The sequence below is a fragment of the Marmota flaviventris genome, chromosome 2, assembly GCF_047511675.1.
Source record: "Marmota flaviventris isolate mMarFla1 chromosome 2, mMarFla1.hap1, whole genome shotgun sequence".
Lineage (NCBI taxonomy): Eukaryota > Metazoa > Chordata > Mammalia > Rodentia > Sciuridae > Marmota > Marmota flaviventris.
The window spans coordinates 200,011,999-200,078,204 of NC_092499.1; the positions used below are offsets into that span (position 1 = coordinate 200,011,999).

General features: G+C 53.9%; 2 protein-coding genes across 4 annotated transcripts in view; one reads left to right on the plus strand and one right to left on the minus strand.

The window, feature by feature from the left end:
* Window positions 1–9,744: 9,744 nt before the first annotated feature.
* On the plus strand, window positions 9,745–60,216 carry Rims4 (regulating synaptic membrane exocytosis 4). 3 transcript variants are annotated; one of them, XM_027954366.2, is made up of 7 exons: window positions 9,745–9,841; window positions 11,042–11,044; window positions 45,260–45,398; window positions 57,526–57,638; window positions 57,919–58,020; window positions 58,565–58,704; window positions 59,998–60,216. In XM_027954366.2, exons 1-7 carry the CDS (start codon window positions 9,745–9,747, stop codon window positions 60,214–60,216), a joined length of 813 nt encoding a protein of 270 aa, XP_027810167.1. The 3 variants fall into 3 exon arrangements, with proteins under 3 accessions (XP_027810167.1, XP_027810168.1, XP_034492900.1); XM_027954367.2 differs by lacking the exon at window positions 11,042–11,044; XM_034637009.2 differs by lacking the exon at window positions 11,042–11,044 and having other exon boundaries at window positions 45,263–45,398.
* A 3,657-nt stretch (window positions 60,217–63,873) lies between these two features.
* The window catches only part of Kcnk15 (potassium two pore domain channel subfamily K member 15), a 6,372-nt gene continuing 4,039 nt past the window's right edge, over window positions 63,874–66,206 (minus strand). The window contains exon 2 of the mRNA XM_027954174.3: window positions 63,874–66,000. Coding sequence (XP_027809975.2) covers window positions 65,300–66,000 — 701 coding nt within the window. The 3' untranslated portion in view covers window positions 63,874–65,299. The remainder of the gene's footprint in view (window positions 66,001–66,206) is intronic.

Sequence of the window (66,206 nt, forward strand, 5' to 3'; positions counted from 1 at the left end):
CGAACCTGCTTGAACATTTCCAGGATATGAGGCAGCAAAGTGGGTTCCTGTCCTGAGGGTGCTCCAAAGGAGTGGTGTCTACTGCATCGGTCTGTCACCAACTCCTATGACTCTGAACTTAATCCATGCTGCTGAAGTCACAGGTCACAAGAACTTAGTGTGTACCCTGGTCCAAGCAATGCATCACATGGATGCCTTAGTTGTTTTTTTTTTTTTAGTTTTATTTTTTAGTTTTGGGTGAAAACAATATCTTTATTTTACTTTTATGTGGTGTTGAGGATCGAACCCAGTGCCCCGCGCATGCCAGGCGAGTGCGCCACCACTTGAGCCACATCCCCAGCTTGATGCCTTAGTTTTGATCACCAAACATTGATTCTGACCCCTTTTTAGGTAAAGAATTTACTTAAGATTATTTAATTCAAAACAGCACATGCTCATGATTAAAATTTAAAAAATCCTAGAGAAGGGCATGAAGCCAAAGATAGACTCCCACCCAAAAATTTTCAGTCTTATTTTCCTGAGAAAATCACCATTAATAGCTTGCTATGTGTCACTTCTGAAATTTGTGTGCCTATTCAAAGATACTTACTTAAATACATATATATCTTTTGGGGACACAGATGGGATCATACTATACATGCTGCTCAACCTTGCTTTTTATTTAGTCATATATATAGGACATCAACATATCTGGATCTACTTTTAATCTCTTTAATGACTACAGAATTCTCCAGCATGAATACATCATGGTTTATCTGATGGACATTTAGCTTGTTTACAATCTCTTTCTATTACAATTTTATTAAAAAAAAAATCCTTGTATATACTATCTTTGTGCATGTGCAAATATATCTTAGAATGTAGAATAAATTCCTGGAAGTGGAATTGTGTTAACTGGTGAGTTGCTGAGCTAAATGGTTTGTGGGTTTGAATATTTTGAAAGATACTAACAAATTAATCTCCAAAGTTTCCATCAATCAGTCCATATCCCCACCAGCACTGTGTGACTCTATGCCCCACTCCCTTCTCCCTTACAGTTGGCTTTTAAGCAGTTTCTTCTTAGTTAGGCTGACAGGTTGAAAATAATCCTCACTTTTGTTTTAACTGACATTCCATTGTGAGAAGTGCTGCGTGACTTTTTACTACTTACAAGTCACTTGTATGTCTTTTTCCTATGAATTGCCTATTAATGTCTTCTATTTTCTATAGTAGTTGGGCCTTTTTTTTTAATAATTCAAATAGTTTAATAGTGAACTCCATGAGACCACCTACATTCTTTACTCCAGTGGAATTGTGCGATATTAGCTTATATTTACAATAAGTCAACCAATTTTAGAAAGCATTTCCAACGATGGTGTTTGTCATAATGGCATTGTATCTGGAGCCATGTCTGGTTCTTGGTCAAATCATGAACTTGGTAAAGTTTGAATCTCTTTTCTTCATTTTCTTTCTTCTTTAAGTTTTCTCTACTGCTCCAAAGCTCTTGCCATCATTTTAATAAATTCCCAGTGTTGGACAAACTCCCTCTTTAACAATGTAAAAAAAAAAAAAAAACCAACCAACCAAACAAACAAAACCCCCTGATCTTCAAAAAGATTCTAAAAGGACGCATTTTGGTCTAATTAATCAATAACTAATAAGAAGCAGTCATAGGAACCTCTAACTTTGTTCCTGGACTGATTTCATCTGACAAGAGGAAGTTTTCCTAGTTTCGGCAGGACTTGGAGCCCCGTGATCTGGGTCTCGGTTCTGGCTCAGTTACATTCCCAGCATTCCATCTTTTTATTTTTTTTATTAGTTGTTCAAAACATTACAAAGCTCTTGACATATCATATTTCATACATTTGATTCAAGTGAATTATGAACTCAGTTGGGCCTTTCTACATTGTTTTATAAGAGCTTTTTAAATTTTTTTTTTTTTAGATATCAATGGATTTTACTTTATTCGTTTATTTAAACGCAATGCTGAGAATCGAACCCAGGGCCTCACACATGCTAGGCAAGTGCTCTACCACTGAGCCACAACCACAGCCCCAAGAGTTTTTTATATATTAAGTAATTTATCTATTCTAACCTTTGAAGAACCTTCCTGTGGTTTTAGAATGTTTTACTATCTGATGGGGTCATTAATCTGTTCTTCTCTACCTTCCCCAGCCCTGCATTTTCCTCACCATTTTTACATGCTTATTTTTTTCCTTATGAATTATAAAGTCATCTTGTCTAGTACCCAAGGTTCTTTTCCAAAATTTCCCATTATTCTTACAATTCTTTTGTACCCATTATCCCATTTAACCTTGAAACCATTGAACGAGGTCTAGGGGCTTATCCTCCAAAGGAGGAAACTGGTCCAAAGGTAATGTGGTTTAAGCATTGCCTAAGGTCAGGCAGGAGGGTCCCGGGCCTTTTTCTCCTGTCCATGAGGGTGTGTGCGCGTGTGAGTGTGTATCAGCGTATGAGTGTGTGTGTTTGTGGAGGACGACCTGAGAAGAGTAACAATCCTTGCCCCAAGGCTGCTGCAGGTGGAGTCTTGCTTCTGGGCAGACAAAGCCCGGCCTGAGGGAAGCTTGCCTTCATTCCTGGGCCTTCCCACCTCCGGCCATCTCTCTCCTCCTCCCGTCTCAGCCTCTGCCTCTTTGGGTGTCTGTTAGGGGGTCCCAGGTCTCTCTTCTAATCTGTCTCTACTCATTGTCTCCTCCTTTCTCTGTTCTGTTTCTTTCTCTTTTTAGATTAACCATAAACCCCTTCACCAGATAGTGAGATACCCCTGGAGGAGAAGTAAGTGAGGAGGGTGTGTCCCCACCCTGGGCTTCCCAGTGGGTGCTCTCCAGGGAGAAGAGAGCCTGGAAATGGCGGGGAGGGGGCAGCAGAGGCAGTGGACTGAGTCCTGCAGCGCTAACGGGTCTGCTTTTGTCCTGCTCTGCCTGACCCTCTAAATGAGCCAGCTTGGTCCTTGCCATTCTGAGGGTTTGGAGTGTCCCCTGGCCCACTGCGTAACTGTGTAGAACTGTGCCGTCTTTGAAGCTCAGGTGCATCTAGACTCTCCATAAGGAGGTAGGGAAAGGGTGGGTTGCCCATATGATGTGTCCAGAGAGGGCACAGTTATCCAAGGTCATATAAAAGGTGGTGGCAGAGGCACTTACTGGCCTCACCAGCTTCTAGCTCAGGGGTGGACTTCAGAGAATTGCTGAGAATTTGCTGAACTAGACTGACCACAATGATGTGATAATAATGGTTAGGACAGTGAGTTCTTACTGTGTGCTATGCAACCTGTTAAATAACATTTGCATTCTGTCACTTACATCCCTACCCCATGCCCCCTGCCGTATCACGTGGCTACCTTTAATATCCCTATTTTGTAGATGAGAAAACTGAGACACTGAGAAATTTAATAATTTGCCAAAGAGAGAATACTATATTGCAACTAAATGTCAGTGTGACTGAGATGAATGGTTGGATGGACGAAAGAATAAATTAATGATTAGGCAAATGGTTAGGGGACGTTACTTATTTTTCCTAGATCTGGGGATTGCACTTGGGCGATTCTCTACCATGGAGCTACACCCCCATCCCTGCTTCTTTTTTGAGACAGGGTCTCATGTGCCCAGGCTGGCCTTGAACTTGTGGTCCTCCTGCCTCAGCCTCCTGAGTTGCTGAGATTACAGGACAGGTCTGTGTCATGGCCCCTGGGACTTTTTAGTTTATAAAAGATGTTAGTATTTCTATTCTCCTTACCTCTGAGTTATGCATTAGCCATTTGAAAGCAGAAATTAATGTAAGAAAATGCAAGAGTTCCTCTTTGGCTACCAGTCTGCACAGACAAGGTCACACGCAGCAGCATTCATACACAACCAAAGACTCACCCACCTCAACCAGAATGATAAGAAAAGTAGACACACAGAAGAGGACAAGATCAGAAATCTTACACTTTACACAAACACAGTCCACACAATCCAGTTGCACCCACATGGACACTGATACACTTGGAGACAAGGCAGATGTAGAGAAGGACGTGCCATCAGTAGAAGACACAAGCACGTCCAGGCTCATGCAGATGCAGGACCATACGAAGACCAGGACACGTGGGCCAGGCACAGGCACTCTTCTATCTCTTCTGCCTGCCTGTCTCTCTCCCACACACCTGCACACTCAAATACCAGGACGCATGTTGCATTTAAATCCAGCCGGGACAGCTTAACACAAGGACACACACCTTGCAAGGACACTTTCAGAGACAAGGTCATTGCTGCGCAGGCAAGGACAAAGATAAGTGGCAAGTGTTATAAGACATGCATTTAAAACCTACACAAACACACACACACACACACACACACTCACACACACGCCACTCACTGCGGCTTGCTAATTATGCAAAGGCTAAGGGCCACTTCCCTGAGGGTGCCCGCTGTGAGGAGAGGTGCCTGAGGAGGAAGGGTCCATCCACTTGTGCTGCTTTCTCTGGATGCTCAGAAACCCAGCCATGTTTTGTCCCTCATCTTGTCTGGCTGTCACCTGTTCCTGCTCCAGGGATCTCTGCAACTTTCTCAGCTGAGCCCTCCCCTTAGCCCTGGCCTCCGTCTCCTCCCACCCAGGTCTTGACCATAGGCTTCCGTGTGGCCTTAGATCCTCAGTCTCCCACCTCCTCACGTCCCCTTTTCTTCAGGACATTCTTTTCTCGCCATCTTTCTCTGCTGGGGAAGCAGAACAACCATCAGTGGTTTTTTTGCTTTGTTTTGTTTTGTTTTTTGGTTCAAATCAGAACTTACTGAAGAGAAGCAGGGGACAGTCACCTTCTGCATTCACTTAACCCCTCCCCCCTCCCCCCAGAGCATCCCCAGGATAATTTCAAACTGCAAATGTGAGGGCGGGGACTTTACTTTCTTTTCTGATAAATCCTCAGGGCCAAGAACAGTACCAGGCTCAAAGCAGGCAACATTTCCAGCCTAAACATCACCTGCCCAGGGAGCCCTCCTCCGTCAGGAGGCTGGGTGAAAGTCCCCGCCCACTCGCAGGTACACACTCACTATAAAGAACATAAGGTACTCTGTATATCTTTTGTGGCATTTATCACAATTGTAATTAAAATCATTATAATGAAAGTATTAGATAATGTCATTAAATAATTATTGGCATAATTATTTGTCTAATGTTGCCAAACTTTAAACTGTGAAGGCAGAGGCCAGGTTTGTGTGATCATCCCTGCATTCTGAGGGTTGAGTACAGACTGCTCACAGTGGGCACTTGGAAATTTTACTCAATGAATGTACCCAGTAAGTATCTATTAGATGCCAGCACTCTCCATACATTTAGTCTTCACCATGACTTTGCAAAGCTCGTGTTCATTATTCTTATTTTTTGACGGGAACCCTGAAGGGACATACCTAAGGTCACATAAGCCAAAATAAGAATGTGCACGTAAGTTCATCAGGCAATACTTCTTCAGCTCCGATGGACCTGTCTGACCTTTGCCATCTCCATCTCAAACTGGCAGTTTGTCTTTGATTTCCCATCTCTTCCTTCTCCTGGATCTATATTGGCCTTTTCCCCATCCACAATCTCAAGCAGCCCCTACTGTCTGGCTTGTTCTGAGAATGGATGATCCTCAGCAGGTGCAAGTGCTGGCCACTTAAACTTCCCATGGGAAACTGCATATTTAAAAGGCATCAAAGCCTTAACGCTTCCAGGCCTGAACTCCTGGTGGAATTTTAGACCTGTGCTAACCAAGAGAGAAGGAGTCACCCCAGGCAGTCCACCAAAGGCTCGCTTAGCTTTCTCAGGCTGCTTTTCCTCTTCCGCACAACTAACCTCACACAGTCATTCTTGCCAGGTGAGGAGGTGACCTGGAGCACAGTAGGAAGAGCAAGGCCCAGGTCAGGAGACCTGTGTTCTGCCAACAGCTCTCTCCCTATGTACTACATGGCTTGAGGCAGTCCCTTGTGCTTGGGGCCCCAGTTTCCCTCTCTCCCAGACGAGATGGATGATATTTCTATTCCTTCTAGCTTTGTGCACACAGCTCTGGCAGGGGAGCTATGCGGTTCTCTCGTAGTAATGGTTCCCACTTGCAGAGAACTTACTGTGTTGGGTGTTGTTCTAAGAGCTCCACGTTTATGGACTCACTTGATGGTGACGCCCACACTGTAAGACTTTATCCCTGTTTTACAATTGAAGGAACCAAGGCCCGGAGAGATTAATTCACCCACTCAAATTCATTATTCCATTGTATCGTAAAATATGATCCCCAAACTTAGCGGTGTTACCTGACAGCTGTTTATTCTGTGGTCAGTGGTGTGGGGAGGGCTCTGCTGAGCAGCTCCGACTCTGTGTCTCTCATGTTTGCCAGCAGATGTCAGCAGGGGCTACACTGAGGTTTGCTAGGCTGGGCACCCAGATGGATCGCTCCCTTGGAGTCTCACTGACAGTCCTCTTGGTTTGCTCCTCAGAGTCCTCCCTTGCCTGCTCCTTGGAGTCTCTTGGACAGTCCTCTTGGGCTCCTGAGATTCCATGGCTCCTTCCCTGGCCTCCCTATTGCCCTTACGTCTCCTCCCACATGCTGCTCCTCTGCCCTGGTCTTAGGAGGCCAAGCAGAACTGTGGGAAGGACAAACTTTTGAATTAGGCTCCAATCTCCTGCCCTTCCCTCTGTGGCCTTGAGTAAGCCAGTCTCCCTCTGTGAGCCTCAGCTCTTCATCTGTAGAGTATGGGAGAGGGATGCTAAGGTTACCTCCTTCAAAGCTGGGGTGGTTTTCTTCATCCAATCCACAGCTAGTTATTGAGCACCACCTTTTAACCAGGCTCTCTCCCTAGGCTCCAGGGAGAGGAAGGGAAAGACAGATAATAACAAACAAGAAAAATGCTCATACACACACACACACACACACACAAAGGTGTATGTGGGCATGTGTGCACATATATTACCCCTCCCCCCACATATGGGATGTGTCAGACAGGGAGAGAGTGCAGCAAGGTACGGAGGATTTGGCATTTCAGGGAGGGGATTCTGCTACTTTACAAAGGATGACATTTGAACATAAGAGTGAGCCCTGTGGCTCTCTGCAAGGGAGAGTGTTTGAGGCAGAGGGAACAGGAAGTCTAGTGGGTCTGGAGCCCAGTGAGCCACGGATGTGTTGGAGATGAGAATGGAGAGGTGGCAGAGGCAATGAAGTTAGGACTGGGTAGAAAGTAGCATTTGGACTTTGACCCTGAAGGAGAGGGAAGCCATGGGAGGTGTTGGGTAGAGAAGTGGTCAGTTTCTGGATATACTGTGGGTGTAGAATCAACAGGAACTATTGAAGGATTGAATGTGCTGTATAAGAGAGAAGTCGAGGATATGTAGTCTGAATAACTAGGAAAATGGAGCTACGCAGATGAGGATGGCATGTGGGAAGCACTCTTAACCAATGCACCCTGCTGCTTGCTCTCAAGGCCTAAGTCGGGTTCTTGGAAAGAGCTCAAGAGCACCCCTGGTGCCAAGTACTGAGCTAGGTGCTTTACATAGTGTGTGGCAGAATGACCCGGTGATCCCTGCCCTTGATAATCCCCTCATGTGAGTGTGGGTAGAAACTGTGACCAGGATAAGATATCATCACCATGATTATGTTTCATGATACATCCAAGGTGATTATCCAGACAGACCTAATCTAACCACACAGCCCTCTATGAACAAGCATGTTGTCGGGCTAGAGAACAGATGGAAGCCAGGGAGATTCAAAGGATGAGAAGAGTTTGATATGTATGGTGGCCTTGAAGATGGATGGGACCATGTACAAGAGCCAGCGAACCACTTCCAGGAGCTGAGATTGACTCCTGGCCAACAACCCACAAGGGAACAGGGACCTCAGTCTTACAACCACAAGGAACCAAATCCTGCCACAACCTGAATGCTCTTGGAAGCAGATTCTTCTCCAGAGCCTGCAGATAGGAGTCAGGCCTGGCCAAATTTGTGTGAGAACCTAAGCGGAAAATGCAGCTGAAGCTGCCCAGGTTTCTAGAGACCCACAGAACTGTGAGCAAATAAATGGCTGTTGTTTTAAAGCCATTTAGTTGGTTGTGCAGCAACTAATGTCCATGCTGTCTTACACAATCCTCACAACTATCCAAAATGGGGGGTGCCCATTGTGCAGATGAGGAAATAGAGCCATGAAATAGAGGGTTTCACTCTGCACCACCTAGAAGGATGGCGTCACCCTTGAGATGGAAATGCTGGGCTCGTTCTTTCCCAGGGCATCTCAGCAGGCTGCTTCATCAAGATGGGTGGGGACTGCTGGGCAGGTGAGCCTAGGGGCCTGGCTGAGTGGGTGGGGAGCCTCAGGTCCTAGGTCAGGCCAGGGAGCATAGTGTGGTGTTCCCACTGTGCTTTTCTCTGTCCTGGGGCCCTGAGTGTCTGAGCTTGTGGGTGTGGGTGTGAGAACTATACTCACTGGGGGTGCATATGTGGGAGAGTGTGCGAGTGTGAGCCTGCTGCAGTGTGTCTCAGAGTCCTATGAGTCTGAGGGTGTCTGAACATCAGAATGTATCTGTCATGGAGTGACTGAGTCTGTGTGGTTGTCTCCATGTGTATGCACATGCCCACTGATGGGTGTCTGTCCAAACGTTTGGCAATGATGAGGTGGTCAAAGCAGGGGGGGGGCAATGAGTGTGCACATGTGAGTCTGGAGCTGTGTGTCCATCCAAGTGTATATGTCTGTGTGCTAGAATTCTCTGTCTGTGAGGCAGCGTGGGCGCATGGGATGTGTGTGCTTGGCCGACCTTCCACAGTTTTTGTGGGAACTGAGGATCTCCCTTGGGTGGGATGCCGGTTGCCAAGGGCGTCCTGCCTGTGGCTCCAAGTGTGTCTGCAGGTTCCCATGTACCTAACTGAGGGTGTCCTTTGCTGTATCTGCCCATGTGGTCCTCATGTGCCAGTCTGAGGGTGTCCTTTGCTGTATCTGTGTGAGTCTTGTGTATGTCCATGGATTTGTCTGTCTAGACGTCTATGAATGAGTCTGGGTGTGTCTGTCCAGCCGTCTGCCTCTGCGTCTCATGGCATCTGTGCTGCCTTCTTGCAGAGTGAATGTCATTGTGAGTGTGCTAGTGATTCGAGGGTCTCTGGGCGAAAGCACGAGTGACAGGGGTCTGCGCTGGTCTCCGAGAGTGGCCCTTTCCAGGGAGTGTCTGTCCCTGGCTGAGGCCTGTCGGGGTCGGTGAGTGTAAGCCTGCACCTGGGCGGCTCTGAGGACTGAGAGTGGGGGTTGGGCGGGCGGGGGGTTCGCCGTAGGACCCGGCGCAGCCAGTCTTACCGCGCGCCTGGCTCCCGGCGCGCACACCTGCGCGGACTGTGGCGGCGAGAGCGGGGCGCAGCCCGCACCCTCCGGCTCCCACGCCCCGCAGGCAGCGCCCCCTCCCCCGGGCGGCGCCGATTGGCTGCGGCGCGCCGCTCGGAGCCCGCCCCGCGCGGCCGGCGGGGGGCGCCGCGGGCCAGAGCGCGCTGCGCCGCCACCACCGCCGCCGCCGCCACCGCTGCCACCGCTGCTGCCAGGAGCACAGCGCGCCTCCGGCTCCGTGCGCCGCCAGCGCCCGGCCCTCCTGTCGCCCGCCCGCCCGCCAGCCCCGCCGCGCCCGCCAGCCCCGCCGCGGAGCCCCGGGCCGGCCCCGGGCCGCCGCCACCACGCCGCGCGCCGTACTCCGCGTCAAGAATGGGGCGGCCAAGCTGCCCAAGCCGCCCGCCGCCGCCGCCGCCGGCGCGGCCGAGGCGCCCGGCGCCGGCGCGGGCATGGAGCGCTCGCAGAGCCGCCTCAGCCTGTCCGCCTCCTTCGAGGCGCTCGCCATCTACTTCCCGTGCATGAACTCCTTCGACGACGAAGACGCGGGTAAGCGCGCGGCCCGCCCCCGACCCCGGAGGTGTCCCGGGATCCAGATCCGGAGGCCCCCTCCTGGATCCGGTGCACCCTCAGAGGTGGCCTGTGTCTTCTCTCCACCCCAGCCCCTCTCGGGAAGCTTCCCCAGGGTCTCCTTCCCATTCCACGGGACCGCAGGGGCTCTAGGATGGGCCGTGTTCTAGACTTCCCCCCAGGGACCTCTAGATCGTTTGCACCCTTTTCTCGCAGGTGGGCCCTTGGGCCGCCTGGACCCAACTCTCCCTACTCACCTGCGCCTTCCGGATGCCCCCTGTCTTGTTCTTAGATCTGACCTATCACCGTCCCTGAGTCTCTAGAATGTGCCCACTCTTCAGACCCCTTGAGGCTCCGACGCGCCCCCCGCCATTGGAGGTGGCGCACAGACCTTGCCTCTCCATCTTTGTCTTGGCTGCACCCAAAGGCTCCCAGCCCAAGACCCCGGCCTGGCGCCCAAGGCCTAGAGCGCCCCCATTTGACTCTCCTCCCCTTCCCCCACAGTCTGGGGCTCTGGACTCTAGGTTCTTATCTGACTGGGGCAGTCACCGGGAACCTGCCAGGTGATGCCCTTTCCTCCTTTTTCTTCCGCGTCTTCCAGGAGGAGGTGTAAGGCGGCGCCAACTCTACACTTGCGCGCGCGCTAGTGTGTGCCCCTGACCTCGCGTGCTCTTGTCCCTGGAGTGGCCCTTTGGGGTGGGCTGAACCAGGCCACCATCCTGCGGCCCGGAACCTGCTGCTCCTAGGCCTGCGTGCAACCTTAGCCAGAGCCCCAGGGGCCGGAGGCTCCCGCCGGAAACAGCTTTTTGGGGCCCTGAAACCAGGCAGAGGGAACCTGAGAGCTCCAGATTTGGTTTTGGGGTGAGGAAGTGAATCCAACAACAGGTGGGGTAACTAGAGGGCTTGGGCGAGAGTTCTCCAAGGAGTGCCAGCTTGAGAGTCAGAATCAGGTTTCCGTCTTCATTCTTATGAGCCGTGACCTTGGGTAAGACATGACCCCCCCCCCCCTCCAGCTTCTGTTTTGCTCATCTGTGAAAATGAGGATGGCAATGCCTCCACACAAGGCTTTGTATGGTGTAGGGTGGAGTTAAAAGTATTTTGTGAGCTGAAAATCTGAGAGTATTTGAATTCAGTGAGGGGACAAAAAGGAGAGGAGAGTATGTGTTGGGGAGGAGCAAGAAGGTTTCATCTACACTTTTGAGACTCTGATGAAAATATGGATTCTCTCTCCCCAAAATACGTAAGTGCTTAATCTACAGAATTTAGCCTACAGTTCTGGGGAGTTCAAGGGCCCAGGATTCCACTCTCTGCCTGCTGGGACCCTTATCTGGTCAACCCTTCTCTCTAGGTTCTGCCAAGGAATGGAGTGATGGGTGATGGGTACTCACCTGTAGGAGGCAGGTGGGGAAAAGGAGAGGTCTTCAGAATCTGTGGTCTGGTGATGAATGGGGCAGACCCCTTACAGACCTTCTTGTTGTTGACCTGAAGGTGGGAGTGGGGGTAAGATGGTTACTACAGAGCCATTTTATGGGATTGCCATTTTACAGAGCAAATAATTGAGGCCCAGAGGCTTCAATCTCCCCCTTGAAATAGCTGAGGGAGCCTCCCTAATGCAGTGTTCTCCACTAGAGCAAAATTGAAGGGAGGAAATCAGGCTACCTTGGGGGTCTGGAGGAGGTGACAATTGCAGAGAAAAAGGTAGGGCAGGAAGCCTCTAGGCCAGGTAAGCTGGCTCCCAACTCTTGCCAGGTGGCCTGGCACTTCTAAAGTTCAGCAGGCCACTTAGGTCTCAGGAGCCTGTCTGGGCAGGAGCATGGTTTTGCAGGAGGACTGGAGGCAGCACAGTTTGTTTTTTCTCCAGAGTCATGCTCCATGTCATGGGTCAGACACCTTGGCTGCAGGTGGCTTGCTCTAGGTTTCACTTAAGTCAACAGAAAACTGCATGTAATATCAGTGATATTTTTAAAGATTCACCTTATATTGTTTTCAAGAAGATTTAAGTTCTTAAGTGTTGCACTTGGAAGAGATTTAGAAATCATCCTATGCAGTCCCTTCTAGACTCTCAGTGGGTCGGTGTGGGTGTGTATTTGTATACATGTGAGTGTGTATGTGTATGCATGCGTGTGTGTGTGTGTGTTTGTGTGACTGAAGCCCTGGTATGTGGTATGTGTATGCTTCTGTGTGTTTATAACCCAAGGTCAACCAATGTAGCAGGTACAAATCTGAGACTAAAACCAGGTTCTCAGTTCTCAGAACACCAGCAATCCTCTTTTTGAAAGAGAATGGTTTTAAAAAGCTAGATCTCACTGTGTAGAAAATGGTGCCCAGGTGAGGAGGCCTCAGGGAGTGCTGGTGGCTGAGAGTTCAGTGTGGGCATTTTGAGCTCACTGTCTGCTCATCTCTAGGGCTGCCAGGAGTTTGGGAGGGGGAGGGAGAAAGTCAACTTTCATTTCCGGAAGAATAATGAGTGTCTGGTGAAAGTCGGAAGTGGGGAATGTTGTCTTGGTGCTTAATTTTTCTTGCTCTTCCCAGTCATTAATTTCCTTCTAAAAGAAGCCTTTTGGATGCATCCTTCAGAAAGCACTTGGCTGAACTAATTTCTAAACGCAGTTGGAAGAGTCTCTGGGCTCCTGGACAGAGCTGGCTTGGGCAGGAGGCTGTCGGGTGCAGGCTTGGCTCCACCTGTCTCTCCCCGCTCCTGTGGCCCTCTTACTGCCTGGTCTGTCCCCTGTCCCTGATGGCTCTCTCGGAAGTGTGTGTGTCTGACAGGCCTCTGGCTCATCTGGGAGGCTCCCCTTTGTTGCTGCTCCCAGCTCCCGTGGAAGGCCGCCTTCCCATCCACAGCCATCCTCAGGCTCATCTGCCCTCTTCCACTGGTTTCCTGGGGAATGGGCTAAGGAGGGAACTGTTCCCCCTCTGCTTTCCATTAGCCTTAAATGGGCAGAGCGCATTCCTGCTTTGGACTTGGGGGCTTTGGACACTGGGGTGGGCCAAAGAACCTACCTTCCTCTTTCCACACCTTTCTAGCCACCATCTGGCCCAGGAGGCTGGTCACTGCAGGTTCCTAGATTCCTGTTGAGGGGCATCTTCTGTGTGCCTGCTTTTCTTAGAATGTTGTTTTTGCCCTTTTCCAGAGGATGCAGGGGCTTTAGGGAGGCAGGCTCCAGGGCATTTGTGCCTGGGTTTATTGCTCAGCCTTGCCAACACTGAGTTTGTGATTGGGGAGGTTTGGGATGGGGAGGAGTTAGACATGAGACCCCGTTTTTCTCAACTGTATGAGGAAGTAAATAACAGCAGGAACCCTCACAGGGTCAGTGTTTCTCATAGCACCCCCGTAAAATTTAATATCCTATTAACACCCCCATTTTCAGATGAGAAAGCTGAGGCACAGACTTAGTAATTTGTTCAAGGTCACTCAGCCAGGAAGTGAGGGAGTTGCGATTTGAACTTGGGCACTCTGACTCAAGCATCTATGCTTTTAATTAACATACTGCTTGCTGTTCGAAGACTCAGGACAGAACCTGGCATGAGGTAGATCGCAATGCATGTTCACTTTGATCTGTCTTAATACCAGGTGAGAGTTGTTTCTGAGCATGACTGTAAAGAAGAATTTGTGGGTTTGGGCAGGTAAAAGACTGATTCTCAAAATGTTATTATTAATAATCTTACTAGGCAATTTTTTTTTTTGCCTTATGATTACTATTATGGTAAAGCTGGACCCTCCTTTGAAGCGGTTCTTAAGATGGAGACTTGGGGGACTTGTATGCCAAACAAGAGGGTAGGAAGCATTCTGGCTGCCCATTTCCGTGACCACTCGTTTGGACCACATCCACAGGTCTGCCCTTGACGCTGTGTCCTGGGGCATAGCTGGGAGCAGGGGTGGATCTCCTTTCTAGTGGATGCACTGGGAGTTATTGCACTGGGGTCTGAAATTGGCAATGGGGTTCCTGAGCCTGACCAAGTGGTTTCAGCGTCCAGTTCTCCCCCGCCCGCTCAGGAGAAGGGCGGAGAAGTTGGAGCAGCCAGCTCTGATTTGCCCAGAGGATGGATGCTTCGATCCGGTGCAGGGAGGAAGTTGCCATGGCAACACCAGCCGGCTACCAGTCCCTCTGCTAACGGTTTGGGCCACATCTCTGGGCTGGAAGCCCTTCATGGCACCGCCCTCTTCCGTTCAGACCAAATCTGATGCAGTGGTGGTGGGGGCATGGTGGGTGGGGCCCACAAACTAGTACCACAGCCTCCCTCCCCCCTCATATTTGGACAGAGGAGAAATGGAGGTGGTTGTCGAGTTACTTCTGGGATGTGGAGGTGCTCATATCCTGCCAGCCAGATCCTGGCAGGGGGAGTCAGAATTTGATTGTCCCTGTCCCCACTCCCAGGCACCCGGAGTAAACATTCTGGACCGACCCCCCCACCCCTATTCACACGGTTTGGTAGAGTTTTCTTTCCCAGACCAAGTGCTAACTTTTGTCCTTGAAATTTGACCTGAGCTTTTTCTGGGAAACAAAATGTCCTGCTGTCCCTCCCTTTCCTCTGGAGGTGGTGGAACAGAGGGAGCCCTTCAGCTCTAGAAGGGGGCTGGGCTGGGTGGGGAGGGTGGCTTTTGTGAAGGCATGACTTTGAGGCTTTAAAGCCTCCACTTCTACTCTTACCCTTGGGGCAGGCCACTTCTGTCCCCCACCCCTGTCCTCTTTCCCCACCCCCCTCCCATTTATCACCTGGTCTGTAATCGCCTCGACGTTCTGGGAGCTGGGCAGAACTCTTCTGGGTTTGGATAACTGAAGCTTGGTAGAGAGTTGAGCCGATTATTTCCCTAGTTCAGGCTGAAGGGTGGGCTGACAGTGCGGACCGGACCCAAACCAATTCATTTTAATCAAATTTTCCTGAAATAAGGATCTTGGGAAAATTAGGGGCATGAGGCTTCAGCCCTCCGTGTGGCCCTGATCCTTGGCCTGCAGTTTGCTCTGAGCCTTTGGGGCTCCTTCCTCAAGTCCCCCCCTTGGGCTCTTCCCCTTCCCTGTCCTCCAGACTCCTGGCTCCAGCTCCCTTGGTCTGCCGTTGCCAGGGGCCACCTGCCTGGGTTTGGTGGGAAGGGGAAGGAAGGCCCCTCCTCCTCGGCTCCCTCTGGGGATGAGGCTCTGCCTCCTTCTCCACCCACCCCCAGGCCCAGAGGCAGAGCCAGTTCCAACTGCAGGCTGAGTGGGGGGCGGCCAAGTGCGGAGGAGAGCCGGCATGGAAGGAAGCTGCCCTGAGCTGCCCTTCTCTCCCGTCTTGGGGCCTCTCTGCCACCCTAACAACCTTACTTCCGGTGTCTTTTAGAAACTGTTGGAAAGGTGCTGCTTCTAGAGAGGGTGCTGAGAATAGCGCACCATCTGCCCGCGTAACCCTGCCCCCACCGGGCCCAGGTCACCCTGTCTTTCTGGAGTGGAAGGAGAACCTGGCTTGGGTTATCAACTTGCCCTGTGACCTCAAGCAATTCTCTTAACCTTCATGAGCCTCATCTGGAAAAAGGGTTAATGCCCTTGGTCTGAGCATCTCAGGATGATAGAAATAGAATAACTGAGGGCCTCTCAGCCATGCTCGGTGTTTTGCATGATCTCAGCGAATCTTGTAGCGACCCAGAGGGTAGCTGCTGCTGCAGATGTGCCCATTCTGCAGATGAGCAAAGTCAGGCAGCTGGAGCAGTGTGCACGGTGATGACTCCAGCCCAGCCGCATTGGCTGGCAGCCACCTTCTGCCTGTGGCATGAAATGAGTTCCCAGGTGGGAAACGGCTGTGCAGTCTTCAGGGACTCTACTTGGGCTGTCACAATAACAAGTGACAAAGGCTAGGGTGCAGGGGCCTGTTCAGGTTCACGCGTGCCCTCCGGGGTCCACTGCCCAACTGCAGCTCTTTCGTGGCCATCAATTCCTGGATGATCCCATCACAGTCGGCCAGCAGCTGCTGCGCCTGCCTGGCCTCCTTGAAGAATCCAGTCTGCCCTGGCCCTGGGGGCCCAGCCATCACCTGCCTCTCCAGACCGATGTAGGCCAGGGCTGGATTATATTTAACGCTGTGCTATTTCCACTTGACAGCTCCCGAGCGCTGTCCCCCCTCCCCGTCTCCTTCCTCCCCCCCTCCCCTTCTGATTCACTCGGAAACTGACGAGGCTGATGTCAGCGCCTTATTCTTAGCCCCCGTAATTGTAACTGCATTTAGCAGTGCGCACTTCATTAACAGTTTCTGCGGTGGGGGAGTGAGAGGACCGTGGGGCTGGGCAGGGACACGGGTGGAGGTGGGAAGAGGGACCTGCTGCCCGGACCCTGGCCAGCTGCCTGCTTTGGATGGGCCAACTGGGTAGGTTCCAGGCCTGGCTTTCCAAGACTAACAGTCCTGGAAGGACCCTTGGAGAGCATCTCGTCCATTCCCTTCACTGGGCAAAGAGGGACACTGCTCAAAGAGGTGTAGTGGCTAGCAAAGGTCACACGTCAAGGGTCCAGGGTCTGACCTCTGAGTCCAGGTTTTCTTGTCTGGTATTTATTCATTCAACCAATATTGAATTAGCTGCTTGGTGCTAAACAATCTGCTAGGCATTAGAGGTTTATCGGGGAACAGTGCAGACATGGTTTCTGCTCTCATGGAATTATGGGCTGAGGGAGATGGACAATAATCGGTGAGTAATAAAAAATAAATAATTTTAGATTGTGTTAAGTGGAATGAAAATAAAAAGTGACAGGATAGGAGAGAGCATGAAGTGAGGTGATCAGAGAAACCACACTTGAGTTGAAGCCTAAAGGACAGAGCCAGCAATAGGATGTGAGGAGAAGAGTATTCTGGGCAGAGGGAGATGTTGTGCAAAGGCCCTGAGGTCAGTGTGAATGTGAGCTTTAGGAAACAGCAGTCTGGCATGTTACAGGAGTGGGTGAGAGGAGGTGAGGTCAGGGACATGAGCATGGTGGGCATGCGGGGTGGAGAGCATCATAGCCTTGTAGACAATGGTGGGGAAACAGGTCCAGAGAGGAAAAAGGAAAGGCCTTCAGCTGGGTAAAGTCAGAGAGAGGCCAAGAACTCCTGCCCCCAGAGTCCCTGACTCTGCTGTTCCTCAGGCACAGATGGCTGTGCCTTTAAATGCACAACGTGGCTTCCTTTGAGTCCTGGCTGGAAGGCACTATGGAGTCAGGGCAGGGCCCTTTCTCCCCACCCTGCCTGCTGTCGCACTCTTCTCATCTCACCTGAGCGGGACCCTGCTGGGGCAGGAAGAACTGGCTTTGGAATCCCAGAGACCTGGATTTCCATGCTACTTCTGCCACTTCTGGCTTGCGTGGCGTTGGGCCAGTTGCTCTATCTCCCTGGGGCTCAGCTTCCTCCTCTGTAAACTGGGCCATAATAATAGTAGGTACTTCAAAGGGTGATCGGGAGGAAAAGACGGTGAAATGCACAGTCGCACCCCGCCCAGAGCTGGACCTGCGGGGTTAAGCGTCCTCAGTGGTGGGGACCAGCGAGGCCGTGTGCCAGTGCCGGGCACGCAGGGGCACTCGGTCAGCGGTGGCCGCGGCGGTTCTAATCGCTGTGGTCAGTTGAACAGGGCAGAGCCGGGCTGCTCAGTCTCCGCGAGCCCAGAATCACCAAGGGGCTTGTTTGCACACAGACTGGGGGACCCCACCCTAGTTTCTCTTTCAGTCTGGAGTGGATTTGTTTTTGACAAGTTCCCAGGTCATGCTACCCTGAGGCTGCTGGCCCAGGGACCCACATTGACAACCACAGGTGAGAGACTGGCCATAGAAAAACGAGGCTCTCTTCCGTGCCCCTCCCTGTGTCTGGGATGCTGAGCTCCAAATTCAGCCCCGGATGGCGTCTTTGTGTCCGTCTGGTTCCTTTAGGGCCTCTGATCCAGGTGAGCCTCAGCTGCTGCCTGCACAGGACTTACTGCGAGGACCCCATGAAGCCCCCTGAACAAGTGATAAATGAGCCAACACAGCAACAGTCAGGCCATGCTGCTGGGCTCACGCAGCCCTGGGGACGCTGGCTCCGGTCTAGCACCTTTTACCAGACAGAACAGGTCGGAGGCTTGCGTGTTAACACCAGGAGGTTCATTTCAGGACAGGTCTTTCCTGGGAAGAAGTAAGTCAAAGGAATGATGGCGGTGGAGAGTCACAGTGCTGGGAAATGCCACCAAGGCAGTTTCCCCGGTCGTCTTGTTGAACCCTTTCTAGGAAAGGGGGGTGCTGGTTATTTTCCAGCAGGAGTCGGGCTTGTGGTGAGATGAACTCTCACCCAGCCTAGCACAACTCAGGGTCAGAAGACCAAGGCACACAACATAGTTTCCGGATGGGACACGGACTGAACCCATGTTCTCCGAGAGGGGTGGCTTGGGGTAGAAAGCACAGACTCTGGAGGTGCGGAGATCCGGGTTTGTGTCTCTGTCACTTGCTGGCTGGGTGTACTGACTACGTATGGGACTGGTGTGGGCCTCAGCCATGTCCTCTGCAAAATGCAGCAAGAGTACCAGGCAGCTCGGGAGGACCGGAGGCAGTGCCCGAGCCACACACAGAAGGCACCGCAGAAGTGCAGCTGCTGCCTGCCCTGTTCCCGCAGTCTTCCTGAGCCAGGGGTGCGCACACCTGGCTGGTGGAGGGTGGGAGCGCTGCCCCCTCTGGCCCTGGCCTGGTAGGTGTGTTTGCTGTGTGCCTTGTGGAGCCTGCGAGGCTGCCTTCAGGGAGAGTCGTCTCCAGCTACTTCTGGTTGTCTCTCCGACCTCAGTGTCCCTATCTGCTGAGTGAGGGTCCAGGGGGCTTGGTTTAGACACCACGAGAGTCTCCCAGAGAGGAAGGACACCGCGCAAGCCTACCTCTACTCTCCTGTCACCCCGTGAGATCATTGTCATCCCCCGAGTCATTTCCTACCAGAGTTTCTTTCTAGATGATCTTTGGTGACTAGTCATTGAATAATTTCTAAAATAAGTATTTTGGGAATTAGTTAATATACACTAGAACAGTTTGCAGGGAGGTACTGGGTATTGAATGCTGAGGTGCTTTACCATTGAGCTATTTATTTTATTTTATTTTTTGGTACGAGGGATTGAACTCAGGAGCACTCACCACTGAGCCACATCCCCAGCCCTATTTTGTGTTTTATTTAGAGACAGAGTCTCAGTGAATTGCGTAGCGCCTCACTTTTGCTGAGACTGGCTTTGAACTCACGATCCTCCTGCCTCAGCCTCCCGAGCCACTGGGTAATTTTTTTATTTTTATAGACAGGGTCTCACTCAGTAGCTTAGGGCCTTGCTAAGGTGCTGAGCCTGGCCTGAAATTTGTAACCCTCCTGCCTCAGCCTCCCAAGCTGCTGGGATTACCAGAGGGATCTCCATTTGCTCAACACCTCACAGCAGGTGGATGGCAAAGCCAGAAATAACACTAATGTTGCTGGACTCCAGGTGCTGAGTGTTCCCCAAATGCAGGGTCCCCAAGTAGCCATGATGGGCCCTGCTTGAGGCATCAAGGCTGTGCCCTGCATCTCCAGCACTTGGTGTCCCTGGTAGATGCCGCCTGGAGATGTCCTGGGAGTGGGTGGGAGGATATGTCACTAATTGGGGTCTATAATGGAAATTAATTAGTTCCTTAGCAAATGTCTGGAGAAACATCTTTCATCTGCCTGGGCCCAATACCAAGCCCGGACCAGGTGCCTCTGGAACCCAGCCAGGCCACGGCCAAGCCACCCCCGAGCCATATGGTCTCAGGAAGCTGCCACTTCTGCCCACTTCTGTTGGTCATGCTGAGATGGGGCAGAGGGACCCCAAACTGGGCAGCCTGGCCCCGAGGGCAGTGGGTGGTTGCCTCTAACAAGGGGGAATTTAACATAGCTGTTCTCTGGACTTGTTCTCTGGACTCCTGACAGTCACTTTGGACTGAAAGGGAAACAGAGGATGGGGAACTTTTCCCTCCTGCCTCCGCCGTCTTGGCCTGAGCCATGGGTTTTGTGCAGTGGTAGTGTGTGGAGCCAGGCACAGTAACACGTGTCTGTGATCCCAGCAACTCAGGAGGCTGAGGCAGGAGGACTGCAAGTTTGAGACCAGCTTTAGCAACTTAGCAAGACCCTGCCTTGAAATAAAATAGAAGAGCTGGGGTTGTGTTTGGGCGGTAGAGTGCTTATCTCAGACGCACGAGGCCCTGGGTGTGATACGGTGGAAAGGCTCTCAAGTAAGACCTGTGAGTGACAGGGACACAGGACGCGGAAGGGGAAGTAGCAGCCACACGGACATTCCGCTGCAGTCCAGCTGCAGCCTGTTCTCTGGGCCCTTCTTGGTGTGGGGCGGGTAACTCAGTGTTGACCAGCTTCCTGTATTAGGGAGTCCCCCAGGTTGGGGACGCCTTGGGGCAAACCACCGTCAGCTAGGGTAGTCCTATAAAGTCCTATAAGGACAGGGCAGCCCTGAGCTGATGCCTGCAGGTGACTCTCAGCAGCTGTGGGATGGGATCTGGCTGGTGAACCGACGAGGTCCAGCCACTCCCTGTCTGGAAACCTCTGGTTGCCCAGTGTGGAGGGTGGCTGTGCCCAATGTGCTGTGCTGTCCAGCCCTCATTGTAGGTCCCCCTCTCAGTCCCATGAGATGGGCATGGTGATGGCTGGGAGGCAGGATGGGAGAGCCAGTCTCCAGCTGTACTCCTGTCTTAGCCAGGGTCACCTGGCTAGTGAGGGCTGGGGAAGTGCCAGCCCAGGCTGGGCTCTGGACTGTGGTCCTCCCAGCATCCTGTACTCAAGTCTGCATTCTTCACGACATGGTGTGTATTTGGTGCTTCTTAGTGGGTTCTTTCCAAGTGCCCCTTTAAAGGGTATCTGTCCTAGCCCCGTGTAGTGGCACATGTCTGTAATCCCAGCACTTGGGAGTTTGAGGCAAGAGGATCATAAGTTCAAAATCAGCCTCAGCAGTTTATCGGGGCCTTAAGCAACTTAGCGAGGTCCTGACTCAAAATAAAACATGGCATTTGCAGGTAAATGGACAGAGCTGGAGAATATAATGCTAAGTGAGAGTAGCCAATCCCAAAAAACCAAATGCCGAATGATTTCTCTGATTTAAGGATGTTTCCGGGGCGGGGAGATGGGAGGATTAAATGAACAGGGCAGAGGGGAAAGGAGAGGGAGGGGGAGGGAAGGGCCATAGGGGTAGGAAAGACCATGGAATGCAATGGTCATCGTTACCCTAAGTACTTGTGTGAAGACACGAAGGAGGTGACTCTACTTTGTGTACAACCAGACATGAAAAATTGTACTCTATATGTGTAATATGAATATAATGCATTCTGCTATCACATATAACAAATTAAAATAAAAAATTAAAAAATTTAAAAAATGAGATGCTATGAGAAAAAAGGGGGGCTGGGGATGTGGCTCAGTGGTTAAGCACCCCTGGGTTTGATCGCGTGCGCACACACACACACACACACACACAATAATGGTGTCTGTGCTGGCTTCTGCCTAACCCCAGCAGACGTAGAGCCCTCTGTCTGACAGCATTTTTAGCTGTGTGATCTCCTTGATCCTCAGGAACAGTGGCCGTATCTGGAGAGGTGGGCAGGAGTCCCACAGGCTGCCTGAGGCCATGTGACGGCATAAGCGTAGCTGATGTGTCATGCCATGAGCCCTGCATTTGTCATAGGAAAACCTGGATCTGAGATCCCATTTCTGCCGGTTAGCTGGTTGGGTGGCCCTGGGCAAGTCATGGTCCTCCCTCTTTGAACCTTGTTTCCTCATTGGAGGAATAAGTCTGCAGTCATAAGGGGGAGCAACCTGCAGGTGTGTTAAAGAGTGTGCACAGCAAGACTGTGGCAAGGCTCTGCTTAGGGGGCGGGTGGGGGAGTCCAGCCAAAGCTGGCCTCTGCCTCTGCCGAGGAGGCCGGGCCTGTGCCAGGCACAGTGACACTTGCCCTGTTGTCCGTGGTTGGGTTCCCCCAGAAGCAGATCGAGAAACAGGACTCAGGCACAACTATTAGCTCCAACCAATAGAAGCTGCCATTTTTGTAAGTCAGAACAGTTGAGTAGCAATTTTACAAGGTTTTCATAGTCCACAGAGGTGGTGGGTGAAACCCCCGAGGGGAGTGGGCACACCAGGCAGGGGACAAAGGCGGGTTACCTCTGGGCGAGGGCAGCTGGGAATGAGGCTTCCGAAGACTTCAGGAGACTGGAGAAGAGGGCTCTGCAGACTCCTGTGAAGGCCAGACAGCAGATATTTCTGTCTTTGCAGACCATACGGTCCCCCGTTGCAACTGCTCAATCTCACAGTTGTAGTGAGAAAGCAGCCACAGACGGTATGTAAATGAAAGGGCGAGGCCATGTCCTAATAAAACTTTATTTACAAGAGCAGCAGCAAGATGGATTCGGCACAGGGGCCATCGTTTGCAGACGCCTGGGGTAGAGCATGCACCTCGGCTGTCCCACCGGGGAATGAGGGGCAGGGGGTTTATGCGCCAGCTTCCACCTGACCGTGAGGGCTGCCGGGGTGGAAGCCCTCACCAGACAGAGGAGGCTGGGCCAGGTGGGGGTGAGGAAGGGGATAAACAGCCAGGCTCTCTCCAGCTCGGAGCGTGGCCTGCTGGCCTCCGGGAGTGTATTGGCAAGAAGGTGGCAGGGTGGACAGGGAAACCGGGGTGTGCACAGGCCAGATATTCGTTCAGCTTCCTATTTCCAGCCTTTGTAAGCACTTATTATTTCCAGGCAAAGCCCAGCTTCTCCATGGCTAATGGTTTCGTGTGAGTCTTCACCTCTGGACTCCGCCTGGGCCTTGCCCTCTGCTCGGACATCCCACCCCTCTTCCAGGGGTCCCAGCCACCTCTCCAGGAAGCACCCAGTCTTCTCTTGGGCATTCCCGTGGTGCTTTGCTGTTCCTCCAGCTTTGGCACAACGGGGCTTCTGTCACTTTCTCTTGCCGCGCCGTGAGCCGCCCCAGGTGAGAGGCAGCACCATCCTGTCCTCACCCCACCTAGGGGCAGAGCTGGGTCCCTGACTCCTGCTCCCCTCCAGTGGGTGCTGATGACCAGGCCCCCCTGGTGACCTGAGGCGAGCCCCGTCTTGGCCCTCGTGGAGTCTGCAGCCTGGGGGAAGGTTAGACAACCCGACAGCAACGACTGATGATCTCATCACTCCTGGGACAGGTGCCGGGGCCAGCAGAGGCTCAGTAGGGAGACCTGACCCCTGGGTGGGGGTCTTGGCAGCAGGGCTGGGACCTGAGGTGGGGGAGGCTGTGGCCGGGGCTGTCCTGCTGCCAGCACAGCCTGGGAGTCGGGGAGTGAGGCTGAAGCCGAGTTCTCCTGGACGGTGCGGCTCTCCTCCCTCCTGTCTGTCTACACCTCTAGCGCTCACGGGTGGACATACTGACTAGGGTTGCTTCTGTGCATAAGAATCATGGGTAACTTTTTGCTTTCTAGTTGTTTCCCACATTTTCTGCAGTGGGCCTGTCTTGGTAAGAGTGCAGGCCCGGTGAGACCACATTCCCATGACAGTTTTGTAACTACATTTTTTTTTTTTTGCCATTCACGGATGATGCTGTTTCTCTCTGTAAAGAAAGAGTAGTGGCAATCAACCCTGTTCACGTGGTTCCCATCATGTTCTGATGCTTCACCTCTCTTAACTCATTCGAGCCCCAGGACTGCCCCAGGCAGGTTCCATCACTATTCCAATTGTACAGATGGGGAAACTGAGGCACAGAGAGTAAGCTAAGTAAGTAAGCTGCCTGAAATCACATAGTAGGGGTCAGAGCCAAGACTCCAATCTGCCTGTCTGGCTCTACAGTCTGAGCTCAACCACTGGGCCCTGCTGTCCACCTCACAGGGTAAGGATGAGGGGACACCTGGGCAGCCCTTATCCCGGTGCCTGGCACGTAGTTAGTGCTCAGTAAATATTAGATCTTGTTATTGTTAGCAACTGTGCAAAGGCCCTGAGGTGGGAAAGGGACATGCCTTTTGAGAGTCCTGGGAAAGGAGTATGTGGTTGGTGAGGTCACAGGGCTGGGTCTCACTAGGTCTTTCAATTCAAGGATCTTGCACTTGAGCAGGACGATCGCAGACCCTGTTGGGTTTTTAGCAGGGAAGAGACAGCCTCAGATTTGGGGTTTGCGAGTCTTAAAAGACCCCTGTGGCTGCAGCGGGGAGGGGAGGGGAGGCTCTGAGAAGCCCAGGACGGCTCCTCTTGGGTGCAGCAGCTCATCTCAGACCTGATTGGGCAGCCTGGGGTCCTCAGGCCTCTAGGCTGGCTGTATGGGCCAGAGCACCAGAGACAAGTCAGGAGTGTGTCACCAGGCTGGTCTGGTGACGCTGGGTGGCTGGGAAGTGCCGGCTGGAAGGCAGGAACAAATTACTCTCCTGGAGATGAGGCCGGGCCAGTTCCTGCCGCGTTACATTATTAAATTTGTAATCTTCATTCTAATACTTTCCAGCAGTGAATAAGAACCAAATTTAAAATGCCGGCTTTACATTTCTGGAATGGAGCTCTTTGTCAAGAACTCTTGAAACCCATAATTTCTCTCCAGAGGTGAATGTCTCAGTCTTTAAAAATAATAATAATAAATAAATAAAATAAAAAAATAAAGGAAAACGACTCTTTAGTTAAGGGTCAGGATTGAAGGGTTTGACCCCGACTGTATGCCTCCAGCCCTGGAAAAGGCTCAGAGTGGCCCCCGCCCTGCAGATGCCTATGGCTGCCCCAGAAACTTAAACTCCTGAGTCTGGGCCTTGCTGGGGAAGAAAGCATGGGATGCTTCAGCTCACCTCACCCTCAAGCCCTGGTACATCTGTAGAAATCGGGTCACATGCTCTGGAAGAATCGACCTGTGTCGACCCTGTGAACCTCCTCGTGACCTGGCTGGAGAATGGCGGAGCTGGCTGTTGGTGGAACCCGTGCCACCTGGCTCCTGCCTCTCCACCTGGGCGGGATGGGCCCCGATTCAGGTCACCAGCATCCACAGGCTGCTCTCTGGCCCCCCTCCAGCCAGATCCGTCCTTGCCAGGGGCAGTGAGGACCCTGAGCCGGGAAGGGGACTCACCGCCCTGGACTCCTGCTAGGCCGTGGTCAGGTATGGAGGCCCCGGCATTCAAATGGCCCTGACCCAGCTTCCTTCATCTGGTCACACCTTCCTTGGGTCTAGTGGGCTCTGTCCATTGCTGGTGTCATGGTGGTGGCCTTGAGGGTCGGAGGTCAGAATAGCACATAAGTGCAGATTGGCCCCTTGCTGTGGTGTCCAGGAGGAGGGGAGGGGTGGGCTGCTCCCTCCTCACACCATGTTCCGCCACGGACTCGGATGATTCTAAATATGAGCCTGTCCTGGCCTTCAAGGTCATTATGAAGGCGTGTTTCTCAGAATAGAAGGACAGAACATATTTTATTCAATAGTCCTGATTTATAACTTTTAAATATTTAGAATAAGCCTGAGATCCTCATTTAGACTCTTGCCTGGGGCCCCAGCATGTGAAGGGAGGGCCTTTGCATCACCTTTGAACTGAGAGCCAGCCAGCCCAGGGATGGCCTCTCCCCTCATGGCCTACGACTTGGCCCCACATGGAGGCCTGTGGCTTAGAAGTCAGCTGTGTGCAAGTCAGAGGAAGGCACCTCTTCCCCCGCCCACCCAGCACAGTGGTGGCTTGAAGAGTGGCACTGTCTGTGGGACGCTGAACTGGGACTCTCCTCCTCTCCGGAGTGGCAGTTTGGCCTGGGGATGGCTGCGTTTCTGCCTGGTCCCCAGCCTGCCCAATAGTTCACAGAACCAGCAGGAGCCATGGTGAGACCCAAAGGGAAAGTGCGGGCTCTCTGGGCTCTCGAGCTGATGGTCAGGCATTTTTCCTGTTTAATAATCACCCTCGGGCTGGGGATGTGGCTCAAGTGGTAGCGCGCTCGCCTGGCATGCATGTGGCCTGGGTTCGATCCTCAGCACCACATACAAACAAAGATGTGGTGTCCGCCGAAAACTGAAAAATAAATATTAAAAAAATTCTCTCTCTCTCTCAAAAAAAAAAAAAATCTTAAAAAAAAAAATCACCCTCATCACACTAGAGACGTCGCTTGTGTTTCCTCTATGCCAAGTGCTCTGAGCTTTTCACCTGGATCGTGCTGTGGCGATGTCAGCTGTGGGGGAGCACATCAGTGTACCCATTGCACAGATGAAGAATCAGGCTCCGAGAAGTCGGGTCTGCCTCTGGCCCAGGGCCGTGTATAGTATGGCACTTGAGTCCGTCATCCCAGCCACGGCTCTGCACGGCCCTTTGTCGTTTTTAGAAGCATCCCTTATGCAGTCAGCAAGCGTTTTCCACCCTCTCCAGCATGTTGGGTACTGAGGGTGCCGGGCCATGTAGGACCAGGCCCCCCTGACCCAGGAGCAAAGACAAGCGGGGCAGGTAACTGGGGGACCCATTGAGGAGGGAGTGTCAAGTACCACCAAGGTGCTCAGGTCACTGGAGGTCCTGTGAGGTCAGGGGAAGCTTATTTATGTCTCCTGGGGGCAAAGTTGGTGCATGAGGAAGTGGGCACCAGGAGGTAGTGGGCACTGGGAAGAAGTGGGCCTGGGAGGAAGTGGGGCCCGGGAAGGGCTGGGCGGGCTCCTCCTGGACCAGAGTTATATCATCATCTCAGGCCTCTGCCAAGAGGGGAGGGACTAATATCCACCCTGCTCATGTTTTCGAAGTCAGGAAACTGAGGTGCGAGGGGGAGAGCAGGGCGGTCACACCTTTCGGGCAGGCTCGGTTGGACTGGGCCTCTCCAGCCCGTGCTCCTGCCCCTTCCCAGGGCTTTTTTCCCAGGAGGGGCAGAGTTGCCATTCAGCACTTTAACTTTCGAAAACAATATTGTGCTTTCACCAGTCACAAGCACCTGTCTGGTTCCCCCAGCTGGTATTCCCTGCTCGCGTACAGGTGTGTGCCCCGGATGCTGCGCTGAGAATTCACATGTGTCACCTTTCCTGGTCCTCAGGGCAGACCTCTGGGAAAGGTCCTGCTGCTGATCCCACTGTCCAGATGAGAAAACGAAATGACTCCCCGGGCTACCCAGCCAGCGAATGGTTGGGTCTCACACCTGGATTCTATGCGATGGGTAGCCATGGCAGAGATTTGCGAAAACCACGGAGAAAGCACCCCAAAAGAAAATGAAAACAGCTCCCATTCTGTAGTCCAGAAGTGGAATGCCAACCACTGGACCGATTCTCCCTAGGAACGCGTGGGTGCACGTGAGCCCAGGAGACATGCTTAGGCCCCAGCAGGGCCCTGCGGTGATGCTATTTTGTAAACTGACGCTACCATTTAAAAATCACCTTAAAAAGACCTTCCCAGGCTGGTCTCCACAGGGACACGCTGGCTTCTAGGATCAGGTCTGGAACTGCGTGCGATTCAGCCGTGGTCCGCAGACTTGGCCAGGCAGCCCCGGGGACGACACAAGGCAGCGCATCCTCACAGCCTTGGATTGCTTTGTCCCTGTTTTTCTGCCCTTGTTCTTACAAAATAAATAGATAAATGAATGAATAAAATTTAAAAACACACAGACCTCCCCAGGATTTATTCCGTGCCTGGCCCTGCATCTCAATGCAGGAAGCAGAAGGCTTGTGAGCTATAAATAGCACCAGCCCCTTCTGCACGGTGGCGGTGGCGGAGCGTTTGTAGGTTCTGTCTCCTCCCAACCTGGTGACCTGGATTACTTCCTTCCTGTGGTGGCTGCTTTCCTTGTGGCCTCCTCTGTCCAGCCTTCCCGGAGCAGAGCAGGTCCCTCTCTGCGAGTAGTTACCGAGCACCTACCCTGGGCGAGGCCCCATCTCACAGCGTGCCATGGGGGGATGGACACGGGCACAGATGTCCACGGGGGAGGATCCTCCCAGGTATGGAAGAGCACAGAGGGCTTCCCAGTTCTGCAGGTCAGGGAGGACTTCTAGGAGGAGCACGGAGGAAGGAGCCCAGGGAGGAAGTGGCCCGGGAGGAGACTGGGTTCACTGTCATGCCACGCAGGGCCTGGCCAGAGCCAGCCCTTGCTGCTGTTGAGCAGGTGGCATGTTACTTGAGAGCACGTCCAGAGTTCCAGCGGTGGCTCCCGAGACTTCTGGAATCCAGGGTCTCTGCTGAGGAAGTGATGTCCCACCTGCTCTGTGCAGTTTTTTCTGTCTGGAACCTGGGTCCTGAGCCCCACCCAGATCACTTCATTAAAAAATCTCCAGTGGAGGGGCTGAGGAGATAGCTCAGTGGTAAAGCACCTGCCTAGCATGCATGAGACCGAATTCAATCCCCATCGCCACATAAGAAATAAACAATAACAATAAAAAATTATATATATATATATACACACACACACACACACACACACAATTCTCCAGGGGAGCCTGGAAATCTGTTTCTTCACATGCTCCCAGCTGGGATTCAGGGTGCCCATCCAGTCTCCATCCGGGAACCACACCTCCGTCTCCATTCCCATCTCCCTTGAAGAGGGGAAGGGGCTCATCCTCCTTCCTTCACCAGGCAGCAGGCTGCGGACAGTCCCTTCCCCTGTGCCAGAGTCACTGTCACTATTAGTCCTAACAGAGTGAGGATGTCAATAACCAATATCTGTACTCCTCCCTGTTGCCCATAGAGTATTTAATCCGGGAGGCAGAAGGTACACATTTTAAATTCAGACGGAACCTGGGCTTAAGCCTCCCGCCCTCTCTTTATCCTCCCCTATCTGTTCTTGAGTGGCCTAACCTCTGTGCGTCTTGTGTCCCCAGGTGGTCGATGGAGATGGTGATGGTTCTCACCGTTCAGGTTGTTGGAGGGATTAAGTGATGTGGGAGATGTTCCCAGTGCAGTAATTTATGGTTGTGAACTCTGTCGCTCTTCTGTGGGGCGCCTGCCTGGTAAATTCAACATTCAGGAGGTTTTTATTGGGTGTTAATACACACCCAGCCCCACTCCAGATGGTGGGCCTATAGGGAAAAGTTCTCACTCAGTGACAGTTTTTAGGATCCTTTGATTTTTACAATGCAGATGGGACAGATAGCGAGCTTTTACTGGTAAGAAGATAAAGGTCAGAAAATTGGCAAGATGGGAAGGGCGTTTAGTCCACTCTCCACCTTCGGCAGATTTTTGCAAGAGTGTGAATGAAAAGGGAGGAAGGGGGGAAGGGAGGAAGGGGGGAAGGCAGGAAGGGGCAGACCCTCTGCCCCCATGGTTCCCTCTGGGCCTGGCAGTTAAGGGACAACATTGTAGAGACACCAGAGAAAGGCGTCACCAAGGAGCACAGGCGACCTGGCTCTTTAGCCAGCTCTCCAGGGCAGGGTTGCAGACCCCATGCAGCCCGACCCTCACCTCTGCCCTGTCAGCTGCAGATGCAGCCAACACCTGGTCCACTGTCCACATCCCCACGCCACCTTGAGTCATGGCCCGTGCCCAAGTCTAGGCCCCACTGGAATTGTGGGGCCCAAGGCTGGCCCTGGGTGCCTGTGAATGCCCCCAGCGTGTGGCCTTCTTTCTAGCTAAGGAAACGGGGAGTTTTGCCCACGGTGTTCTTTCTCCTAGGGGAACGGGCTGTGTGGCCTTCTCTCCTGCCCCTGGATGAAAGAACTCGTCCCTGATAAAGCAACCTCCGACATCAGCAAGGAAGTGAGGAAACTGTCATAGCTAGAGTCCCTGTAGTCACACAGAGGGGTGTGTGTTGCTGGAGAGGTGGGTCTCAGGCCGGTGGTCCCTGACCTTCTCTCCTGGTCGGGTACATAGACTTACATCTTTTACAGGAGAGAAGGTTGGGGACCACTGGGGCCCTTCTCTGAGCTCTGTCCCTGGCATGACCTCGGCTTCCTGTTCCGTCTCCTCTTTGTGCTGCACTTCATCTATCAGCTGGAATCTAATTCCAGGAGCCCCTGACAGTGGAAAAACCCAAGGTCGGGAGTCACGAGACCATGGTGTAGGCCAGCGTTCTCCATCAGAAATGTCTGTGGTGACGGGGGCTTTCTGTGTTTGTGGTCCCAACAGTGGCCACGCCGTTCAGCACTTGAAGTGTTGCCAGTGCAGTAGCGCCTTATTCTGGAGAAGTTTGATGAGCACCAGTGGCCACATGTGGCCAGCGGCCATATTGGGCGATGTAGCTGTAGGCCCAGCTCTGCAGACACTGAGCTGTGATACCGAGGCCGGTGTCTTCTCTCCCTGGGCAGGTGAAGGGTGCCAGTAAGAGAAACCAGAATAGAGCCTTCGAGGACAGAGCCTGGGTCTGGGGTCGATTTCTGCTCTGCCAAATCCCACGGTCAAGCCACTCAACCTCTCTCTGCCTTAGGCTCCTTATTTATAAAGGGGACACAGTAGTCATCATCAGTGATGCTTAAGTGACGTCCATTTCTGGAACTAGCTTTCACTGGTATTGTGGATGCCCATGTTCACCTCTTTGGAAAACTCTGACAATGTTTTTGCTGCAAATGATGATAAAATGCTTGTTTTCAGGGCTGGAGTTCACCACTTTGAACTTCATATAACCATGTAAAAGTCGCTCCACTGAGCCAGCTCTCAACAAATTTTCAGGGGATCCAAAAGTTTAAGAGCTCAGGAACTGGACACCGCGCATGTGGAGGGACTGGGTGAGCTCAGGGAGACAGTGGACTCCGACCCTGACTGCCAGTGTCCCAGCCCGGCCACCTCCTGGCTGCGTAAACCTGGTGGACCTGCAGTGTTCCTATCTGTGAGATGGGGACAACGAGGGACCGATTGCCTGAGTCATGGAGATTAAGTAAATGATGTACGTTACTCGTGTGGCGAGGCACTGCGGCGCTTCTGTCAGTGTGGCCACCGCATGGCCACCGTCATTATCGGCGCCGCCCTCCTCCTCGCCCTGGTTCCGTCCACTGTGTGGCAGGCCTGTGCTGGGGGTGAGTGTCTCCCAAGGTCCCTCCCCTGCCTGCCCCCCAGCCTCCCTTCCTAGGCCCCTGTTCTGCTCAGCCACTCGCCTCCCTGTTGCTCATAGAACTTACCAGACGTAAAGTGGGCGGGGCCTTTGCCTTCCTTGCCCTGTGTTGGCATCGCCCCCATCCGCCACCGCCCTGGGCTCCTTCCTGGGCTCACTGTGGCGAGGTCTCCCTGGCCACTGCCTTCTGACCCCAGCGTTTCATATGTCCTGGTCATGTTTGGTGTTGGCCTGCCTCTCCTAGAGGAGCCTCAGGGGCAGTGTGGTCCTCTGGGTGAGTTCCTGGCCTAGAACATCAGGCTTGATGTCATAGGAAGTGCCCAGTGAGGGAGGGAGCAGCGCCCAGCCCACCTGAGGAAGGCCCCGGGGGGCTCTCAGACCCCCAGATGTCCGCTTGCTCGTGTTTTCCATAGGCAAACATTTCCCACGCCCCCTCTGTGCCGGGAAGGTTCGTAGGTCCTAGGGATAGACGGTGAACACCTGTGTCCCCATCCTTGCTCGTGGGCAAGAGGGACCATGGCCTAGTTCCCTTCCAAGCACTGTGCTGCCGTCCAGTCTGCTGCCTGCCATTCCAGACAGGAAGCTCAGTGGACAGGGCCTCACTTGTGTGCCCCGTGCTGTGTCCTCTGCCCCAGGACGAGGGCCGGCACATACACGTGGCCCCTGTGCTTGAAGGAGCATATACAGCAGGCAGCGTGGGACCAGCAGGAGAGTCCGGAGGTACCAAGGAGGGGTGGCTGGTCCTGCGGGGAAGCCTGGGACAGAGCCGTGGGGAGTCACACCAGAGGAGAGGACCCTTCTGCCCCTGGCCTCTCACCTGGCCAACCGTGAGCAGCTTAGGAAGGACGGGAGGCTGGTTGCTTCCCCTCCCTTGGGAGGCTGGGTGGCCCTTCTCTGCTTCAGCTTCTGCCTGAGCTTCTGTCCTTGAAGTTAAAAATAGCCAAGGATGGGAGTGCAAGGACACCCTGTCCTCTGCCACCTCTCCTCCAAGGGGATGCAGGGCCTGAGTTTGAGAATGCAGCGGCTTAAAGAATCCGCCCTTCCCGCCCCCTCGAGACAAGCCTCACCCTCTTTCCTCCGTCTGGCCTGACTCTAAAGGAGCTGGAGATGTCACAGCTGGAAGGCTTTCTGGGGTAGGCAGACATCTGGCAGGAAGCCCCATCCTTCTCCAGGCCTGGGACCTTGGCAGGCATCACCAATCAATCAAGGCACCCTGTCCCAGGACCGTGGCAGGCGTCACCAATCAATCATGACACCCTTTTCTGCCAAGTCGACACAGTCTACGAATTCTTAACACAGGATATTTCAGGCAACAGCTACCAGAGTTGGCAAAAAAAGAGAGAAAAGCTATTTATCTTCTCCAATCTAGACCATTCCCTTCATGGTGAGGAAACTAGAGCTCAGCGTCTTATGTCACAGTGGGAGTCAGTAATGGAGCTGGGACCAGACCCAGGGGTTCTGAGTTCCCGTGTGGCCCCCTCCCCTCGTTGCACCCTCTTTTCCACCAGAACTGAGGCTCAGGGTGTGGAAGAGTGGCTTTCAACTCATGGACCGCAAACCCCGAGTTTTCTGCGACATATTGTGTGTATGTGCAGCAGGTTCTTTTCTAAGGAGAGGAGTAGTTTCAGCAGCTCTCTAGAGGCTCCCTGCATGGCCAAGGAAGATGAAGAAATCAGCAAAGAGAGTGAGCCTTCTACTCAGTACGGGGGCCACAGACCGCAGCCTTGGCCTCACCTACCAGCTGTTGGAAAGGTAGCCGCTGAGGCCCCACCCAGACCTGGAGAATCAGAATCTGCATTTTAGCAAGATTCCTGGGGGCTGCATTTGAGAGGCACAGGGCTGGAACTCACCCAGCCTCCATTTCTGTATGGAGAACCGGGGAGGCCAGGCACTCTCCCAGTCGATGCGGTAGGCATGGGCCCTGCCCTCATTGCCCTCACTGAGAGAGCCAAGATGGGGCCCAGCTGTTCTGCAGCTGTGCTAGGGCCAGGTCAGGGCAGGTACTTGTTTGCCTGGAAGATAAAAGGTGGTGCATCCTATCCAAGGAGTAGGAGACCCCAGCATGGATCAGGCAGGCAGGTGGAAGTTGGCCCTGTGAGCTGTTGTTCTGCGGAGTCGTTCGGAGAGGTACTGGTTTGGGGATGTGGAGGAACTGAGGGGTCCACAGGGAAGGTGCTGCCTAAGGCCAGCATTACCCACAGCCTCGGGCTGGGGTGGGTTTGCTCTGGTGAGTGCTGCAGCCAACAGGTCTTGACCCATCCCCATTGATCCCCTTCTCCAGGGTCTGGCAGGCTGTAGGGAAGCTGGCCCTGTGTCAGCTGAGGAAGGTGGCAGTGGGGAGCCTGAGGCACAGACAGACAGAAGGCTTGCCCTATGGGGTTGGGAGAAATGCATTCCATCTCTCCCAGCCCACCCCCTGCCCCACATCCCCATTTCCTTTGTGCCTTGGGCTTCATTGCTGGCCTCTTGCTGGGCTGCTGCCTCCCTGCCCCTCCCCTGGAAGGAGCCTCCCCCTACACCCCACAGTACTTCTTCCTGACCTTCAGGGTCTGTGTAGTGTAGGAGTTCAGACCCATGTAGGGAGATGAGTTGAGTTTGGAATATATATAATATAAAAGCTTTATGGAGACATACTCCACATATCCTACACCTATTAGAAGTGTACAATTCACTGAGCTTTAGTATATTCAAGTTAGGCAATCACTGTCTCAATCAATGGCAGAACATTTTTGTCACCCATTAGCAGTCACTTCCTGTTTCCCCTCACTTCTGTCCCTGCCAATCACCAGTCTGCTTCCTATCAGTACAGATTTGCCTGTGATGGACATTTCATATAAATAGTTACAGAACCAGGCGCGGTGGCACACACCTGTAATCCCAGTGGCTCGGGAGGCTGACGCAGGAGGATCATGAGTTCAAAGCCAGCCTCATCAATCGCCAGGCACTAAGCACCTCAGTGAGACCCTGTCCCTAAATAAAATACAAAATAGGGCTGGGGATGTGACTCAGTGGTTGAGTGCCCCTGAGTTCAATTCCCGGTACCCCTCCAAAAATAGAGTTATAGAAGGTTTTTGCAGCTAGCTTTTTTCCCTTGGTGTAATGTTGCCAAGGCTCATCTCTGCATCACTACTTCATTCCTTTCATGATTGAGTAATATTCCACTGTATGTGTACACCGCATTTGTTCATGCATTTACCTGTCAATGGACATTTGAGCTGTTTCCACCTTTTGACTATTGTGCCTACCACTATCATGAACATTTGGGTTCAGCTCTGATGGCATCCTTTGCCATTCTGTCTTTGCCACTTAATTGCTGTGGACTCCTTGACAAATCACTTTAGCTCTCAGAACCTCAGTTTTCTGAGAGTTTCTGGGAATTGGAGACATGAATGTCTCTGAGTATTGTTGATAATAGTAGCTGTACTCTACTGAGTGCTCTTACCTTCTTGTGACAGGCACTGTACATCTGTTGTCATTGAATTCAGCCCCACAAGGGGCATGGGAGGGTTAATTTCATAGTTAGGGTGTAACTGTGCTAAAACGGGCCAACATGCCGCCTTATAATAAGAAATCACCTGTGATGGAAGGGTTTCTTTCCAACCTCCCCACCTCCCCTGTACCTTTGGCATTTTCATGTTATTAGAGCCACATTTCCTTTTAAACATTTTTTTTTAAATTGAAGTGTATATATAGAGAAAAGTGCAATGGCTACAAGAGCTCGCCCAAGTTTCATCTTACCTGTTTCCTCTCCACCATGGGAATAATGTGTCCCAGTAGGACTCACTCCTTCACCCTGAGTACCAGAAGAATTTATGGGGCACGGTCATGGCTAACTCATAAAAGATGTTTAATATGAGCATGAAATAAACCTTTGTCCTGTAAACCACTGAAGTTTGGGGTCACTTGTTACCACAGCATAACCCGGTGAGAGCTGACTAATACAATTTAATCCTTGTGAGTGTAAGTGATGGGTTATTATTTATTTCTAATTTATAAGGAAACTGAGGCTCAGATAGGTTCAGTAACTTTCTCTAATTGGCTCAGAGAGTGGCAGTGTGATGCTTCAAGTCCCATACCCCGTTACTCAGGCATCAGAGCCCATGCTCTTAAGACGGAAGTATGTGGGCTGTCTGGTGACGGGTGAGTAATCCCGTGTAGACGGTACACCTGGTATGTGCATGACATCAGACTTGTAGTACAGGTTTGAGCGCTGTGTGTATGTGAAGCCTCAGGTGCCAGGTGGGGCTGTACACTGTTGTCTTTTGCCCACAGTCAGCTTCTTCCAGAGCATGTTCAGGGGCCCCAGGTCCTGGTAGCAGTGGCTTCCTGGAGAAAGCAGCTGTTTGTGGTGTCCTTCCAGTGACAGCCCCAATGCCTCTTCTTTAGAAGGTCTCCACATTGGCTGGAGCAGTGGGTGACTTGCCCCCGGCAGCCCCCCACCAGATGCGTTTACTTAACAGTCAGACGTCCCACCCTGCCCTTCCATTTGTGTCCTACAGTTTGCCTTCTCTCTGCCCAGTTTCCATTTGTCCACATAACCTTCACTGTACCGGAAGGCAGCACTTGCATGTGAAAGATTATTCTATTTGCAATTAAGTATAATTCAGTTGAAACAATCCTACTTCCAGCCCAGAGCCTGCCGGTACCTACAGGACTGGATTCATTCTCGCTCTCCGCAGCCCCCATAATATTCTGCCTCTCTCTCCCCCTCATACTCTACTACTTTGTAATTATAACACCTTGGATTATAATTGCCCCTTTGCTTGTCTGCCTCTTCTGGTAGATTGAGAGTTTGAGCAGAGTCTGGGTTTAAATCACCTGTGTCGTGAGTCTCCAGCACAGGCTCTGTCACTGAATAGGCAATTAGTAAAGAGTTGGTGGAATGAATGAAAATTACCTATCCGTCTCGTCTCCCCTTCCCCCTCCACTACCTGTTAGCTCCTAAGGACAAAGATGGTCTTATTTGAATCCCCAGCACCAAGAAAAGCATGGCATAAGAAACGAGCTCATAAGTGCACATTTTATTGGATAAATAGAAGTAATGGTTCTATCCAGGGCAGAACCCTTTAGAGTCGCAGAACATGTTCCTACACATTTCCCCGCTGACCCTTTCAAACCATCCTCTGCCCTCTTGAGTGTTACTGAGTCCTTTGTCTCCGTGGCCTCCACCCATCTCCTCTCTTGTCCTTGTGACCTCTCCCTCTTCTCCAGATGTTTTGGGAAGGGGTCTGAGGTTTCACCCTCCCCCAGCCTAAGGGGCAAAGCACACTCAGGTATGCCAGAACCTAGATCTGCCCCCTCAGCCTTGCCCCCCAGGCAGGCACGCCCACTGCTGGCTGTTAGCTCTCTGTTTTGAAAATGGAGACAATAGGCGTTCACTGGAGGTTGGGACTGAATGAAGGAACAAATGTGAGCACCTCTCGTAGGCTCCGGTTGAGCTTGTACGTGGGAGTCTGCGTCTTTATGTGGAAGGTTGATTGAGAGTGGAATTTCAGCCTTGGCAAGCGGGTGGGAAGGAATTGTGTTTTAAAAGCACGTGAGATGGAGGTGCCTCCCTGTTCTGAAATCTCCTCTGGGTGTGAGCCCCACTCCGCCTCCATCAGGGCCACTTGCCATACCTGGTCAGCACCACGGACAGTCCCCATGGCCTCTGCCTGTTTGGCTATTATACTTAATGGCCTCAGAGAGGCCTTCAGAAGCAAGTGACAGCTTCTGACATGCCATTGATTGTCATTTGCATCTTAATTTGAGAGGTATTGAAAATGGATTGATGAGACAAGACAGTATGCTAGAGGTGACGGTTGGTGAGCACTTGACCTTTAACCCTTAGCTAGGTTAATACTAATAGCCAGCATTTATGGAATGGCCGCTGCGTTCCAGGCCCCTTTACTCCTTCCTCTCCTGTCCTGGGTGCTGTCTGCAGTCTGTACCTTCACTTGACAGATATTACGTTTGGAGAATACAAATGTGAGTCAGGTAGACTGTACACCACCAGCCGCCTTTCCATCATCCTTCTTCCCAAAATACTTCCAGTCCCGAGCCTCACCTCATCAGGCCACTGCCTCCGGAGGGAGGATCATCCACGTGCAACCGTACCAGTTGGCTTTGACCTCTTTATAAAGCATCCAAATGTGTGACCTCCAACCCAGCATCTTCAGTGCTAGGTTTGTGCCCAGGAGAAGTGTGCACACACAGACACACACAAGATTGCTTTTGTCACAGCTATTTGCAGTGTCTCCATATGGAGACCACCCAAATGCTCATCAACAAGAGAATAGATGGAATTTTTGGGGATATATTTGTACCAGGGGCTACAATGAGGCTAGGAGAATGAATGAGCTCCTGTGAAGCAGTCATGGTGGAGGAGCGCACAACACCATGTTGAGGGAAATTAACTTGACGCTAAGGAACTCAGACGGATGGTCCTGTCGGCTAGGAGCAGACACAGGCAGCCAAGTCTGCGTTCTTAGAAGTCAGGGCAGTGCTGCTCTTCAAGGGAGAGAAGCAGGAAAGGGGCGCGGGGATCCTGGGACGCTGGTAATGCCATTTGCTGACCTGGGGCTGGTTCCGTAGGTGAGCGCGCTGCGTAGCCTTCATAGAGCTGGGTGCTATGACCCTCCGCTCTGCGGTTGCACACTTTCCCGTGTACGCTGTAGTTCAGCAGTTGTTTTAAAAATATCTGTCTCCAGTATAGAAGAGAATCCCGAGACGTTTATGTGCAAGAGGATGGGTCAGAACGTTGGGGGGTGGCTGGTCTCATGGAATATTTGGAACTATTCAGTGTAAATAGAATGTAGAGCACCCTGGGGGTGGGGATCTGTAAGGCTGGACCTGTCAATCGGGACCAGGTCAGGAAGGCAGTGGGTTAAAGCCTTTGCAAGCAGTGGGGTACCATCAGAAGCTCTTAATCAAAGAGATGATGTGCTCAAGATTGAGGTTTAGAATCTCATGCAGGCCACAGGGGAGAGGTTGGCAGAAAAGGACACTTTGGTGGTGGGGATGCCAGTTAGCACAGAAGAAGAAACCGAGACAGGGAGACACAGCTGCTCAGGACTGCGCGGCTCACGGTGACGGGGGTGGGTTGCAGCCATGGTCCAGGCCTTTGGTGTTGGGCTCCACTGCCCCCTGAAGATGTTCCAGAAACGCTGGTGAACAGCTGTTGACTGTGAATGGAACGGGGTGGGGGATCAGCAGGTCGGAGACTTGAGTCCTCACAGCAGCGTGGTCAGGAACCCACCCCTCTCTTGTTCTCTACACAGTGAAGGTGTGCTCTGGATGGCTCCTGAGTTCTCTGATGATGAGGGAAGGTAGACTCATAGCTCTAGGGAGACAGCAGGGAAGAGAGGGCACCCTGCGGGGTTTGTGCTTCCTCTGCCCGTCCTTGGAGGCGTGGCCAGAGGCCTGAGTGCTCGCATGTGACTCCAGAGGCCTGAGTGCTCGAATGTGACCTCAGCCCTTTGAGATTCAAGACCTGCGCAAGGGGGCTTGGAGAGGTTGGCTGTGGAGGAAGACAAGGCACTGGCCTGTGTTTCCTCCCAGAGGGAAGAGGAAGTGGGGCCAGGGATTTCGGTGCTTCTGTGATCCTGGGTTCAAAAAGCCCAATCACCTGAGTCTTATGTCTGGGGGAACTTCACAGGCTGCTGTGTGGACCTGCATGCAGTTGCCCTCGAGGAGCTGGGGTAGACACTGGTCAGGGACATGGATTGGGTTTTGAGGCTTGGCAGCCTGGGTCATGGAGCCTCCCTCAGCTTTAGACACCTCCTCTGGGAAACAGAACTGGTGATTCTCATCTTCAGTAAAACATAGAAGTGCCGAATTATGGTGGTGCTTGTCCTCTTCTTCTCCCCCATCACCCCCTTCCCAGGGTCTCTCATGGGTCTGAATTTAGGATCTGCTTCCACACAGACCTGGGTTTCAGATCTGGCCGTCTCATCTGACGTAACTCTGGACGCGTTGCTAAGCTGTTCTGAGCCTGTTGCCTTGTTAAGATAACAGCACTTGCCTCTCAGCGCTACGGCGAGGTTAAATCACGTACCTCATGGTGCTTGGTGCAGGGTAAATGCTAAAAATAATGGTATCTACTCTCATAATCTATCATCATCATCATTTTATTATCCTGCTCCCTGTGAACACTTGCTTTTGGGAGAAGGTACATTAAGCACATTTATATTCAGGTATGATAAACAACTGAGTAAGATTTACTTGTTTTCTTTGCCAGAGAATTTGTGGCATTCTCTGGGACACCTGCTAAAGCCAGTTCAGCTATGCTCACTTTTAGCCAGCCGGGCAGCGTGGTGCTGTCCTCGGTGCTGAACGGTGAGGCTGGAGCTCACTGTGGACACGGCAGGGTTGACCGCATTGCCTTCCAAAGTGTAGTGGACCAGTCACTCCAACAGAGCTGAGTGCCCCTGGGACTCAAGGAGTCTGATCAGGGACGTCTTTGGGGGAAGAGATGGCATTTGAATTCTGGTAGAGCTCAGTGGCTCATTAAAAGCATGGCTTTGGAGTGAGAAGACCTGGGGTTGAAACCCAGCTCTGCCATGAGTAGCTGTATGTGACCTTGACCTTCTTGATCCTCATTTTCCTTCTCTGTAAAGTGGGGTTGTAACCATCTCATGGTTGGTTGTGAGAATTAAGTGAGATGATGGCTGTGTTCAACTCTTGGCCCAGCATCTGGCACAGTGGCTAATAGCATACTGTAATAGCTACCTTTGTTGAGTCCTCAGTGTGTCCCACACAGCCCACCTAGGGTGTCCCGAGGATTAAGTGTTGTTACATCATTACGTCACTTGTCACATTCGATGCTCACTGCAGTCCTAGGAATATGGTGCTGGTGTCCCTGCTACACAGTGGGGAAACAGAGTTGTGGAGTGACTGATGAATTACAGGGTTGGCTGGCTGGTTGGTTTTGGTACCAGGGATTGAACCCAGGGTTGCTTACCCACTATGCCACATCGCCAGTCCTTTTTTGGTATTTTATTTAGAGACAGGGTCTTGCAGAGTTGATTATGGCCTCGCTAAGTCTGGCTTTGAACTCACTATCCTCCTGCCTCAGCCTCCCTAGCCTCGGAGATTATAGAGGTCTGCCACCATGCCGGGCTATCGGGTTTATTTAAAGCTAAACTCTGGAGGATAGTTAGAATTTTGATAGAGGAGATGAGAAAGGAAAGGAAAGGAAAGGAGAGAGAAAAGGATGAAGTTTGGGATGGACATGGAGCAGCAAGATGCTGGCCAGATGGGGGTACAGAGACCAAGGGAGACCAGAGCAGAGGGGAAGGAGTCAGGTGATGCAGAGTCGTGGATGCCTCTGGGCAGTGATTGGACTTCATTTGGCAGGTGATGAGGAGTCACCCTGAGGTTTTTAGGTAAGATCTTGGCCTGATTGAAATGTGATTTATTTATGAACTTGTCTGTATTTTACTTTTGTTTACATTATGGAATTAATACATTTAACTATTAAAAAATTCAAGTGACATAGAAGCAAACAAAAGAGAAATAAAGCCTCTTTCCCAGTGTGCTGGTTGGAGTGTCAGTTGGCACAGCTCTTTGGCAGCTTCACCTAGAGCTGAACAAATGCCTCCCTCAGACCCAGCAGTTCCTCTCCCAGGTAGATTTCCAGGAGACACAGGTGAGGATGTTCCCCAAAAGATGTGCATGAAAACAGCCATAGCAGCATTGTTCCTTGTCCTAAACTGGAGGGGGAGAAATGCAAAAGCCCATCAGCCGGACAGTGGATAAACCCAGGTCCGTCTGCGCAGTGATGGTGAGCACCTGGCGACTCAGGCAATGCAAACGCACCTCACGTGGGACATGAACCAGAAGAAACCAGGCCAATAAAAAGAAGGCCACCCTCTTTATATAGCGTTCAAAACCAGGCATTGCAGAATGGCGTCAGAGACCAGCAGTGACGACCCTTGGAGCCAGTTGGTGATAGGAGACAGGGTGACCCTTGGAGCCAGTTGGTGATGGGAGACAGGGTGACCCTTGGAGCCAGTTGGTAATGGGAGACAGGTGCACGGGGTCCTTGGAATCCTAGGAATGCTGTTTCTGCATGGCGTGTGCTGGTGCAGTGGGTTTGGTTTGTGTAGATGCATGGAGCTCTGCACTGAAGGTTTGGGCACTCTTCTGTATACTTAGATCTTCAGTCACAAAATGACCTCTGCACACCTCCTCCAATGGTCTCCCTGCAGTCACTCACCACGAGCCGCTCTGCTCATATACTCCTGGATTTTTCTGTGTCTAAGATAAAGCTTGTGTGCTCTCTCTCTCTCCCTCTCTCTACACACACACACACACACACACATACACACACACACAGAGCTATCTATAGCTCTACAGAAATGGCACCATGTTTCACATACTGCCCTGCAACCTGCTTTTTTTGAACTGCCAGGGTGCTGGGGGAGTCGTTCCGTGTGGCTGTGACGGAGCGTTTCACGGTGGCGATGTCGTGTAGTTAACGGGTCCCGTGTCCACGGCGGTCGATTCCAGCATTTCCCTGGTGTAGACGATGCTGCGGGGAGCCCCTTGGTGCCGAGTGCTGTGTACTTTTGTGGCTGTTTGTGTAGAGGAACTAGTGAGAGTGGCGGCCTTGGTCTGAGTGGAGATCTAATCTGTGAACGGCTGTGGCTGGCCAGGGGAGGCTGCTGGGAACGGTCGGTTGAAGCCTGAGGCAGGAGCTGCTTGGCGGTGAGGACGGACGGCCGGGGAGGGTGTGAGGTCTGGGAGTATTGGTGGCCCAGGCTTCGTCAGGCCCGGCACCCGATGAGAGAGGAAAAAGAGCCGCCGTGTTCCTGGGAGGTTGAGTCTGGTGGCGGGAAGATGGGAACGTAATCAGAAGCTGACTGGGGAGTGGGCTGGTGGTGGGTGCAGGCTGCTCTCTGGTGGGTAAGGGTTACAGCCTGGGGAATAGGGCAGTCCTGAGGTTGCTGAGGGGAATGAAAGCACCCAGTGGGTTCCAGAGAGGGGACCCAGGGACGGCCTGGCCAGCACCTGCTGTGTGGGGACGCGGCGGGCAGGGGAGGCAGAGGTGCCCACTGTCAGGGATGTCAAAGGCGGAGGGGTCTGGAGAGACTCTGGGTCAAAGGATGAAGTCATCCGTGGCCGTTAGTCCCCCTCCCCGCTGCCCCGACGTGCTGTCATTACCTTCTGCACTAGGTCTGCCAGGCTCTCGACACACCTGTGACCAATCAGCAGGATCCTTGCTGGTCGCTGCCTCCCCTCTGAAGGTGAGCTCAGGAGCAGGAGCCCTGTCACCCTGGCTGCACCTACTAGCCCAACCGACATCAGGCAGCCTCACTCCCGGAGTTTACAGGACTCACACCCCCAGCCCCTACGGTGGTGGCGGCGGTGTGTGGTGATCAGGGTGTGTGACATCCCCTCTTGCTTACCCCCTTAGCGGTCTCTGGAAAACATGCCCGCCCTTGCGTCACGTTCATCTGCCTGTGGAGGGGGAGGGTTCTGCTGCCACACTGGGACCCACCTGTGCCAAGAGTTTTGAATGTCAGCTCCTGGGGGTTCCGGCCTGTGTTAGGTGACATTTCCCCGGGGCAGACCCTGTGATGAGATTCCTGTCCGGCAGGGCAGGACAGAAAGAAGGCAGCGGCCGAGGTGTGTGGGACTGACCCGAGACAGCACATGGATGCTGAGGTGGGCTGCCTAGTCCCTGACGCAGCCGGCTGCTGGAGGCTCCTCCAGAGGCTGGAGGAGGAAGCAGAGAGCCCAGAGCAGGGGGGAGCAAGCCAGGAGGAGGAGGTCAAGTTGGGCCTGGGCGGAGTGGGGCGAGGACTGACGGACGGCAGGTCAGCCACACCAGGAGACAGGAAGGCCCCTCGGGGAGGCAGGGCCAGGCGGGTGGAAAAGCCTAAGGCTGGTGAAGTCTGGGAGGGAGAAGAGCTGGCCACACCTTCCAGCCAAGAGGGAGCAGGACTGTGCCCCCACGGGTAGGTTAGGGAGCAGGGGTGGGGAAGCATGGGACCATCACACAGGGTGACCCACAGAGCTGGGTGGGGCTCAGTGGCAGACGCTTGCCTAGCATGCCTGAGGCACAGGGTTCCATCCTCAGCACCACGTAAAAGTAAATGAACAAATAAAATCCAGGCATTCTCTCCACCTACAACCACAAAAAAACATTAAAGAGAGAAATGTTTTAAAGAATCGACCAACAGAAGGTTGCCTAAGTTAGGTGAGTGCCGTTGGTGTGATTGGTTAGGGGGGTCCCCGGGTCGGAAGGTCGCAGGAGGGCATCAGCAGGACAGCTGGCCAGGGCGGATGTGGGGAATGTCAGCGAGTCTGTCTTGGCAGCGCTGCGCTACCCCGATTAGCACCTGCTCTGCCAGGCACCGGGGCAACGCCCCTCTTTCCACCTCCACCACGAGTGGTGCTGGCTGGCGTGCTGCCTCTGCCTGGGCCGCTGACGGCCACGCCAGGCTGCCTGTGGGCTGAGCCAGGGCTGCGTGGGGCCTGGGGCCGTGTGAATTGCCACCAGGCCCCAGGACACTGCAGACCCCAGGACCGCAGACCCCAGGACACCGCAGATGTGAGGCGCTCTCCAGTGGGGCCGCAGGGATGGGGATTCAGTGCCCATCAAGCTTGGCGCCACCCTCTTCCCGGAGAGGAGAGCTGTCAGCACTAGAGGGTGGAGATGGTGGGGGGCTCCACCCAGGGCGGGTCTGAAGGCCCAGTGGGGGGCGTTTGTCCTGCCCACGTGACTGGTGTGTGTGCACATGTGGACAGCACCGTGTGCCTGCCAGTCTGTTTCCGTGTGTGTGTGTGTGTGTGTGTGTGTGAGTGTGTGTACCTGCTGTACAGAGGAGCACAGAAACAGTAATGGGGGTGGGGTGGGGGTGGCTGCAGCTGCAAGTTCAGGAGAGAACCAATGGGGATGGAGGGGAACAGACAGCACCCACCTCCCCACGTGTTCAGAGACACCAGGTGACACAGACGCCAAGGGCCAGTCTCTGTGTGTTTCTTCAGTAGGTGGGCGAAGACATCTAATGCAAGTGCCTGTGTGTGAGTGTGTGTGTGTGTGAGTGTGTGTGTGTGTGTGTGGGGGTGGGGCACACACGGGCACACATGTACACAGAATGGCAGACAGACCCGTGGAGACACACAGACATGCACACTCAGACACGCCTCGACACTGTCTTTGCATGTATATTCCTGTGTGTGTGTGTGTGTGTGTCTTCCTGAGGACTCAGCATGTGTGTGTCTGAACAACATGACCACGTGTGGGAGTCAGAATCCCGTGGGCACCCCTCTGGGAAACACTGGAGCGGAGAGAGGCCGGAGGAGGACGGTGAGAGGTGTGCTGTCCCGGCAGGAGCAGGGAGGTGTAGAGCCACTGTCCCCTTGGGGCAGATAGGACGGTAAAGTGGACCCAGGAGCGGGAGGAAGACTCTTGGGTGCATTCTGATGGTCCCACCTTACCGGCTATAGGGGTGAGGACGGGTGAGGACAAGTCCCTGACCTCGTACTCTCGACCTGGGCACTCAAGTGGAAGGAAAGTAGCATCCACCACCTCAGGGACGGCAGAGGGACCCAGGTTGCCCCCAGGGGGGTGTAGGTTCATTTAGCACTTATTAACGAGCACCTACAACAGGCCACGCCCTCTTCTTGGCAGAGGCTTCCAACTGTGAACGAGGTGCCATGTCCTGGGGTGGGGGCAGGTTTACCTTCTTCACAGAGGACACTGGCCAGCAGCTGGCGGGGTGGTAAGTGCTAGGCTGAAAACCAAGCAGGGGGTTAGGGCAGAGAGGGGCGGGCAGGGACCAGGGCTGCTGTTTCGGAGTGGCCAGTGGTGGTCCAGAAAGGCCTTTGGTCAGATGGAGTTTGATCACAGGGGGAGGAGGTAGTAGGACCAAGCTCACAGTCTTCATCCTCATGATGACCCTGTTGCTCTCCCATTTTACAGGTGAGGAAATGGAGGCACAGAGAGGCTGAATATTTGCCCAAAGTCTAACAGCCAGTGAGAAGGACACTCAGGATTTGAACCCATGCCATTTAGTTTCAGAGCCAGTGGTTTCAATCATCGGTCCTCGGTTGGGGGTGACTTTTGCCCCACATGGGATATTTGGCAGGGTCTGCAGATGTTCTTGGTTGACACTTCTGGACTGGGGGCGCCACTAGCATGTACTAGGGAGAGCCAGGAAAGCTTCTAGAAATTCCACAGTGCACAGAACAGCACCCACAGCAAAGCAGCATGCCACCCACAATGGCAGTCATGCTGGTCTGAACCGCACAGAGCCCCTGGCAGAGTGCGACGCATAGTAAGTCCTTAAAAACTAGCAGTTGAAGACGGGGAGCCGCCGATGGAGAAGGTTCCACAGGGAGAGAGTCCATGGTGGAGGATTCTCCAGATCAAAGAGCAGGTAGCCCCCCCCCCATACCGGGGAGGGTGGGGGCAGGCGAGGCCTGGGTAAGCAGGAGATCGGGCTGGGTTGGGGGCGAAAGCAGGGCCGCAGCCAGCTGCTGAAACGCTAACCAGCTAACTGCCTCTCTCTCTCTCTCTCCACCCCGTCCTGGCCTCTCTGCGGAAAGGAGACAGCCGGAGGCTGAAGGGGGCCATCCAGAGGAGCACGGAGACAGGCCTGGCAGTGGAGATGCCCAGCCGGACCCTGCGCCAGGCCAGCCACGAGTCCATCGAGGACAGCATGAACAGCTACGGCTCGGAGGGCAAGTGAGTGTGGGCCGCGCCTGCCGCAGCCACATGGCTCTTGGTCTTCTCGGTGGGGGAAGGACAGGCTGAGCAGTGCCCAGGGGACTGACCAGGAGGCCGGGGTCAGTTCAGGCTGGCAGGGGCTCTGGGCTCCGGGGCGTGCCCATCTTGGGAAGGTAGGCAGCAAGCCGTGCAGCTCCCAGGGCGCAGGCTCTGGTTCCTGGTGGCCGGCTCCACGACCTTGCAGCGGCGTGACCTTGGGGAGGTCACATCCCTGAGCAACAGCTGCCTCATCTGTAGGGTGGGGTGATGGCACCAGCCACAGGGGTTCTTAGGAGTCAGACACTCACGATCCAAGGAGTCCTGGGTTGTACCTCTGAAGAGCACAGGGCAGCTTGGCGCGTCCGTGCCCGTGTGGGTGTCGCTGAGCAAAGGCGGGAGCAGAGAGGGCATCGTCATTGTTGTGTTCCGTTGTCTTAAATCCTAGTTGGATTTTAAACGTGTCAAAGGCGTCTCATGCATGTCAGATCCAAGACCTGGTGCTGCCTGGCACCTGGTCAGCGGTCCCCTCCTGGGCTGCACACTGGAGTCACTGGGGAACTTGTCACAAATGCAGATGGCAGGGTCCCGCTTCTTGAGTCATTGAATGAGAAACTCTGTGAAGAGCTCCTAGGAGCTCCGTCTTTAAAAGCTCTCTGGAAGAATTCATCTTGATTCATCTTGCTTTCCCCCCAGTAAACACATGCATGGATACACTCACACAGTTACACAGACACACTCTTCTTCTAATGGCAAAGGGCTCTCAGATCCCCAAAAGTCAACCCATGGATACCTGGCAAAGACCAAAGCAACTTCCATATTGTATAGATGACTAAAGCACTCAGAGAGGTTCAGGAGATGGCCTTGGGTCACACAGCATGCTAACGTAGGTCTGGAACACAGGGGTCCTGACTCCCAGTGGGGGCTTATTCCACAACAGCAGATTGCTTTAGAGTCCTCTGAGTCAGGGAGGGGGCCTGGGGTGTCATGACCCTTGCTGTGTACTTGAGGAGACTGAGGCTTGGAAAAGTTAAGGTCTGTATTATCCTGTACAGATGTCATTAGATACACATGGCTATTTAAATGTAAGTTAATTAAAATTAAGGAAGATGTATTATTCTGTTCCTCTGTCGCACTAGTGCTCAGCAGCGAAGTGTGGCTCATGACCACTGTACTGGGCGGTGCGGAGACGGAATAGTTCCATCATCACAGAAAGTCCTGCTGGACAGCCCTGGCCCGGCGGCTTGTCTGAGAGCAGACACCAGCCAGCGCAGGGTGGGCAGGCTCCCGATAGCCCCCGGTGACTGCCCTCCACCTCTGGCTACAGCCCTCAGCCAACACCCTGGTGCCTGGCCCCTCCTGCGCGGGGCATCTCAGGTCCTGTGAATGGCCCTGCCTTGGCAGATGCGGCTGGTCCACCCACCTCCGAGCGGAGCTTTCCGGTGGGCAGGAAGAGGAGGAGGACGGGCGGAAGGAGGAGGAGGAGGAAGCAGCTGGCGTGTGTTTAACCTGCGAAACCTGGCAGGCGTCCGTGCTGGGGGGAGGAGCCAGGCACCTGGGGGACGGGGGTCCCCGCTGACTGACGGGAGTCTCAGGGGTCCAGGAGGCTCAGGCCACAGTCCTGGCTCTGCCCCAGACCTCGGCAGGCCTTAGGCACACCCATGGGCTTCTTGAAGCTTCAGGGAAGCCGGGCAACACGTTGTTGGCCTCACACGGGTCAGGAGGACCTGGGGAGGGGAGGCCAGGGGGGCCCTGTGGCTGCAGCAGGTGAGGAGAAGCGTATTCCCACTTTACAGAAGAGGAAAGGAAGGCTGGGGGTCACATGACTCACCCACAGGAAGCAGGTCCTAAGGAGGTGGTGGCTGCCTGTGACAAGGCCCTGGAGGGTGGCTGTTGGTGACATTTGCTGAAATGTGCTTGCAGGGACCTGCAGGTCCCTTCACAGACAGGTTCAAAGCTGCCCTGTCCCTTCTATGTCATGGGCTCAAAGCCAGGACTCAGCTGGCAGACATCCCTGGCTTGTGACTTGTTCCTGCTCCTCAGTAGCCATGTGGCTTTGGGAAAGGTCCCTTACCTCTCTAAGCCCAGTTTCTCCAGTTGCAGAATTAAATGAGCTAATACATAGGAAACACCTAGGACACCAAACATCACGTGGCGAGCACTGGAATCATGCACTGTTAGTATTTTGTTGTTAATTAAGTTTGTTGTTAATTAAGCCACTCGTGGGTATTTTGCTGCTTGGGGTCAATTACATTCTAACAAATACCATGAGCACCCCAAATATAGTGCTTAGCACAGCGTAAGCACAGGGAGAGGTTGGCTGTGGTGACTGATTATTAAAGGTTTGGGGTGTGTGGTTTGATTCCAACTGAGCAGGATCCGGGGGTCCGAGGAAGCTGGGTTCAGAAGTGGGGACAGTCTTGCCTCCTGAGAGAGACTGAGTCTAAGTGGAGACTAGTTTAAGGCTGCCACCTCACCCACACCTGCCTGAGGGAGAGACATAGAAGGGACAGGGTGACATGAGCCATAGCCAGCCCTCTCCTTGTTCTGCAGGTGTTAGGGGCATTGTTTGGACCCAGATGTCAGGCTCTGAATCAAGAAGGGGTGTGACTGTCCTGCCCTCTTCCCACCCCTGGCTTCTGCCAGCCCAGCCGAGGCCGGTGGGGAGGCAGCCCCACCAGGCTGCAGCCCCGGGCGCCGGGCCTGCCTGAGCTGCTGCCCACTGGGTGTGTGTATTCCTGCAAGGGGGCACAGGGCGCTCCCATGTGAATTTGCAACAAATTCCATTAAGCACCTGCTGTGCACCAGGCAACTGGGCGGGCGCCGCAGAGGCCCGGCCCTCCACGGATTTCCTTCGCAGGGTGCTGACCAAGTAGCTGACAGTGGTGAGAGCTGCCAAGACCAGGTGTGGAAGACCTGACCAGATCTCAGGGCGGGGAAGGGGCACACCTGTGTTGGGGCCCTCTATCAGTAAGGGTGCCTTGGGCTCCTCGTTACATAATGCCAGTGGACGGTGGCTCCTGACCTTGCTGGTCAAGGTGACCTCTGTACTTCCGCAGCATCTCATCTCCTGGGCGCTTGTTAGAAATGTAGAATCTCATGCTCCAGCCGGGGGCCACTGGGTCATAATCTGAACTTTAACAAGTCTCCCCGCTGGTTTGTGTGAGCGCCAGGGTGACACCTGGCTTCGTTGCATTAGTGGCCACAGGTGATGCTTGAAGAGAACAGCAAGTGCCGACACTGTGCCATACAGCCACATAGAGTGACAGTTAAGTCTCACGACAACCTGATGGTGGTGGGGCTGTTTGTTAATCCCCGTCCTAGACATGAGGATGTGGAAAGGGTGACTGGCCCAAGGTCACACAGTGAGTAAGTGGCCGAGCCAGGATTCAAAGCCAGGCATTTGTCTTTAACAGTCAGGCTCAGCTCTTTCATTTAGCAATCCCCTCTGCGAAGATTTCTGAAGTAGATGCTTCCTGGATGGTTTGGTGGCGTGACGATGCCACTGAGGACCTAAGTCCCCTCCACCTTTCCCTTCTGCAGACCCTCCTACGTCAGACTAGTTATGGCTTATCCTCGGGCTGGGGAAAGGCCTCTTCTTCCTGAGCCCCTTTCTGCCTTGTCAAAAGTTGGGATTCTGTATGTGAAGGGTGGAGGGACAACCAGCCAACCAGCCAACCGAGCTTCCGCACTGCAGACAGGCCCATCTTGCTCATATGAAGGGCAGGGGTAGAGTTCAAGCCCCTGAGAAAGGCCCCTGGGTACAGCACCTGCTCCAGCCTGAGATGCTCCCGTTGACTGACTGCCTTAGTTTAAGGGTTTTCTCAGAATCAGATCTGAGACCTGGTGCAAGGAATCCACTTAGGAGGTGATTCTGGGAAATCATGGCAGAGGATCGTGTGAGAGAGACAGGGCTGGAGAGGCACGCAGTAAATGAAGCTGTAAGAAGCCATCTCCCATCCAGTGGGGTGTCCCATGCCTATAATCCCAGTGACTCAGGAGGCTGAGACAGGAGGATGGCAAGTTCAAGGCCAGCCTCAGCAACTTAGCAAGGCCCTGTCTCAAAATAAAAAGTGAAAAAGGGTTGGGATATAGCTCAATGGTAGAGCATCCCTGGGTTCAATTCCCAGTACCACAAAAGAGTGTATGTGGGGGGTGGGAGCAGCAGCGGCAGCAGCCAGCCAGCCCCACTGCAGCAGTGTGACCCGAGTCCTGCTGGGGAAGCCGGCAGTTACCCCCAGGAGGTGAGGGCAGAGGAATGTACACTCCGGCTCTTCTCAGTTACTGACTGCAGGCTGCTCCTTTTGGGAGTCTTGACCTTCTTGTAGAGAGAGGGGCTAGGACCAGAGTCCTTTAGAGGCCACAGAGACTTAGGCAAAGGAATGTCACTGCTGCAATTAGAAGTCGTGGACACTAAATAGTTTTTTGGGGGGTGGGCCCACAGAGCCACGCGCTGCCTGAGGGCAGAGCCTCCATCTCCCACTGCCCAGATGAAGCCTGAGACTTCTCTCCGAGGGCTCCCCTCTCTTTCTCTTACTTAATCCACAGTTGGCCCCCCCATTTTACTCTCGATTATTCCTTGAATCCATCCATTTCCCCCCATCTGCATCCGTGAGTGGCCCTAGTTGAGGCCACTTGTCACTCTCCCCTAGATACCAGCAAGTCTCCTTCTCCTTCCCACTCTGTCACCTCACACTTTCTCTGCCTTTCTAGGCCTCTCCCAGTCCCCAGCCTGGCAGCCTAGCCCACCACCCCAATCCCTCCACACTTCCCCACCTCACCCCAAGTTTCCGCGGCCGATGCCTCCGCGCCTGGCACTCCTTTTTCTGCCTGTTCTCCCGCTTCGCCCTCTGACTCATGCCGCCTCCAGATCTCAGCTCAGAACTGGCACACAGGCTTCAGCTCATGTGCCAACTCCAGCTAATTGATAGTGGCTCCCTGGAGTCTGTGTGGAGAGGGTTCTGGAGCCAAGTCCGGGCCTGGCAGGGCTGAAGTCGATTAGCAATGTCTGCCCTGGGTGTGGGCTGGGCAAGTGGAAGAGCGAGCGCGGCCCGCCACTCCTCCGGCGGCATCAGCAGCACCCACGGCCCCTGGACTCCCCGCCACAGCACCTTCTACTCTCTACTCTAACGTCCCCTGTGGGTGTCCGTCCCACTGGACACCAGATTCCGTGCCCGCCCGGCTGGCCCACATGCTCTGCAGATTTTGGTGAACAGATGTGGGGAGCCAAAGCGCACACACAGTCCATTCCTTACCCCCCCCCCCCAGCCTTCCTCATGGCACAAAAGCCAGGGCCGCATCATCCTCTGTCCATTGGGAGGCTCCTAGAGTTCTCTCCCAGGCCCCACCTGCTCCTCCCCTCTGCCTGTTGTTGTCCTGAAGTGTCTGGGTCATCAGCAGCCAGGCCTCTGGGCGTCTGGGTCACCGTGCCCACATCCCAAGAAAGCAGCATGTGAGCCAGTGACAGGGCGTTCATGCACCCAGCTCAGGGTCACATGTCTGCCACACAGTTTCCCCGTTCAGTGTGGGCCCGGGGGGTCGGAAGATGGTCAGACCCCCCTCTCCTTCCCCTCTTCTGCTGTAGCAGGTCATTGTGCCTAAAGGACAAAGTGGGACTGGTGTGGCTGGGGGCCCCCATCAGGTGGGGTCGTCCCTGTGTTTCACAAGCGCTCCTGTTTGTGGAGCATTCGATGGTGCCAGTCCTTCTGAGGAGTTTGTGTCGTTTGCTTCAGCGGCACCAAGAACTCTCCCGTCATTGTTCATCCCTGTTTCCTGAAAAGGGAGCCGAGGCCTAGAGAGGGGAATTAGGCGTCTCCATGGAAACCCAGGCCTCCCTGACCCCAGCGCTTAGGGCCCCTCAGGGCAGTAGAGCCGGAAGTCAGCCCTCCACACCCAAGGGTCCTGCATCCGTGGGTTCCATCAGCCTCCGATGGAAAATGTCAGGAGAAAAAAAACAGTGTTTGTACTGAAGGTGTGAACACTTTTTTTTCTTGCTGTCATTCCCTGAACGGTCTAGTAAACCAATGGTTTGCATAGAATTGACATTGATCAGGGGTTACAAATGATCTAGGGATGATTTAAAATATACAGAGGAGGTGCGTAGGTTGTTTGCAAATACTACACCACCTTATGTAAGGAACATAAGCATACATGGGTTTGGGAGTCTGTGTGAAGTCCTGAAACCAACTCCCCGGGGACACTAAGGGTTGACGATCTACTTTAATGGCTCAGAAGGTGAACTCCAGAGTCAGACCCCTGGGGTTCAGATCATAGCAGGTTGATCTTGATTTACTTATTAACAGTTCTGTGCCTTGATTCACCCTTCTGTGAAATGGGCATTGATCACAAATGCCTAGCTTTTGTAGAGAGTTGTTAAGAGGATCAAGTGAGTTAACATGAATAAATTAGTACGATCAGTACTTGGCTCATGACACATTTTTGATAAATAAAAAATAAATCCTTGGCTTCATGCCCACAAGCCACACTCTCATGGGAGTGGGGCCGGTTTGGAACTGTCTTGAATGCCTGAAAAGCCAGTCAGGATTGTGTGACGCGGTGTGTCCTGGCACGCGGTCAATTCTGCTACAAGCGCTTGTTTTGAAAACGAGAATTTGTTCCAACATGATGGCAGTATTAGGGAACAATCTGAGCATAACGGGATTTCGCATTTGCTCAGTCAAGCGTTGGTTTCATCCATGAGAAACACCAGGTGAATGCAGAGGCTGTCCCCAACCAGCCATGCGCAAAACCCCACACCGCTCAGGTGCCCTCAGTTTACCGGGTGTCATGAGCCACTCCTGGCGGGACAGTTTTCCACCCCATTTCAGATGGTGCTCACTTAGGACTGCACAACAACTCGCTGTCTGCTTCTCTTCTGACAAGCAAACTTCCGCGTCCTTGAGCAAACCAGGTTTTCAAGGAAAAGTGCTGTACTCATGGTATCTTTATGCATTTCAGAACCACTTAGCATGCATCAAACTGCTGCCCTGCTACCGTATTTACTAGGTTCCTGTCCTCCTTTTTTTTTAATGTGACACTGACCCCATTTTCTCCATAAGCCATGTTCTTCTTTGCAAGATCTTGCAACCCACAGTAATTTTTAGAACTGCACCCTTTGCACTACAGCAGAATTGATGTATTTGTAGGCATGGCAGGGTGGTTGGACAGACGGACATGCAGGGGTGCACAAGTGGGCAGCAAGCGCGTGAATTCCCAGGAGCTTTCAGAGAACCCTGTAGCCAGTCATCACTGCGAGGCTTTTGCAACCTTAAAATTCCTGATGCTGTGGAGACTGGAGCGAAACCCAGAAAAGAGACTGGAGTGAACCCCAGAAAACCCAATTATTACTTTAACTATCAAGAGCACAGAAAATCCAGGGGCCAAACCAAGCTCAAAGGTTAGTGAAAAAAAAAAAAGGCAGATGACTTTTAGGTCCATGAACAAAACTAACGGAATTTGAAGTGCAAGAAATCTCAATTCACCATAACACAAAATGAAGGGCCAGTCGAACATGGGTGTCCCCTGTTTCAGGGCTTGCCATCCCTGGAGGAACCTGGTCTACAGCCCTGCCCCACTCCTCCAGATGGCCGGGGCTGGGTTGCAGATGTCCAGCTGCTGCACTGCCTAACAGGCCTGGGGCCAGAGAAGCCCTGAGAGTGCCAAGAGGAGGCCCCTGCAGGCCAGGCCAGGGCGTCTCCCTCCTGGGTTCACAGCAGATCCTCTGTGCCGAGTCTGACTCATCTCACCAGCTCTCCCCAGCAATTCAGCAAGGCAATTACCATTTATTCCCATTTTATAGATAAGGAAACTGCAGCTAGGAGAAGTTAAAAACTTGCCCCCACAGATCCTGCTGATCCCAGTGACTCAGGAGGAGGCTGAGGCAGGGAGATGGCAAGTTCAAGATCAGCCTTGGCAACTTAGCAAGACCCTGACTCAAAATCCAAAATAAAAAGTGCTGGGGCCCGGCACAGTGGTCACACACCTGTAATCCCAGCAGCTCAGGAGGCTGAGACAGGAGGATCGCGAGTTCAAAGCCAGCCTCAGCAAAAAGCAAGGCGTTCAACAACTCAGGGAGACCCTGTCTCTAAGTCAAATGCAAAAAAAAAAAAATAGGGCTGGGGGTGTGGCTCAGTGGTTGAGTGCACCTGAGTTCAATTCCTGCTACCCCCCCCCCACTCCCCAAAAAAGTGGAGAGTGGACAGTCATTTAGGAGAAAGCTGAGGCAGGGAGATGGCTATCACTGTAACTCAGTGGTAGAGTGCTCCTGGGTCAATATCCAGTACCTAAAAGAAAAACAAAAAAAGAAAGAAAGAAAGACAGAAAACAGCCCTAGATTGCACATAGGATCCAAGGTCTATGTAATGCCAAAGTCCAATCTTAACCAGTATCCTTCATTCTGCCTGTTTGAGACCAGCTGTGGGGTTTGATAACGAACATTTATTAAGCTCCTGTTGCATATAAGGACTGGTCCAAGTAGTAGCATGATGTGGCACTTCATAATTCAGCCAGCTCTAAGTGTGCCTCTGCTAATGAGCCCTGCAAGAGGACAATTTGGAAACATTTACAACTGATAAGAGCATAGGCTCCAGCCTCCTAAATGACTGTCCCCTCTCCACGGGGTAATTCGATCTTGTTGACAGATAAGAGCACTAAAATGCAGTGACAACAGTCAGAGCTCCAGGTCTGACTCAGTAGCCTTTGCCTTTTTTCCTGCTCCAGGGGAGACCCAAGGTGGAGGGGGTCTCCAGAGCCGCCAGCCCTTCGGCCAGCAGGAAGCGGCCACACTGACCTCCTCCTCCAGCCCGTGGGGGACGCGCTGGCTCAGGGTTTCCAGGGCATCAGCCTGGTTCCCTGGCAGCCAGCGAGGCACCCTGGGATGGGAAATCAGGCAGCCGCCCAGATATTAGAAACAATTACCACTAATTACCAGGCCTGCCAGTTCCCCATTGTCTGCTCACACCCCACCAGGAACTGAGGAGCAGGCAATGAGGAAACTTTCAATTTCGGGCTGTGGAAGGCCTCTCTGCCTGAGCGGCTGGGCTCCTTCCACGCCTCCTCGGAGCCCAGTGGCCCAGCCATTTCTTTTGCTTTTAGAGTCCACACCCACCTCACAAGACAGCCTGTGCCCCTCAGAGGGCTAAGAGGGTGGGGCGGAGAGTCCCAGGGCCTGGAGGGAAGGCCTAGTCGCCCTGAGCTCTGCCGTTCGCCTCGGTGATGTTAACTCAGGGTCTTTGGTTTTATCAGAGTATTACTGAGTACATATTCCAGTCCCCCAGGTGCTTAAGTGGGTTATTTTTTTAGATACTTGATTAATTAAAAATATAGCATTGTCAAGTCATCCGGATGGTAGCCACAGAAGCCCGATGACCTGGGCTCCAGAACTGCTCAGCGTCTGTCTTGGTTTGGTTTCTTTCAGAAGCAGACCCAGACTCAAAGATGAGAGTGGAAACGAGTGCTTGGTGAGGTGTTCCCTGGAGTCCCCAGCGAGGCAGCAGCATGAGGAAGGAGATGGGAGGAGAAGGAGCCAGTACAGGAGGGTTACTCAGCCTTTGACCACCGTGGGCGGTGGATGCAGGGAGACCGTGTTGGATGTTGGATGTGGGACCCAGTTATCCCTGCGGCACACCACTCCCAGTTTGTCACTGGTTGGGGCTGTTTCTGGGGGTGTTAACCCTTGGGAGCTTCCAGCCTGCCCTGCGCACAGGTGGAAAGTGCTGTCACAGCCGAAATCGCGCCCTCAGACTGTGTGGTCTGTGTGAGCGCCTGGGCGAGCTGAGCCGAGAGAGGGCCGGAGGGTGGGCAGGTTTCCGACCTCTCGTGCCAACCTGTGTCACGAGCCCAGGAATAGCAGCAGCCTGGGGCCGAAAGGCAGAAGCGAGTTAAGACCTATGTAGGATCCCTGAGATGCCGGGTGACTCCGTAAGCTCTGGACCTTGCTATTTTGACTCTCAGTATGGAGTCCCCATTTTTCTGGTGTTTGTGGAAAGTCAATCTGACTCGGTTCAGATTTCCCCGAGGCTTGTGCTTATGTGGAAGTTTACGTAGAAAGACTCTGTGTCAATTGCTAAAAGAGGCCTTGGGGTGACGTTCAAAGTACAACCGGCCCTTTGTACCCAGGGGTTCTGCATCCGTAGATCCAACCAACCTCAGATCAATAATATCTGAAAAAAAAAATTTCCCCAAAGTTCCCAGAGTCAAAACGTGGACCTGCCACACGCCAAGCCCCGTGCTGGACTCACACAAGGGAGTTGGGGAGGCCCCCACGGCAGCCCCTTCTCAGAGCTCCGAGCGCCTTGGCGGGCCTCAGGTCTTGACTGCTTACAACTGTACTGAACAGGTACAGATGTTTTCCTTTCTGATTATCATTCCCCACATCATGGAAGGTGTCACAGTCATTTAAATAGCATTTCCACTGTGCTAGGTGTTTGAGTAATTGAGAGATGATCAAATTAAAATATTCGTGAGAATCGGATGCAAATCCTACACCGTTTAATTCCGGGACTCGAGCACTGTGGGTTTTGGTCTCTGAGGTCCTGGAACCCATCCCTGTGGATACGGAGGGACGGCTGAGGTAGAGACCTCAGGACAGACCCTGATCGACTGTTCAGCATTGCAGCCAGCACCCACACACGGGAATTTTCTTGTCCTCTCTTCCCCCTCCCCAACATTTACTGCCATCTGACATACTATATAATTTAGGGACAATATTTTTTTTTATGTGTCTTCCTCCACTAGAATCTAAGCACTCGAGGGCAGGAGTCACTGACTTGTTCCCTGATACATTCTATGTCCAGAACAGTGCCTGGAAGTAGTGTGTGCTCCGTAAACACTTGTCAAATGAGTGAGTGAGTGACAGGGACACTGGCTGTAGTTCCTAGTGTGCCAGGGAATTGTGCTTAGCTGGGTCATGCACGGACCATGGAGGCAGAGTGGGAGGTCCTCAGACACCACCCGTCATTCTGGCCATTTTGAACGGAACCCTCAGCTCTCTCGCCTCCTTGCCTGACTTTCCTCGACTCTCTGGCTGCTTTGGGGCAGGACAGCCTGGTTTGGTACCTGTTCTTCTAAGTCTGTTTCTTGGCACCAAAAAGCCAAGAACCTCTCTTGGTCTCTGCACCCTAAGGGCTGCCCTCCTCTGAGGCAGTGGACATCAGACAATCTGCTGCTGCCTCTGTGGGGGACAGGGCAGGGGGAGTGGGAATTGTGACAGTGAAAAGCACTCGGGCTAGAATGTCAAGTTCCCATCCTGCATTGGCCTGATGGCTGCTTACTCAAAACCAGAACCTGCTGGCCACACTGGGGTGCCTCACAGTGTTGAGGGAAGACGTGGGCAGCCAGGACGGGGGCTGGTAGAGTCTGCAGGTGCTTTTCACGGGGACAGGCCATCCCATGGCTCAGCTCCATGAAGCTCCCATCCTATGTCTGAGGCCCACATCTGGTGGGGAAAGAGAGCTCTTGCTCTCAAATTCATACAAAGCTCCCAGGCAGATTCTTGTTGACTGAATTAGGCCACAGGCCTGATTCTCTGTGCCAGCTGGCCAAGGAGAAGGAATGGCCTGATTGGTCAGGCTGAGTTGCAGGCTCAGCCACTGCAGTCACATGCCATGGAGAGGGATCCCCAAAGGAAATTTGAGATCTTATTACCAAAGGAAGGGGAAGTGGATTTTGGTAGCCAGGCAGCAGCAACAGCAGCTCACCTTGAGGTCCACAGCTGCTGTTGGGACACCTCAAACTTTGGTGTGTAAAGTGGTTGTCGGGGACTCAGGCTAAACTGCAGATTGGGATTCAACAGAGGGGAAGGGGGTGGAGTCAGGTGCAGTGTGATCAGTTAGCTCCAGGGGATGTGATGCTGCTGGCTCCGGACCACCCTTGGAGGATCAAGGCCTCAGAGAACAGGAGCCTGTCCTGTAACAGACCATCTCCCGTGATTCTCATAGCCAGAGAGGTCAGTGTCCGCTTAGCCATTCCCTGGAGGCTCAGCGAGGAGAGTCTGGGTGATGGATGTGGATGACAATCCACAGGGAAAGGGGAACGTTCTGGAGCTACCTGCCCCGGTTCCGGAGTTCTGTCTCACCCTGCAAACATTTATGTTCACCTTTTCTCCTTGCAGCCTTAACTACGGGGGAGTTTGTCTGGCATCGGATGCCCAGTTCAGTGACTTCCTGGGCAGCATGGGGCCAGCGCAGTTTGTGGGCCGCCAGACCCTGGCCACCACACCCATGGGTAAGTCCCCAAACACCTGCTACCTGTGGACGGGGATGGGGAGTCCCACCAGAAGTCCTGCGTCTCCCCTTCCCCTCTGCCCTGCGGTGGGCACCCAACCTGGAGCCTGCTCTGTGTGGTCAAGCCCTGGCAGAGCCTGGACCCTGGCATGGGGTTGACGCTGGTCTTATTCGGGCTGGAGCCGGGGAAGGGGCTTTTGTCCCTAAGCAGAGAGGAGCCGCTGGGTCCTTGCTGAGTTCCCAGTCCATTTCTCAGTGTCATCTCCTGGGGCCTCCTGCAGGTGACGTGGAGATCGGCTTACAGGAGCGGAATGGTCAGCTGGAAGTGGACATCATCCAGGCTCGGGGACTGACAGCCAAACCAGGCTCCAAGACACTGCCAGGTGTGGGGCCAGCTCCTCTCTGCCAGCCGTGGGTGGAGGTCCGAGAGGGTATAGAAGAGAGAGACTTGGGCCCAATCATGGGAGGCTCCTCTGTCCCAAAGCTGGTGGCTTAGTGTTGGCCCCAGGGACCCAGTGGAGATGGTGGGTCAGCCTTGTCTGTCTGGCCGCTGCAGTGGGCTCCAGGAAGGCAGACGTGTTTCCGGTCTGTAGCTGTACCCCGTGACTAGCAGGGTACTCAACATGTGCCTAGTCAGCTTGTTGAGTGAGTGGGTCAGCAAATGAATGTGAAGGCGGGGTGGGCAGGTCATGGGCTGAGAGGACAGGGGAGTGCAGAGCAGGGGAGGGGAAGGCCTGAGGAGAGGGGGCCGCCCAGTGCTAGCTGCACCCACCACCCACCATGCCCCACTTGCTCCTGGGCCTCCTCCCAGACTCCCTGGGGCCACTCCTCTCTGGGCAGTGGGTGGGCAGCGCCCCCTATTTGGTACCCTTTGCACACCCCATGAGGATCCAGCCTAGAACTTCTCCCACTGGCCTCTGTCCCCAGCGGCCTACATCAAGGCCTACCTGCTAGAGAACGGGGTCTGCATCGCTAAGAAGAAGACCAAAGTCGCTCGCAAGTCGCTAGACCCGCTGTACAACCAGGTGCTGCTGTTTCCTGAGAGTCCCCAGGGCAAAGTCCTGCAGGTGAGGCTCTGTTTGTGTATGTGTGTGCGTGGACGCGAGGGTGTGGTACCTGAGTCTGGGCATCGTGCCTCTGGAGGCCCCCCCTGGAAGGAGCTGAGCACCGGGGCTGATCTGTGCCCACAGTGTTCGGGCCCCTGCTGAAGCCGCCTTCTGAGTCTGGCGGACCACAGAGGTTTGGCCCCACCCCGGCGGTTACTGAGACGAGCTGAAGAGTGCCCATCGTGGGCAGGCAGGGCCTGGTTAATGCCCACAGGGCCCTCTGCCTGGCTCTCTGTGCCACCTGGGCATCCCTGCCTGCATCTCATTTCTTGCATCCAGCCCAGACAGGCAAAGCAACAGGGGCCAGATAGTAGGACTTTGGCAAGACCGGAAGCCCAGGTCCTGTGGAGGGCAGGGTTTTCCACCATGTGGGCTGAGACCCGTTAGTGAGTTGTGAGTCAGTTTTAGCAGGTCTCAAGAAATAATATTTTTAAAAATGGAATGGGGGTAAGAAGGAAAGCCCCCATCGCTCTTAGTAAGGTAACAGTGTCTGGTGGCACCTTCTTCAACTGTATGTGCCGTGTGCACACTGGGTGGTGGGGCAGTATCTTCCTTGCCTTATATCACTGTCAGAAATGTCTGGAAAACACAGCTGGCCCAGGGGTGTTCAAGTAGCATTTGAAACAGCCTGAAGACCATCTCAGGACCACCCCTGGCCTGCTGGACAAAGGTTTGTGTGTTCTGGTCCTCAGGGCAGGTCCCTTCTAGGATGTGGGGTGGGGGGGAAGCAGAAAGCCGACATGGGTCCTTGCTGGTGGATGACCCGACAAATGTCACAGTGGGACAGACTCACCATGAGTGATGCCCCTGGTGTCTCTCCATGTGTTCAAAGGGCACCTGTCAGATTAGATTGGGGCCCACCCTCATTTTAACTTAACTTGATGCCCCTTTTGACCTACCACAGTCCCAGACTTAGGAGGTGGAGCTTAGAGCTTCAGTGTATAAGTGGTGGGGACCCGGTCAGTCCTTGGCAGCAGTGAAAACGAATCTATCCATGCACCGGCAGTGGGCTCCCCATCAGCTCTCCGAGGAGCAAGCTCAGGAAAAGGATTTCACTTCTGAGCCTCCATTAGACAACGGTGAAACTGGACTGTTTTGCATAGGGTTGGGGGAGGTGGAGCCCACGGCCTGTTTAGACACATGGCCACGAAGCCAGCCCTCGTTTGACTGTGACCCCGTGTGTGGACCTCAGGTTCTTGTTTGGAGCCCGTGAGTTGCTGGGCAGGCTTCAGACCCGTGTCTCTCGCCCTGCAGGTGATCGTGTGGGGGAACTACGGGCGGATGGAGCGGAAGCAGTTCATGGGTGTGGCCCGCGTGCTGCTGGAGGAGCTGGACTTGACCACCCTGGCCGTGGGCTGGTACAAGCTCTTCCCCACCTCCTCCATGGTGGACCCAGCCACAGGCCCCCTGCTCCGGCAGGCATCCCAGTTGTCCCTTGAGAGCACCGTGGGGCCCTGTGGCGAGCGATCTTAGTGCCGGGGATGGGGAGGGGCTCCCCGAGATGGCTGGAGACCACCCAGCCCTGACCTGGGACCCCAGGCCCAGGGGCACATTGAACAGAGGAGGATGGGGTTCTCCCCCACAGCGGGGGAAGCAGAATGGGGAGACCTGCCCCCCTCGGGCCCCTCCTCACCTTTCTTTGCCTCCTCCCCGAGACCTTCCCTCTCCCAGCGGGCTGGCGCACTTTGACTTGGCTGGCCTTGACCTGGTGGATGCGGCTGCAGTCGGAAGAAGACGGAGGTGGCAGAGCAAACCCCCCACCTGCCCAAACACTGTCCCACCTCTTCCCCTTTTGCCTCCTCGGAAGCTGCTGCCCAGAGCCAAGTCGAGGACCCAGCCGGCCATCTCCATGGTGCCAATTACCAGCAAGTGTCTTTCCTGCGGCACCGGGTTCAGGCAGGACACTGCCCCAGAGCCGACCGGGCAGCTTCGCAAGGATCCGGAGCCAGCTCCTGGGGCCCACAGCCCCCACTTGAAGAGGAGCTTGGGCCTCCCTCTGCCTGCCCGTGGAAGGAGCTTTGCCGCAGCTGTCCGAGTCAATCTGTCCATCCCCTCCTGCCTGCCCCTCTTCTGGTGGCTCTAGGAATGGAGGTCCAGCAGGAACTGAAGGAAAGGAGGCAAGGGGACCCTTTGCTCCATGGCACTGTGACAGACTCGTCTGGGAACTGTGGGTGGACTGGAAGGACACTGTCACCTGTGTTTTGGTAGAAGTGCTGTGGGACCCTGAGGTTCCAGAACCCCTGCCCAGGGAGATCGCCGTCTCAGCACGTGGGGGATGCTGGGTTGGAGGGGGCTTGGGGAAAGCTAGGATTGGGACCGGCAGTGCCATGGTAAGGGTTTCCAATAGGGGGACCCTTCTTGTTGGATGAGATTGAAGGTCATCTTTTCTACCCCTCTGCCTCAGTTTAGGGGTCTGGGGCGGCATTAGAGCCCCCCGTTTTAGTCTTTGTCAGTCATCCTGCACTGAAGGCACAGCCCCTTGGTTCCCTTGATCGTCTTGGTTCAAGGGAAGGAGTGGGATGCTGCAGGGGCTGAGATTTGGGAGCCTGGGCGGCTGCCTTCCCTGCTGGGCCCCGAGCCCTTTCGCATGCCAGGGAGGCCTCTGGAGGCCGCAGGCTGGCTGGTCTGTCTTTATAGAAGCACATTTCCGCCACCTCCCCGAGGCCCGGGCAGTCTGTCTTCCTTTTCACCTAGTCCCTGCGGGTAGGGCGTAGTCCAGTTAGCTGGTAGACTCAGTGTTCACACCCGGGACCTGCTCCTAGCTCCGACTAGTCTTTTACGGGGTGGAGAGGAGACCCAAGGACTTTCCAGGAGCTCGTCTCCTGGCCGGCTGGGCCCTGTTGGTAGCCGCTGCTCCTCCTCCTCCCCTTCCTTCCTCTTGCTGTAGGGTCGTAGCTGAGCTGCCCGCTGTACTCAACGTTCTGATTACTTGCCCTTGGTACCGATTTTCTTTATAAGGCACTCCTGAGGGTGGCCGAGCCTTGCCGAGAGGGCCTGGGCGCCATCAGGGCCGCATTTTCCACTGGGAACACCTGAGCTGTTCAGTTCCACCGAGGATTGCTTCCACGTGGAACTCTCGGTCCCTCAGTCTGGGTAGGCCCAGGGTGTCCTTCAAAATTCTGGTTGCGTTCCATCGCCTCCATGGAACTTCTTAGTTGCACGGCAAGAAGCGCTGGAGATGCTCCTCTTGTCCACGAGGCCTTCAGAACCTCTCAGGATCGTGCAGGGGTGAATCCTGAGGCTGGGGCCCGAGGGAGCAGGGCTCGTGGGCTCCCATCTAAGGTCCACCATCAGCCCCTCCCCCATTTTTTTTAAACATTGTGATTTCTCTGATGTTTGTTTATTATACACCATTTGAAATATTTTGAGCCAGGAGAGGAGAGAGGCTTCTCTTTCTATCCATCATTGCTGTGGTTTTTTCAGGGGCCACTTTTCAAGGATGGGGCAGAGCCTGGCTGTCCCAAGCAGAGCGGGAGGGAGCTCATGCTGACTTGTCCTCCCCTCTCCATCTGAGCCCTCCCTTGGGTGTCTGCAGAGCCTTGGGGTGGGGGAGGGAGAGGGAGAGGGAGAGAGAGAGAGAGAGAGAGAGAGAGAGAGAGAGAGAGCGAGCTCTCCAAAGCAATAATTACCCCCTGGGGTGGTCAGCGAGGCCCCCCCAATGATTTTCTTGTTTGTTCTGTGAAATCTCGCTCACCTCCTGGAGGGGTGGGGTGGGGGCTGGAGCCCTGTTTCTTTGTATCATCATTGTGAGCACGTGCCCTCCTAGGAGGGGCTGTGACCATTGGGTATGGGAACCATCGTCTGTCCTCGCCAAAGGAGGGGGGTTGGGGAGGGGGAGTGACTATTTTCATCATTAGCTTTGGGCAGCCTTCAAGCCCAGCCTGTCCCCACTGCTGTCTGATCCTTTGCCAACTCAGACTCCACCATTTGGATAGGAGCAGAAAGGGTGGAGTTGGGGGGCCTTTCTAGCACTGGGGTCTCTAGGGGACAATTCTTTTCTCCATCTCTGGGCAGAGGTCACATGCAGGGGTGCCATGGGAGGGTGTCATCTCCACCGTCCTTCTCCAGATGCCTTTTCATACTAAGGGAAAGGGCTTTGGGGACCTTTAGTCCATTTCCACTTTATAGATGAGATCTAGCCTGGCACAGGGGGAGCCACCCTGGGGTCACCTGGGCACTCAGTGGCACCCTGAGCCTTGGCTTCCTCCTCCCAACTGGCTGAGCTGGAGCCATACCAGGATGAAGGGGCTGCCACATGCCACACTCCCTTTCCCTCTCCTCAGAGCCTCCTAATGGTCCCCAAAAGGGGCAGGACAAATTGTAATCCCTATAAAAGCCTAGGCAGCTGAAGCCCAGCAGTGGGGAACGACTTGCCCAGGACCCCCTGCAAGTCAGCGGCTGGGGCAGAAGAGGGGCTCCTTCAGGCTTCCTTCCTGCACCAGGAGACGGTCGTGCCAGGGCAGGTGCCAGGACCGTATTCCAGCTCAGCCCCGGGCTGCACACCCCTGCTCTGCTCTGCTCTACCTACTGGGCCAGTGTCTTTTCTGGGTTTGGGTTTGGGGGAGAGGGCTGCCAAGGGACTGAGGCTTCCTAGCAGGCTGCCCAGCTGACCGAGGGCCTGCAGGATTTGACCAGGCTTGGATGTGTGGGTGGGGCTTCTGTCCAGGGCCATAGCTCTCCAGGACTGGCTGGAGGGAGAGTTAGAAACACCAGCTTCGGCCAGGGCACAGAGAGTGGGCAGAGGCACCCACCCTCTGGGGACTTCCCCACTCTCCTTCACCTGTGCCAGGCCTGCCTCCTCTAGTGCTGTCCACACTTGCAGGTTCATACCCTTGACCCCCACAGGAGCCCTGGGTAGTAGGTGGAGGGCAGCCTGTGTTGTGGACTCCATTTTCAAGAGGGCAAGGTGAGAGGAAAGTGCTTGGTGAAGGTCCCGCTGTGAGGGAGTGGCTGAGCCCTGACCAGCATCTCTAAGCTCATTCTTCCCCAGGAGGTCAGCTGGAAGTTCAGGGGATGGCTGTCCACTCTACAGCCTGATTCGCCACCCAGTTCCAGGAGCCCCGGGGGTGCTTCAGTGTTCGGAACCCCACGAGCTCCACTCCTTTCAGAGGCACAGCTGTTGCATCAGGCAAGGTCACCTGCATTTATTTATTGAGCAGCAGTGCTGTGCTGGGCCAAGGGGACCGACCCTCTCCCTCCCCCTGTACCAGCTCCCCTGCCCTCTGGGAGGGCCCATGTCTGTAGAGCAGCACCTCAGAGGACGAAAGTGTTTGAGCCCAAGAGCTCACCTGACAAGGCCCGAGGACTGGGCTCATGCCCATTTCACCCAAAGCGTCTGTGAGGGCCCAGTGGAGGCTGGAATGGGGGCAAAGGTGTCACCTCTGAGCCCTTTGATGCTACAACTGCCTCCTATAGGGGGTGGTGGGTTAACGGGACCCTGGGTCCTCAGGCTGGGGGCCTCTCCCACCCACCTTTTCCTTATGCCCTCTCTAGGAGCAGGACCGCCCAGACCTTTGGGGAGGGAGGGTTTCTGGGGCCCCTGGGTTGGAGTGGGTCACATCGCATTGTGTTCATGACCATGTAGCTCATGTTAACATTAAAGTTTTTGGCTTTTCTAACCGGGCTTGTTCGTGGTTTGTGTTGAGATGGTTCCTTCTGGAGGGATAAAGGCTCTAAGGGTCTTAATGCTGTGGGATGCCAGGATGCCCCGCCAGGGTCTTTGTTAATCCCCTAATGGGGCCGAGACCTGTCTGGGAAAGCCCTGCTGGAGATGCACAGGAGGGAGCAGGGTTCTAAATGCACCCAGTTGTCTTACTGATGTGGAAACTGAGGCCCAAGGAAAGAATGAGGTTCCCAAAGTCACAATGCTGGTGATCGGCAGGACCCAAAATAAAGTTCATCCCACAGCACTGGGCTGCCTCCTGGGGGGGGGGGATCCTAGTGACATAGGGGCTGTCAGCAAGATCTCCTTCATCTGGGAGTAGGGCTGGCTAAGGACAAAGGATCAGCTTTATGCAGTGGGGGTGATCATTCAAACGTGGGTAATTCTGTACAGGCTGGGTGAACAGAAAGAAGTCATTTAAATGTGCAAAAAATGGCCGCTGGGGAGGTTTCCTTCCGTGCATCTGTTCTCCATGCTTCTAGCTTGAGCACCTGGCTTCCCCATAGGGTTCCAGTGCTGAAAGTTGTACATTTCCCTGCCGCACATGATCCACCTCTTCACAAAACACGTAGCCACAAGTCTCCCCTCTGAAGGGCCCTCAGGTAAGGTGGTCCAATGCAAGGGCTGTCCCAGGTGCTGATGTGGCCAGGCCTTCTTGCAGCAATGTGGACTAGGATTTGCACCTATGGAGTGACTACAGACTAGCTTGTGCTTGTGATGCAGCATAACGTATTTTTGAGGGGCTGGAAGAGATGAGCATCAGAAGGTAGTGAGGAGCCACTCCTTGCAGAAGACAACCTCAAGGCCTTGGCTCCTCTCCAAGCCCCGAGGTGGGTGCGCTGGGAGATGCTCCAGATGCTCCCAACCAGGTTTGACCCCGCCTGGCCAGGGCTGTCAGATGGACCGGGCCCGGGGCCTGTCTGCCCTGCTGCCGCACACGGCCACAGGGCTCGAGGGGGGCGAGAAGCCCAGATTGTCGCGGGCGCACCTCTCCAGCTGCCGGATGCGGCGGCAGGAGCTGCTGATGGAGCCCCCGGGGCCCGCGTCTCCGCGTGGCCGCGCGTGGCTCTCGGGCGCCGCCCGGTGAAGCGAGCCGGCCAGGCGGGCAGCGCGCTGGGGCCCCTCCGCGCTGGCGGCCAGGAAGCGCAGGACGACGAGGTTGAGAAAGGCGCCGATGACCGTGAGCCCCAGCAGGATGTAGAGGAAGCTGAAGGCCACGTAGGGCGGCTTCCTCTGCAGGGCCTCCTCGCTCTGCAGCGCCACGAAGTCCCCGAAGCCGATGGTGGTGAGGGTGATGAAGCTGTAGTAGTAGGCGTGGAAGAAGGACCAGCCCTCGAAGTGCGAGAAGGTGGCGGCCCCGAGCGCCAGGGTGGCGGCGCACGCCAGCAGCCCGGCCACCACCATGTTCTCGGTGGACACGTGGGGCCTCCGCAGGCCCAGGCAGCGCTTGGCCCCCAGCAGGAGGCACCGCACCAGCGCGTTCAGCCGCTCACCCAGGCTCTGGAAGGTGACCAGCGTCAGGGGGATGCCCAGGAGGGCGTAGAACATGCAGAACACCTTGCCCGAGTCCGTGCCTGGCGCCGTGTGGCCATACCCTGTGGCGGGAGAGTGGAGGGAGGGTGGTGAGAGCCCGGCTCTGTCTACCAACACCCTCAACACCCTTGGTGGCAGCCTGCCGCTGGGTGTCCCCCCATCCCAGAGCCTGCTGAGCATCGTCAAATGCCAGACCTAACCAGGCCATTCCCTGGCTTTAAGACCTTGAGAGGTTAGTCGTAATCTCCCCAGACTAAACAACCCGAAT

Bases quoted from the DNA above. Each gene is read 5' to 3' on its own strand.
- Rims4 (XM_027954366.2), top strand. From the start codon at position 9,745: ATGGAGCGCTCGCAGAGCCGCCTCAGCCTGTCCGCCTCCTTCGAGGCG. The intron at 45,399-57,525 runs GTGAGTGTGGGC...TTCTCCTTGCAG, and splicing joins AGCTACGGCTCGGAGGGCAA to CCTTAACTACGGGGGAGTTT. The intron at 57,639-57,918 runs GTAAGTCCCCAA...GGCCTCCTGCAG, and splicing joins CCTGGCCACCACACCCATGG to GTGACGTGGAGATCGGCTTA.